We start from the raw sequence: 72,089 nt of genomic DNA, 5'->3' as shown, positions 1-72,089 counted from the left end.
TTTTTGTTCAACTTCAAACAAGGCAAGTCGATAGTGATTGGTCAAGAAATGTTCCCAACTCCCCCTCGAGGATTAAAATCCAGGTTATCAACAGGCCAAGAGAGACTTCCCTGCATGGATAAATGAAAAACTTGGCTAATAAATCACATTTTAATTCCACCTAATTTGCAACATTAATTTAGCCTGGAACTGCTCTACAGTAAAAAGAACCCAATCACCTCAACTAGGAATTGCTGTGTCTACTTCTTTATTGCATAGAGTTACATTGTGTTTACAACACAGAAACATGCCCAACAGGCCTATATACCATTGTTTATGCTCCACACTGGTCTCATCCCACCTTAATTCATCTCAGCCAATCAGCATTTAATTTATTATTTTCTCTCTCATATAATTATAACCTAACCTGCACATCCGTGGACACTAAGGGATCATGGCTAATTCACCTAAACTGCACATCTTTGGACTGTGGGTGGAAACCGGGGCACCCGCAGGAAACCCACTCAGACACGGGGAAGATGTACAAACCTGACACAGACAGTGACCCAAGGCCGGAATTGAACCCGGGTCCCTGGCGCTGTGAGGCATCAATGCTAACCACTGTGCCACCATGCTGCCCCAAGTCAGGATGGCATGTGACTTGCTAGGGAACATGCAGGTGGTTATAAGTTGTGAGCTTGTAAGGTGCCGTTGCGGGAACTTTGACAAGTTGGTAAGAAGGCTTGCACTGCTGCCACTGTGTGCCAGTGATGGAGGGAATGAATGTTTAAGGTGGTGAATGGGGTGTTGATTAAGTGGGCCGTTTTGGCCAGGATGGTGTCGAGCTTCTTGTGTGTTTTTGGAGCTGCTTTCCTCCAGGCAAGTGGTATGTATTCCATCGCACTCCTGACTTGTACCTTGTGGGCAGTCTTTGGGGAGTCAGGAGTGGGTGACCCACCACATAATTTCTAGCCTCTGACCTGGTCCTGTAGCCACTGTATATGGCTGAACCAGGTAAGCTTCTGGTAAATGATAACCCTCAGGATGCCAAGGGCAGGGGATTCAGTGATGGTCAACTAGCGCAAGTGGATAGCACTGTGGCTTCACAGCGCCAGGGTCCCAGGTTCAATTCACTGCTGGGTCACTGTCTGTGCGGAGTCTGCACGTTCTCCCCGTGTGTGCGTGGGTTTCCGCCGGGTGCTCAGGTTTCCTCCCACAGTCCAAAGACGTGCAGGTTAGATGGATTGGCCATGCTAAATTGCCCTTAGTGACCAAAAAAGGTTAGATGGGGTTATTGGGTAATGGGGATAGAGTGGAAGTGAGGGCTTAAGTGGGTCGGTGCATACTCGATGGGCTGAATGGCCTCCTTCTGCACTGTATGATCAATGTTCTATGTTCCATGTTAAATGCTTCAGTTTAGATCATCCTTTAATCTTTCAGTTTTGTGGGATTACAGGCTTAATCTGTACAACCAGTCTTCATTAGTTAACCCTTTCCCGGTGCATCTACTGTGCCCTTCCAAGGTCAATAAATCCGTCCTGGTGCCCAAAGCTGAACGCATTACTTGAGATGGGGTCGGACCAGAAATTTCTCCCTCACCAGACCACGGTGACAGGATGCTGGGAAAAATAAAACTTACCAGAGAGACAGAGGCCAGCAGGCAGTGTTTGCGGATGTGTTTGCCGATTGGACTGGACAGCCCTGCTCTCATGTCTGTAGTGATCTCTGTATATCAATACACATGATCAATGTATGTAAAACTAGTACAGTCAATTCAACACTAGATGTCTCACTATCAGGTGATATAAAAAGAACTTTCCCGCTCTTTCTGAGAGACTGTGCTGCAGGAGAGTGAACAGACAAGACATGAATAGCTAGAGAGAGAGAATTTATAAGTTATTTCATTATTACTGTCATGTGAGAGTACCTTTACGAAATGGGTGTTTATAAATGGGTGTGTATATAAATATCTGTAGTGAGAGTACCTTTAAAAAATGGGTGTTTATTACTGCAGTGATGTCAGAGAGTGGGTGGAGCTGGGCTTCTGTCAGCTTTTTACTTTTGTTTTAGGCTGTTTGCTGCAGGGTGTGTTTTAGTTTCGTTTTCAGTGTTGGAGCTGAAGCCAGACCAAGCAGGTGTACTGTTGATCTCTCTGCCATGAAAAGACTATCACTTGATCATTTGGTGAATTCAGAATGATAAATGTTCTCAGTAGTGACTGTAAACCTAATGTGCTTCTGTTAAAAGATGTTTCTTTTGTCTTCTGGATGTTGTTTGGGAAGTTATTAAGGATTACTTAGTGTTGTATTCTTTGGGGGTTGTATTTGAATTAATGGTTGCTAAGATGTTCACTGTATGTTTTAAAAAGGTTAACTTGAGTTCATAGAATAAACATTGTTTTGCTTTAAAAATTACTTTTCCATTTCTGCTGTACCACACCTGTAGAGTGGGCTGTGTGCTCCCCGCACCACAATCTATTAAAAGTTGTGGGTCAGGTGAACTCCATGATACACTGTGGGGTTCTCTAAACCCTGGCCCATAACAATTACATTGTATAGTTAGTTAGTTATCTTTACTATATTTTACTTCTTTTACCAGTTAAGTATTAAGTAAAAAGGACTCACAAATATTATTTATATTGCTCAATAAATTAGTTGGTTCATTTCATCAACTCGGATGGTTCAAAAGAGTGATATACTACATTACACAAGGTAATGTAACAATGTCCAGACATTTTCCATTGCACGGGCAAGTTAGGCAGGCTAAATAGAAGATAGTCAATTCAATATCTCCCATTATAAGTTAGCACCTGAAATTCAAATGACCCTGGCCTCAAATTTTAATGTGAGAAAGGGCCAGAGAAAAAGCATCACATTTTGGGGAGGGGCTGGTTAGTGGCATTGTCAGTAGGCTGGTGATTTAGAGTCGCTCAGGAGAGGGAGGGGGACAAGATCTGGGGGCCCCAGTGATGACCTTGAAACCGTTGAAATAAAAACCCATCTGGTTCACTAGGGAACGAGCCCATTAGGGAAGGAAATGTGAGTCCAGGTCCAGACCAATGTGGTTGACTCTCAAATACCCTCTGAAATGGAGGGCAGCTGTAGATGGGCAACAAATGCTGGCCCAACCTGTGACGCTCATGTCCTGTAAATTATTTTATTTTAATGTTAATTTATGTTTCGCTCCAAAGTAGAAGCCGCTAAACGGTATCCAGTCGCATCGCTAGAGCCAGATACCGGGTGATGGGCTGCAAATTAAGAAATCCTGGACCCCCCCTGTGACCTGATTTTAACTCACGCAAAACCTTCCGACTTAAAATCGGGCCCGTTAAGTCGGGAAAAGATAAATTCCGGTGGGTTTGGAGTAACATGATGACGCGTGTTGTTTGTAAGTGATTCAGGACAGCACGGTGGCGCAGTGGTTAGCACTGCTGCCTCACGGCATTGCGGACCCAGGTTCGATCCTGTCCCCAGATCTGTGGGAGTTTGCACATTCTCCCCGTGTCTATGTGGGTCTCACCCCACAACAGAAAGATATGGAGGGTAGTTCAATTGGCCACGCTAAATTGCCCCTTAATTGGAAAAAAATATGTATTTTTTTTAGAAGTAAGTGATTCGAAGGCCAGGGCACTAAGGGTTAAAAAGTCTCCGGTCGTCAGATTCTGCCCCCTTCTGCTTTGAGCGCAGACATTCAGATGGAGCACCTCGAGCCTTCGGGGTGAAATCGGGCCCTGGCGTTTGCTGTTTTCTGCGCTGCTTTGTACAGTAATGAATGTGGCACCTGCAGACCTGTTTGTGAATATTATACTTTCAACTCTGGCTGATGCAGGTATTGATGACAGTGAACCAGTATGCTCCTCAGAATCACCCACGTGCTTGTATTGTTTTCTCTTCTGTAGGAGCAAATTTTCTTTTATGCTATTCTGTCAGTGTTCATGATGAATGGCTCACAGGTCCAGGGGCACATTTCCACTTTTAAAGAGTCTGTATCCCTTTTGTCTCTTCAGATTTTCAAAGGTCTCAGACAATCGCTGTTACACATGGTAGCTACTTAAGTATTGCGATCACCAAAGACATTGCTATAAATATAGACCAACAAGACGGGAAGCATTCAGTACTATCGTTACTAGAGTGCCGTAGGGCGCTATTTCCTGGCCCTTCTCACCGGCGGGATCTGACATTCCCGCCGCGTGTGATCCCCTGCATCGGGTTCCCCGGCGGCAGGACGGTTGAGCCGCACGTAACGCTGCAGACATCGGCGATCCGCCACCAGAAAGCACACCGTGGGCAGGCCGTAAAATCCAGGCTGACCCATCGCCCGCTCTATCTCAATAGCTCTGCACGTCTATTTCCTTCAAGTGCCTATCCAATTTCCCTTTGAAATCATTAATTGTCTCCGGTTCCATCGTCCTCATGGTCAATAAGTTCCACCTCATTCCCACTCACTGTGTAAAGACATTCTCCATCAAATGTTCCTTGAATTTCTTACTCCAAACCTGAAATCTGTGTCCCCTGAACTGCTGGAAATAAACAGCTGGAATGTAGGACGATTGACCGCATGCATTGCTAATTAGTAGAATCCTCATGCTCACTGGCCCAGGAATTTCCAATAAGCCTTTGGGCTTTATTCATTCAAGTGAGGTGGGCTTCGCTGGCTAAGCCAGCATTTATTACCCATCCCTAATTGCCCTTGAGAAGGTGGTGGTGAGCTGCCTTGTTGAGCCATTGCAGTTCCAGAGGTGTAGACATACCACAGTGTTGTTGGGGAAGGGGTTCCAGGATTTTGACCCAGCGACAGTGAAGATATATTTCCAAGTCAGGATGGCGAGTGGCTTGGAGAGGAATTTCTAGGTGGTGGCATTCCCAGGTATCTCTTGCCCTTGTCATTTGACATGGTCGAGGTCAAGGGTTTGGGATATGCTGTCAAACAAAACCTGGTGAATTCCTGCAGTCCATCTTGTAAACGGTGCATACTTCCGTCACTGTGCACTCTTGGTGGAGGGAGTGAACATTTGTGTGGTGGATGATGTGCCAATCAAGCCGGCTACTTTGTCCTGGATGCTGTTGAGCTTCCCTAGTGTACTTGGAGCTGCAGTCATCCAGGCAAGTGGAGAATATCCCATCACACTCCTGACTTGCGTCTTGTAAATGGTGAAGAGGTTTTGGGGAGTCAAGTTACTCGATGAAGGATTCCTAGCCTCTGACCTGCTCTTGTAGCCACAGTATTTATATGACTGGTCCAGTTCAGTTTCTGGTCAGCGATAACCTCCAGGATATTGATAATGGGGGATTCAGCGATGGTAATGCCATTGAATGTCAAAGTGCGATGGAGATGGAGATGGTCGTGTTGGAGATGGTCATTGCCCGATAGTTGTGTGGCACAGATGCGTCTGCTGAAGGATTGAGAAATGGGGTGGGGTGATGGCTTACCATGATTCCATCCCCTGCTTTCACTCAGAATGCAAAGTTGCCAACAACCAAGCCACCATTCCCGTACCAGCCTCCCCGAACAGGCGACTAGGCGCTTTTCACAGTAACTTCATTTGAAGCCTACTTGTGACAATAAGCGGTTTTCATTTTTCATTAAGAAGGTGTGCCTGGGGAGTTCTGGGGCTGCCCAGAGCTTATTGTATGTTCGGCCTCAGCCTACCTCAGTGAAATTATTGTCCGCATGAAACCTCAGGGAAGGCCTTGAACTTTAATTACTGGCCTGTTTAGATATGCCTAGCTTGTGACTGACGCTTCCTCATGGTGACATGACAGAAGTAGGAAACTTGCAACACGACAGGTAACTGACCCACATAATTAGGTTAACATTTTGCCTATCTGAATGCATTTATCCAGAAAGATCCTAAAGTCTGTCATTTCAGCATCCAGGGCACGTTCCTGATGGGGGGTTGGGACCCAGATCTCTGGCATCCCCCTTCAGTCTTATTATGGGTTTCCACTACTGCATGTTGATGGGTCAGGGGGATCTGTGGCAGGGGTCAGGGGGAATCTATGGCAGGTGGCATGTGTGGGCAACGTGCCTAGATATTAAGGAGTTGTGCTGGTGGGTGCCAGGGATTTCTACAGCACAAGCTTGAAGGTTCGGATGTTGGGAGAGTGCGAGGTGTCAGCCTGGGATTTTGGGGGGGAGGGGGGGGGAGGTTCTGGTTCCCCGACACTCGGGGGAACAGGGTGCCCCGCCTCTCATCCACGGCATCAAGAAGCCTGGTCAGGTTGGCACCCCCAAAGATGCAGGTCTGTGCGCTGTCGTCCTCGTTGTTAATTGGTAGTGAGTGCTCAGGCGCCATTTAAAAGCAGCGCCCCCTTGTTACCGGCGAGCAGCAGAATCGGGTGAATCAGACAACGAGGGAGCCAAGCATGGCAAGATTCACATGGGGGGCTCATTTACGGGACTAAATGTGGTTGAATACAGGCCGTGATCTCGCCAATGCACCCCCCCAAATCCGTCCAAAAAGACGCTGGCTGGTTGAATCGCATTCTATTTCTGCTTCTGCTTTCACCTGATTGGCAGATTAAAACATAATTTAAGCTGACTGGATGGCAGGAGTCATGCACTTGAGAAAATAGATGGACCCCTGCGATCTCTCAATCGACCTGTAGCTGTTAGAATGGCTTCTTCATGAAGCAACACCTTCTGCCCTCCCAACGCCACACAACATTCAGGTAGCTTTGACCCACCCCACCCACACTGGGAAAGTACATAAACACCATCAGACTTCATTGTTGTGGGATGAGAGCAATTGACTGCTGTCGGTACAACATTCTAGTTATGTGGGTGAGGCTTGTCCCGCTGAAATAAGTGTCAATCTACTTAATTGCTCTTCAAGGGAACAAAGAACAAAGTAAAGTACAGCACAGGAACAGGCCCTTCGGCCCTCCAAGCCCGTGCCGACCATGTTGCCCTACCATACTACAATCTTCTACACTTCCTTGGTCCGTATCCCTCTATTCCCATCCTATTCATGTATTTATCAAGATGCCCCTTAAATGTCACTATCGTCCCAGCTTCCACCACCTCCTCCGGTAGCGAGTTCCAGGCACCCACTACCCTCTGTGTAAAAAACTTGCCTCGTACATCTCCTCTAAACCTTGCCCCTCTCACCTTAAACCTATGCCCCCTAGTAATTGACCCCTCTACCCTGGGGAAAAGCCTCTGACTATCCACTCTGTCTATGTCCCTCATAATTTTGTAGACCTCTATCAGGTCGCCCCTCAACCTCCATCGTTCCAGTGAGAACAAACCGAGTTTATTCAGCCGGTCCTCATAGCTAATGCCCTCCATACCAGGCAACATCCTGATAAATCTCTTCTGCACCCTCTCTAAAGCCTCCACATCCTTCTGGTAGTGTGGCGACCAGAATTGAACACTATACTCCAAGTGTGGCCTAACTAAGGTTCTATACAGCTGCAACATGATTTGCCAATTCATATACTCAATGCCCCGGCCAATGAAGGCAAGCATGCCGTATGCCTTCTTGACTACCTTCTCCACCTGTGTTGCCCCTTTCAGTGACCTGTGGACCTGTACATCTAGATCTCTTTGACTTTCACACTCAAATAAATTGCCACAATCCGAACAGCCATCGAATTTCCTTTGTTTTTAAAGATCAGGATAGACCATTCTGCCCATGAGGTTTACTCTGTCACTTTATTACCCATACCAGTTTCTTTTTAACTCGCTTTGCCTGCCCTTTCTCCCCATCTTTGACTGACTACCTCCCTTTATTCACACTTTATAAATGTTGGAAGCTCAGAGGCCAGTAGCTGAATTTGAAAATGTATTGTCCGGCTTGGTGTAAAGTCAACTGTATGCGTGGTTAACTAAGACTTCTGCATTTATTCATATTAGGGCAAAGCTCATAATGCAACCCATGGGGGCTGAGCTTTGATTATAGAATCATAGAGTGATATAGCACAGAATGATAGGGGGCAAAATTCTCCGTTATCGGCGGAAAGTCCGCCGATCGGCGCAAAAAACGGCGCAAATCCGACTTGCGTCACGTCGGAAAAATGGGTCGATAGTCTCCGGCCCGAAATGGGCTAGCAGCGACGTAACGGGATCCGCGCTTGCGCAATGGTTCACGCCGTGCAGCATCATACGCGCCGCACGGCGTGACGGCTCATAAGGCCGAGCTGCTCCCCCCCACCCGACCGCAACACCCGACCGCAACACCCGACTGGATGGCTAGCCGTCGCTCAGCCCCGAGGTTCGAGTCACGCGATGTGGAGGCGCTCCTGGACGCGGTGGAGCAGAGGAGGGACGCCCTGTATCCCGGGCACGGCCACAGAGTTGCCCCACGCCACAGCCGGCGTCTGTGGAGGGAAGTGGCAGAGGCCGCCACCGCTGTGGCCCTGACACCACGGACAGGCACCCAGTGCCACAAGAAGGTGAACGACCTCGTTAGAGCAGGCAGGGTGAGCCTCCCCATATCCCCCCTCCCCATATCCCCCCTCCCCCATATCTCCCCTCCCCCACATCCCCCCTCCCCCATATCCCCCCTCCCCCATGTCCCCCCTCCCCCATATCCCCCATATCCCCCCTCCCCCATATCCCCCCTCCCCCATATCCCCCCTCCCCCCTATCCCCCATATCCCCCCTCCCCCATATCCCCCCTCCCCATATCCCCCCTCCCCCATATCCCCCCTCCCCATATCCCCCTCCCCATATACCCCCTCCCCCATATCCCCCTCCCCATATCCCCCCTCCCCCATATCCCCCATATCCCCCCACCCCCATATCCCCCCTCTCCCATATCTCCCCTCCCCCATATCCCCCATATCCCCCTCCCTCATATCCCCCATATCCCCCCTCCCCATATCCCCCCTCCTCCATATCCCCCCTCCCCCATATCCCCCCTCCCCATATCCCCCATGTCCCCCCTCCCCCATTTCCCCCATATCCCCCTCCCCCATATCGCCATATCCCCCATATCCCCCCTCCCCCATATCCCCCATATCCCCCCACCCCCATATCCCCCCCTTCCCCATATCCCCCATATCCCCAAGTGAATCCAGCCCTAACCTTAACCTCTGCAATGCACGCGCAACCGATGGCGTGCATTCATATACCTGCCTAACACTGTTGCCTTTTACCCCTGCCGCCCCCCCCCCACAGGAGAAGCGCGCACACAACAATAGGGAGCATGTGAGGACTGGAGGAGGGCCCGCTGATGAGAGGCCACTGACCGTACACGAGGAAAGGGCCCTGGAACTGGCTGGAGAACCTGAGGACCGGGAGGTTGCTGATGCAGAGGTCGGGGGCGTACTAGCGAGTGAGCCACCGACAGCCCGTCCCCATATCCCCCCTCCCCTATATCCCCCTCTCCCGTATCACCTGATCACTGCCTGATGTCTAACCATGCATGCTTCATTGTGTATCGCAGGACCAAACGTCCAGGCACCCATCCCCGCAGATGCAGACCGCCCGCAGGATGCCCCGCGGAGACCACAGGAGACGGAGAGACCTGGACCCTCCAGCACGCGACGCCCGCAGGATGCCCCTCGGAGACCACGGGAGACGGAGACACCCGCACCCTCCAGCATGCGACGCCCGCAGGATGCCCCTCGCACACCACGGGAGACGGAGAGACCCGGACCCTCCAGCATGCGACGCCCGCAGGATGCCCCTCGGAGACCACGGGAGACGGAGAGACCCGGACCCTCCAGCATGCGACGCCCGCAGGATGCCCCTCGCACACCACGGGAGACGGAGAGACCTGGAGCAACAGGGAGACGACAGCCCCGTCACCTGCGGGAGCGACCACCCAGCGACGAGGGGGGCAGCCACAGGCCCCCGTCACATCCGAGCCAGGACACCACTACCCAGGACACCACTACCCAGGACACCACTACCCAGGACACCTCTACCCAGGACACCACTACCCAGGACACCACTACCCAGGACACCCCTACCCGGGACAGCACTACCCAGGAAGACGAAATACCGGACAGTGACTCAGAGTGGATGGGTGGAGACGAACCCCCACCCCAAAGTGCCATGGACTCAGAGTGGGACGAAGAGCACGACACAACGCCACTGCTGTCACCAACACCCTCTACCATCGCAGAAACACTCACCTCGGTTGGGCACTTTAGTGATGAGGCGTCTGGTACACTCACTGGTGCGCACAACACAGCCGTCCCGGTACAGCAGGTGGAGATAGGAGCAGCAGAGGGACCGGGCGGTCAGAGGGCAGCCCAGCCCAAGCGAACATCTGCCGCCCAGATGGATCCCGGGTTCCTGCAGTTACCACACCCACACATAGATCCGATGCAACCACCGACCCGGAGACGAGCGAAGAGGGTGACGGGCGGCTTGCGGCGGCTGCGGTCGCAGGCGGAGGAGTCCACCCGCGTCCAGGAGCTGGGAGTGGTGCCGGTCATGCGTGCCACCCAGGCCGACACCGCACGGGTGGCGTCCGCGGTGGAGGCAATGGGTGCGACGGTGTCAGACATGGGGAACGGTTTGCGAGGCCTGGGGCCTACCGTGCAGGCGGCGTCTGTGGCCCAGGAAATGGCTGCCCTCTCACAGGAGGCCATGAGCCAGTGCCAGCGCCAGATGGCAGAGGCGCTCAACGCCATAGCCCAGTCTCAGCAGGCCATGGCCCAGTCTCTGCAGGCCATGGCCCAGTCTCAGCAGGCCATGGCCCAGTCTCTGCAGGCCATCGCAGAGGGCATCGGCGCCAGTGGCCATGTGCGAGCCGACGTCGCACTGTCACAGACAGGGTTTGCCAACCCCCTGGGCTCCTTGGCTGCAAACCTGCAGACCCCTGTCGATACCAGCACGGGCCTCCAGGACTGGCAGCGCCAGATGTCGGGGGGGCGTCGGATGGCCAGTCCGTTCGCATCCCCCACCCATGTAGAGGCCTGGGGGCCATCGGGCACCCCGAGGGAGGAGGAGGTGGTGTGGTCCGTCCCGGCTCCCTCTGTAGGGGAGGTCCCGGTACACCGCGACACCTCGGACTCCACCCCTTCCGTCCCAGGTGCATCGGGTGGGCAACGGGCAGGACAGGCTGGCAGCTCGCCATCCCAGTCGCCCGGGCCGCAGCCTGGCCCATCTAGGCCAGGACGCCCCAGGAAACGGCCGCCAAAGAGATCCAGTGTCAGAGGGCAGGAATCACAGGAGTCCACCTCCAGTTCTGCTGTACCGTCTGGGGAACCACGTAGACGTAGTCAAAGGGCCCGTAAGGCCAAACAATTAGACACTGAGTAAGTTGGCACGGGTGCAGGGCACAGATGAGTTTTAGAGGCTAGGGCACGTGCATGAACTCCTTTGGTTATTAAAGTCAATGTTACACCTACCGAAGCTGCCTTTGTGCTCTGTCCAAAGTGTGCGGCGGTGTCATGTACGTTAAGCGCAAGTGTGTGTGTGAGGGGTGGTCTTACCTCAGCCCCAGGTGAGTCTGCCCCCTTCCCCCTGGGCCGCCATCAACATCCCCCGGGCAGAGAACGGGACCGTGCGCTGCAGTGTCACAGCCACATGCAGGGATGGTCCGGGTGGATGGTGGTACTGTGGCCATGGGTCAGGCATAGTCCAATGATGTAGAGCCAGGAGCTCATCGCAGGGCGGGTTGTCATCATCCTCCATGGCCTGCGATAGACACGCGTCCACCCGCAACTGTGTGAGCCCGGCCCATTGTGCCGCAGGTGGATCGGCAATGGGGGGGGTGTGGTGTGCATGCGGGTGGGGTGGGTGGGGTTGGGGAGGGGGGTGAGGGTGCTGGGTGGGTGGATGGGTGGGGGGTGTGGGTGGTCGGCTGTTGCCATGGTGTGCGGTCTGTGGCCATACTACCCGATTCCCACGCCCATCTAGTCAGTGAAGCGGGCGTCTATCAGTCTGTCCCGTGCCCGCTGGGCCAGCCGGTAATGGTGGACAGCCACCCGCCTGTGTCTACCCCGTCTGCCCTGACCATTGCCCCCATCCCCCTCATCTGGGGAGGACTGGGCCTCTTCCTGCTGCTCCTCCACTCCGCCCTCCTCTGCCTGCGGCACATCGCCCCTCTGCTGGGCTATGTTGTGCAGGACGCAGCACACCACAATGATGCGGCCGACCCTATCTGACCGATACTGGAGGGCGCCCCCAGAGAGGTCCAGGCACCTGAAGCGCATCTTCAGCAAGCCAAAGCACCTCTCGATCACTCCCCTTGTCGCTACATGGGCATCATTGTAGCGGTTCTCCGCCTCATTGCGTGGCCTCCGTATAGGCGTCATCAGCCACGATCGCAATGGGTAGCCCCTGTCGCCCAGCAACCAGCCCCTCAGACGGGGATGGCGTCCCTTGTACCTGCCGGGGATGGATGACCACGACGACACGAATGAGTCGTGTACACTGCCTGGGTGATGGGCGCAGACGTGCAGGATCATCATGCGGTGGTCGCAGACCACCTGTACGTTCATCGAATAGGTCCCCTTCCTATTAGTGAACACGGCCCTGTTATCTGCAGGTGGCCACACGGCGACGTGCATCCCATCGATTGCGCCCTGGACCATGGGGAACCCGGCCACGGCAGAGAAGCCCACGGCCTGGGCATCTTGGCTGGCCCGGTCCACGGGGAAGCGGATGTAGCGGTGCGCCATGGAATATAGGGCATCTGTCACTGCCCGGATGCACCAGTGCACCGATGTCTGCGATATGCCGGACAGGTCCCCACTCGGTGCTTGGAATGACCCCGTTGCATAAAAGTTCAGGGCCACCGTAACCTTGACGGACACGGGTAGAGGGTGTCCCCCGCCAGTGCCACGCGGTGACAGGTGTGCCAGCAGGTGGCAGATGTGTGCCACGGTTTCCCGGCTCATCCGGAGTCTCCTCCTGCATTCCCGGTCCGTGAGGTCCTGGTATGACTGCCGGGGCCGGTACAAACGTGGCGCCCTCGGGTGCCTCCGTTGCCGTGGGGCCGCGATGTCCTCCTCCCCCTCCTCGTCCTGTCGGTCAGGTGTCCCTCCAGCCTGGACGGCTGCCGCCTGCCCCTCTGGGGCAGCCTGCGTCGCCTCTCTGGCACGCTCCTCCTCCTCCTCCTGCTCCTGCTCATCCAGGGCAACATAGCTGGATGATCTGAAAACATGACGGCCTGGTGGGGGGAGGGGAACGACGACATGTCATCATTGCCCATATCCCCTCCTCCCCCCAGCCAGGTGGCATGGACCGCATGGGTCCAACTGTTGGAGGCTGGCACCTGGCCAGGTGGACCAACTCACTTGCCCTCCCATCCCCCTCCTCGGCACGGACCCCCCCCCCAACCTCCACCCCAGCACGGACCCCCCCCCAGCCTCCACCCCGGCACAGACCACCCCCCCCAACCTCCACCCCATCAGGGACCCCCCCCCAACCTCCACCCCGGCACGGACCCCCCCCCAACCTCCACCCCGGCACGGCACGGACCCCCCCCAACCTCCACCCCGGCACGGCACGGATCCCCCCCAACCTCCACCCCGGCACGGACCCCCCCCCCAACCTCCACCCCAGCACGGACCCCCCCCCAACCTCCACCCCGGCACGGCACGGACCCCCCCCAACCTCCACCCCGGCACGGCACAGATCCCCCCCAACCTCCACCCCGGCACGGACCCCCCCCAACCTCCACCCCAGCACGGACCCCCCCCCAGCCTCCACCCCGGCACGGACCCCCCCCCCAACCTCCACCCCAGCACGGAGCCCCCCCCAACCTCCACCCCGGCACGGACCCCCCCCAACCTCCACCCCGGCACGGCACGGACCCCCCCCAACCTCCACCCCGGCACGGCACGGACCCCCCCCCAACCTCCACCCCGGCACGGACCCCCCCCCAACCTCCACCCCGGCACGGACCCCCCACCAACCTCCACCCCAGCACGGACCCCCCCCCAACCTCCACCCCGGCAAGAACCCCCCCACAACCTCTACCCCGGCACGGACCCCCTCCCGGCACTCCCCCGGAGCCCAGCCTACTCTAACCACCCCCCCCCCCCCCCGCCGCACACACACACACACAACCCGAGACACACCTCTCCTCGTGCATTCAGGCTGCGGCCACGCCATTGCCTGCCCAGAGCCAACCCCCCAGGCCGTCACTCACCTCCACGCTGGTCGGCGTGAGCCTGGAGCACCGGGTCACGCCGATGAAAAGGAGGTTTAATTTACGTCGACGTGAACGGTCATCACGTCGACGGGACTTCGGCCCATCCGGAAGGGAGAATATCGGCAGGCCGAAAATCGGCTGCCTTGCGCAGACCCGTGACATTCTCCGCGGCTGCGGCGACATTAACGCCCCACTGACCTTTCTCCCTTCGGAGACTTCGGCAAACGGCGGGGGCTGGATTCACGGCGGCCAACGGCCATTCACCGACCCTCTGGGGGGTCGGAGAATGACGCCCCAGGATTCAGTCCATACTTTAGTGGGTTTTCCAGTTCGTCCCACTGCTCTCCTCTTTCAGAGCTGTGTATATTGACTTCTTTCAATTATTAATCAAATGTAAGAAAGATATGAAATAGTGTACAGTGCCAGCCGCACCTTTCAAGATGACCCCCGAAGGTTTTCAGGGAAGTACTTACAGTGGTTTCTGGTCAACGTGTGCAGTCTCTCTTGTGCAGGCAAATGCAAATCCAATCGACATGCCGCCAGATGGCCTAATCAGGCTCCTATTGCTTATATTCTTATAACGTCAGTGTTTTCCTGGTTGAGCTGGAATGGAAATGATTCACCAGTTTCGGAACAGAATGCAGAACATGTAAAGGAAATGAAAAATCATGGCAGCACGGTAGCATTGTGGATAGCACAATTGCTTCACAGCTCCAGGGTCCCAGGTTCGATTCCGGCTTGGGTCACTGTCTGTGCGGAGTCTGCACATCCTCCCCGTGTGTGCATGGGTTTCCTGCGGGTGCTCCGGTTTCCTCCCACAGTCCAAAGATGTGCAGGTTAGGTGGATTGGCCATGATAAATTGCCCTCAGTGTCCAAAATTGCCCTTAGTGTTGGGTGGGGTTACTGGGTTATGGGGATAGAGGTGTTGACCTTGGCTAGGGTGCTCTTTCCAAGAGCCGGTGCAGACTCGATGGGCCGAATGGCCTCCTTCTGCACTGTAAATTCTATGATTATGATTTGGCTGTTGGCCTATCTGTTGTAAGGAGGAATCATTCCTATTCTTGATCTGGGTCTTCAGAAGAGATGCCATTGGCGTGCCTGGTCAGTGTGCTGACAGGGAATCTTGGGCCGGATTCGACGGTGCACCAGCCGCCTGTTTCATGGCGGCGCACCGTTCGCTGGCGGCGGAATTCTATCTTCCCGCCGCTTGTCGATGGGATTTCCCATTGTAACCACCCCACGCCACCAGGAACCCCGTGGGTGGGGAAACCCCGGGTAGGGGTGCGCTGCCGGTAGGGAAATTGAATCACTGCGATCGGAGAATTCCGGCCCTTATTTTTAATTCCTCAAGCGGACGGCCATTGCAATTCGTGTTCAGCGCAAGGTGAGGGTTAACAGGTGGAGGTAAGTATGAAGCTGAGCCGGAAGCCTGAACTGGGTCACTTTGCTCAGTTTAGAGTTAACTTTCTCTGTTCGACCTAAAACCTGATCACCTGCTGACAAAAACTGGGAGCTCGTCCAGGCTATCCCATTCACCTGCCGAACTTGACAGAAATTCATTCATTGAACCAGTCCCAGCTATATTTGATTGGCTCGACGCAGTTTGCTAAAGAAAACAAAGTGAGTAACAACCTGGAAACAATAGTGAGAATGATATGGGTGCGGATGACATAAAATTGCGTTATTGTTCACAGTTGGCATACTTTTCCTGTGTTGCACAAGGGCTACATTATACCCGCTTTTACTGCCATGACCTGATGGCATATCAGCAGGTAACGTGGCAAACATCACCATGCCCTTGAAATGCTGACATGCTTGTGAATGGAGCCAAAAAAGGAGCAACAGGTGAGTGCTTTTCTACTGTTACAACTTGTTACTTTCAGAACTGTAGGTAAAAAAGAAGTATTTTAAACAAATTGTGGGCAAGGATTGACAATATTGTCTCATGCGCTTTGCAATGAAATGACCTGGACTGAGAAAGCAACTTTGGTGCGTTTTATCCAAAAATAAGCTTTGCCGGGCCAAGAGACAAAAACAAATGCAAAAACAAAAGAGTTTATAACAGTCCAATAATAATAGTGATCTTTATTATCACGGGCAGCACGGTAGTACAGTGGTTAGCACTATGGCTTCACAGCTCCAGCGTCCCAGGTTTGATTCCTGGCTTGGGTCACTGTCTGTGCGGAGTCTGCACGTTCTCTCCGTGTCTGCGTGGGTTTCCTTTCAGAAGTCCCAAAAGACGTGCTGTTAGGTAATTTGGACATTCTGATTTTCCCCTCTGTGTACCTGAACAGGCGTCGGAATGCAGGGGCTGGTTTAGCACAGTGGGCTAAACAGCTGGCTTGGAATGCAGAACAATGCCAGAAGCGTGGGTTCAATTCCCGTACCGGCCTCCCCGAACTGGCACCAGAATGTGGCAATTAGGGGAATTTCACAGTAACTTCATTGAAGCCTACTTGTGACAGTAAGCGATTGTTATTATTATGTGGAAACCTGTCTCGCGGCGCCGAGGTCCCAGGTTCGATCCCGGCTCTGGGTCACTGTCCGTGTGCAGTTTGCACATTCTCCCCGTGTCTGCGTGGGTTTCGCCCCCACAACCCAAAGATGTGCAGAGTAGGTGGATTGCTACCTTAATTGGAAAAAATTAATTGGGTACTCTAAATTTAAAAAAAAATTATTGTGTGGAACCTAGGGTCTTTTCACAGTTACGTCATTGCAGTGTTAATGTAAGCCTACTTGTGACAATAAAGATGATTCGAAAGATTTTTATTGTAAGTGGACTGACACTAACACTGCAATGAAGTTACTGTGAAAAGCCCCTAGTCGCCACATTCTGGCGCCTGTTCGGGTACACTGAGGGAGAATTCAGAATGTCCAATTCATCGAACAGCACACCTTTCGGGACTTGTGGGAGGAAACCGGAGCACCCGGAGGAAACCCACGCAGACACGGGGAGTACGTGCAGACTCCGCACAGACAGTGACCCAAGCCAGGACTTCCTGGGCAGGTGCAAATCATGGTTTAAACAAAGGCCGCAGGCTATAGTTGGATGTTGTGCTTTTAAAAGGAACTTTATCGGACAAAATGGCTTTTCAACTTTAAAAACTAACCCCATTCTCCGGAAAAAGGTATAAAAGATTGAACAAGGAAGAAGATCCTGCTATTGTCAGAAGGAGATCTCAGAGAGAAAGAGGGAGAGAGAAAGAACTGATCATCGGGAGAAGAATCTACAGGCACAGGAGCCGACCATTTCGATTGTACGACCGCACTTAACAGAATATTTGACCTAGTTATTGGTCAAGGTCTTTACTTGCTGGATGTGAAGTAACATGGATATCAGTGAAGTGGTGACCTGATGGAAGTAAAGGAAATAAAGCAATTATATTTTTTAATGACTATTTTATTTTCTCTTCATTTTCAAACTTGTTAAATCTGTGGTCATTATCTGTAATCATTTTAATTTTCCTGTAGCCATTTGAAATCTGTGTCGATATTAAATCTGTAATCATGGGACAAATAAAATGACCCCACCAAGCATAACAACCTTTTGAATGCGTCACTTTGTTCTCTTGTATTTCACAGGTCAGAAGAATTATAAGTGTAGGGTACTTCACAAAAGGTTTCTGCGACAAAGCACTATAGCTAGCGATGGATTTTATGTTTTGAACAGGGCAAGGGAGATGGAACAGAAAGAGCATCTCCCGCTTGCTCACATCCCAGCCTTCTTAGATCGTCAAATCAAACATTGGTTGACCGACATTTAGGAAACAGAGATCATTGTACCATAAGGTTTAAGATGACAGTGGGAAAGGACAATGGGCAGCCCAGAGTAAGAATAATTAACTGGGGGAGAACTGACTTCGATGCAATGCAAAACCCCTCCCGACAAGTATGGGGGTCATTCTCCCATCCCTACCCCCATGACGGGAAATACTAGGTAAATCCACCCCCCCCCCCCCACAGCACACATGAATGAGGGTGACCGCCCCATGGCATAGAACGCCCCCCCCCCCCCCATAGCAGAGAACCCCCTCTTTAGCAGAGAATGCCCCACAACAGGGAACCCTCCACAGTAAGGAACACCCCCCCCCCCCGTAGCACAAAACACCCATAGCAGAGAAAAACTCCATAGAAGAGTACCCAATAGCGGAAAAACCCCAATAGCAGAAAACCCCCAAAAGCAGAAACCCCCCAAAAGCAGAAAACCCCCAATAGCAGAGAACTCCCATAATAGCTAACGCCCCAGAGCAGGGAACCCCCCCCCCCCATAACAGGGAACCCCTCCCATAACAGGGAACCCCCCCCCCACCATTGTAGAGAATTCCCCCCCCCCCTCATCAGTCACCCCTGCCTGGAAGATAAATAGCAGTCCAGGCAGAAACATTGAAAATAAAATCATTACATTTTCACACACCTGTGACTTACACCTGCAGCCTCAGGCTGATGTCCAGAAAGCAGCAGCTGTAACCTCATAGGTTGTGGAAAACACCTTCCAATGCTTTATACCCTCTCAGATTCTTTGAACTATTCTCTTCAAAGAGGAAAAGCTTTTGGTAGCCTGTAACTGACAGCTTCCAGCCAACCAGATATCAGGATTGTTTATTTATATTTCAATTCACGCTTGAACAGATCACAAATAGCCTGCTGTGAAACTAGCCACCATACGCACCTATGATTGAGAGCTCATGACCACATCAAAAGCAGTTAAGTGCTTTCTGCAGAGAAAAAGAGGAAGTGAAAGCACTTAACTCCTAGATGTTTATAAACATTGCAGTTAATTTCAAGGCAGGCTACTTGCGATTTGATGGGGGCTTCTGACAAGGGTGGGTGGAGGGTCGGCTTTGTGTTGTTGGGGGGGGAGTGGGTCTTATGCTGGACTTAGGAGGCACCTCAGTGACGCACTGACCCAGGGCAGCACGGTGGCATTGTGAATAGCACAATTGCTTTACAGCTCAAGGGTCCCAGGTTCGGTTCCCGGCTTGGGTCACTGTCTGTGCAGAGTCTGCACGTTCTCCTCGTGTGTGCGTGGGTTTCCTCCGGGTGCTCCGGTTTCTTCCCACAGTCCAAAGATGTGCAGGTTAGGTGGATTGGCCATGATAAATTGCCCTTAGTGTCCAAAATTGCCCTTAGTGTTGGGTGGGGTTACTGGGTTATGGGGATAGGGTGGAGGTGTTGAACTTGGGTAGGGTGCACTTTCCAAGACCCGGTGCAGACTCGATGGGCCGAATGGCCTCCTTCTGCACTGTAAATTCTATGATAATCTATGACCCCCTTGACACCCCACGGGGTCCACTGCATCAGGGCCACACTTGGGAAAAATTGCACCAATCCCACCGGCAAGGTTTCCTGCTGTGGGGGGTTGGTGCATTATGGGGGGGGGGGGGGGGGAGAGACTCAGGTTCCAGCCCATCAATCAGATGTAAATGGGTGCAAATCACCACTTCTTGGTGAGGGTTTCATGGGCACCCTACCCCACATCAACCTCCACATCACCCCCCACACCCCCACCTCCCCACCCAGCAGGTGCACAACACCCAGCATCAGCCCATCCTTCACACCCATCAGACAGAGGATAGAAGCATGTCAGTCTGGTGGTGTTTAATGGTGACTATGTACAATAGTGTCCCCTAATCCCCAACAATCACCTATCGACTACACCTGTATCAACTCAAGTGTCATCTATCTTCCTTATCTTACATGGCCAACCGCTCCTTCTAGGTGTGGAGAATGCAGGGAATGCCGCAGACATCGGCAAGACCCGAAGATCCCTCAACCAGCCAATGGCGGGCTGCCTCCACCGTGGAGGTCAGATGGGTGTGTTAAGTGGTTTGACGAAAAACAGAAGGAGGCAGACTTACCCTGACTGCACAAAGAAGGTCATTTATCTTTTTTTCACACTGTAACCCTGCCCTCTTATGGAGCGAGCTGGCTCTCACTATCATGGCCATTGCCTCCCAGGAGCGGCTGGAGGCCTTGCTTGTTGGACTTCTGACCGATCGAGGGTAGGGGATGTCACGTCTGTGCTCAACACCATCCAGGCGTTTGGTGAGGGCTTCCTCTGTGAAACATGGTGCTGTCTCCCGGACAGCGATCCCCTGACTCTACTTGGAAAAAGTGCTGGGGAGGCGTTTAAAAGGAGTGCCCCGCTGTTTATGTTTACCAAGCACGAGCGAATCGCAGGCAACCCACTGTGAGCGCGCCGTGAAACACGAGGAGAAAAAACTGTTAAAGAGGCTGGATATTTAGCGAGATTTTGCGTTGGCGCCAGTGGGATTCTCCCAGGTTGCCTCGTCAAAGAACAAAGAACAAAGAAAAGTACAGCACAGGAACAGGCCCTTATGCCCTCCAAGCCTGTGCCAACCATGCTGCCCGTCTAAACTAAAATCTTCTGCACTTCCGGGGTCCGTGTCCCTCTATTCCCATCCTATTCGTGTATTTGTCTTGATGCCCCTTTAACATCACTATCGCCCCTGCTTCCACCACCTCCTCCGACAGCGAGTTCCAGGCACCCACTACCCTCTCTGTAAAAAACTTGCCTCATACATCTCCTCTAAACCTTGCCCCTCGCACCTAAAACCTATGCCCCCTAGTAATTGACCCCTCTACCCTGGGAAAAATACTCTGACTATCCACTTTGTCTATGCCCCTCATAATTTTGTAGACCTCTATCAGGTCGCCCCTCAACTTCCGTCGTTCCAGTGAGAATAAACTGAGTTTATTCAACCTCTCGAAAGCCTCCACATCCTTCTGGTAGTGTGGTGACCAGAATTGAACACTATACTCCAAGTGTGGCCTAAATAAGGTTCTATACAGCTGCAACATGACTTGCCAATTCTTATACTCAATGCCCCGGCCAATGAAGGCACGCATGCCATATGTCTTCTTGACTACCTTCTCCACCTGTGTTGCCACTTTCAGTGACCTGTGGACCTGTACACCAAGATCTCTCTGTCAATACGCTTGAGGATTCTACCGTTCACTGTATATTCCCTACCTGCATTAGACCTTCCAAAATGCATTACCTCACATTTGTTTAGACCTTCCAAAATGCATTACCTCACATTTGCCAGGACCAGCTGCCTTCATCTCAGAGTCTGTTGTTTTAAGTGGAATCGATTCTATCGCCAAGAAAGACCCCGAAGCTCAATTACCTTCACTTCATTCAGGGTGGCACAGTGGCTAGCACTACTGCCTCACGGCACCAAGGACCTGGGTTCGGTGTAGAGTTTGCACGTTCTCCCCGTGTCTGCATGGGTGTCACCCCCACAACCCAGAATAGGTGGATTGGTCCCACTAAATTGCCCCTTAATTGGAACAATTTTTTAAAAAGCAGAGCTCAACAAGAAGGCAAAGGATGGATGACTTGCATTTTATGTCTCCTTTCACAACCTCCGAACATCTAAAAACTCTTTACAGACAATGAGGTACTTTGTAAGTGCTGTAATGTAGCAAACACTACTTCCCATTTAGCCACAGCAAGATCTCACAGTCACTAGTGTAGTACTGAGGGAGGCAGTAGTGTGGTATTGTTGCTGGACCAGTAATTCTGAGACCCAGGGTAATGTTCTGGGAACCGGGTCTATGCCCGGTCTGGCTTATATGTGACTCTTTATCCATTACAATGTGGTTGACTTTTAAATTCCCCCTGAAATGGCCTTGCAAGCCATTCTACCTGGCCTGCTGAGTGCTTTCTGTTTTTATTGAATGTCCCGATGTTGGTGAAATTCTCTGAATCCTGATTTAATTGATCTGCTTTTCGAGTTCAAGCTGACAATGAATAGTGCAACAAGCAGCTATCAATGTTTGTTGAACCTTGACAATTCAGCATCAGAAAAATATGATCAACTTTGCACTTTTGTTTTGATCTCGATTTTCCTCAATAGCGCTACACAATATCACCGTGATGTTTGACAGCTGGAAAACAGGCCATTCAGTCCACCTCAGCTGTGCTGGCCCTCTGAAAGGCCCATGCCCCAGCGAGAGTCAGCATTTCCAGAAAAGGAAAGAGAAGATTGAGAATAAAGACCTAATGAAGAGAGACTTAGACAGAAGTTATTTTTTTACTGGAGGAAAGAAGATTGGAGAAGGGCGTCTGATCTGGTTCGAGCTAAAATGCATGAAGAAATGTAGATTTAGATTTAATGTAGATTTAATTAACTTAGACACTGATCCGAAAACCAGAGGACACGTACAAAATTAAGAAGCCTTGAGCTAAGTTACAGAGCAGGAGATAAGTGGAATAGGCTGTTAACAGCTGTCAATTAACCCCTTCATTTTGGTTTGGGCCAAGAATGCTGATTTTAGCTAATATCTTCAGATCACACCCCAGAGTTAAGAGTAAGATTTGTCACTATTCTTGTTCCTGATGGTGTTGAATATCCCCACCTGTAAGGACCCACATGTATCAGAGTGCAGGAGTAGACCATTTGGCCCATTGAACCTGCACCGACTCTCCGAAGAGAGCACCCCACCCCAACTACTTCCCCGTAACCCCACCTAACTTTTGGAAACTATGCAGCAGTTTAGCATGGCCAATCCACCTAACCCACACATCTCTGGGCTGTAATATCAGGTGGGGACACAAGTTTACTATGATACCTCACATGGTTGAATAGTGTATTTGGGGAGTCACTGTCCAGGTTTGTCAATGCATAATGGTGAAGCATCTTGACCTATCATCATCCAGGAGTCAGAAAAAGCTAGCATGCAGGTACAGCGAACAGTTAAGAAAGCAAATGGTATGTTGCCGTTCGTCAGAATGGGATTTGAGTCCAGGAGTAAATATGTCTTGCTGCAATTGGATAGAACCTTGGTGAGGGAGCACGGGGAGTATTGTGAAGAGTTTTGGTCACCTTATCTGAGGAGGGATATATTTGCCATGAAGGGAGTGAACAGAGATTCATTCACTGGACTAATCCCTGGGGTGGCAGGAGTGTCTTATGAGGAGAGGTTGAGCTAACTGAACCTGTATTCTCGAGAGATTCGAAGAATCAGAGGTAATCTTACTGAAACTTATAAAATTCTAACATGGTGCAGCAGGGTAGATGTGCAGAGGAGGTTTCCATTGGCGGGTGAGTTGAGAAGCAGGCGGCAACAGACTCAGAATAAGGGATAAGCCATTTAGGACTGAGATAAAGAGGAATCTCTTTACTCATAGGATGGTAAATCGTTGGAATTCTCTACCCCAGAGGCTGAGAATTTCCAGGACAGATTTCTGGATACCAATGACGTCAAGGGATATGGGGATAGCGTAGGAAAGTGACAATGTGATAGATGATCAGCCATTATCCAGTTAAATAGAAGAGCAGGTCTGATGGATCAAATGGTCCACTCCTGCCGCTTTGTTCCGATCGATATTCCTACTTTCCAAACTGACGTCATGCCGTGCCTGCCGCCCAAGATTCTTTCCCATTGAAGGAAAAAGAAATGGGGTCGGTTCCAATTCCCATTCATTGTTGTCTAAGATGAATTAATTTCATCCCCACTGTCTGCACGAGAGGAAGAGGTCAGGGAAGAATTGGAGGTGGGTTGAAGCTTTCTGCTCAGGGACAAGCAAATAAAGCTCACCAGACTAGATTCTTGGATCTGGAGAAAACTGCAGCTCCAATGCTCTTGTGGCCATGTGGTGTGGAATGGGACAAGTCTGGGTTTTACCATGTTTCTGTTGAAATGATAGCCTGGAGTATTGCGACATCACCCGGGGCTGTCAAGGTAAAATTGAACAGAGCCTTACATTCTGACATTTAAGTTGTCATTCGTCAACTCCCTTCGGCAATGAAAAAATGGACTCACTTCTTTCAGGATTAACTGCACCTATGGAAAGGAAGAAATTGGATGGGCAGGTGGTCATTTCCCAATGCACATTTTCCAATCCCGTTTGCATATTAAAGCTGCCCAGGTTAAGTTGTGTGTTAATTTCTATAAACATAGTAGCTAACAGGTATAATGTGTGATTGGATTTCCCCTCCAGGTCACTCACCATCCTGGCTTGAAACTATAGGCGGAATTTAATGGAAAAGTTTCCAAGTTAATTTTTGGCAGCTTTTCCAGGGAGTTTCCCGTCGGCCCTGCCAGCGAGTTCCCCACCGCTATTCAATGACACTTCGTCAATTTCTGGGGCCCTGGGGAGTTTCTCATTGGTTTAGCCCACACTTCGGGCAGGATTTACCGGCTGTTCACGCCTGTGGAAAATTCTGGTCCCAAGCCAGTGCATGGGTTTTCCAGAGATGAAGAGTGCTGTCAATGGGAAATCCCATTGACAACGGCGGGACTGGTCGATCCCGTTGGCAGACCAGCTCCGTCACCGAAAAACACGAGGAAAGATGGTGGGAAAAAAAACCACCCTTCCAACTGTTTTCAGCGATGGGGAGCTGAACTGAGAGATCGGGCCGCCATTTTGAGAGGGTGCCTTGCTCTCTAAGTGAGCTTGTCGGCCACCCACATCCCCCCACCTATGAGCAACGTAACCAACCCCACACACATGGGCATTACCCCACCTCCCCCATGTGAGGACCCCCCGCTATGGAGTACCCCCCTCTTTCAGCCTCCCCATTCCTGGACTCCCACCTGTCACCCCCCCCCCCTTCCACCAACCTCCCAGAGGCCAATACTTACATGCCCTGCACCCCCTACCCTTCCTACCCCTCTCCACCCTACCCGGGCTCTGACCCTTGATTGTGCCACCCTGGAACCCTTGTACTCACACCCTGGCACCCTGGCAGTGCCAGGATGTGAGCTGGGAAGTGCCAAGGTGCCCCCGTTTCAGAGGAAGGGCCAGGGAGCCACCCTGCACGATCCCTGGCCAGCCAGGGGGCCTCCAATGGCCCGGTAAACCCCCCAGGTGCCGTTCCGCCTATCCCACATTTGTGTGGACAGTATTGAACGGCGCCTGGCTGCAGCCTCCCTGGGGAGGCCGGTAGATCACAGGTAAACCTGCCTATGCAGGTTTAAAACCTACAAAGTGACATGCCGTGTGGTCACAACCCTTTTGGACGTGATTCTGATTCCAACGCCTCGCAGGATTTGGTTATATCCCACGAAGCATAATAGCTGCCGGGAAGCCTATGGGAGGCCTCCACCACCATGTTGTGCTCTCACCTGCGCCCAACACGGCCGGTAGATCGCGACCTACATCACTATCGTTAGGTCAAAAGCCTGAACTCCCTCCCTAACAGTACCAAGGGTGTATCTACACCACATGGACTGCAGCGTTTTATACCATCACCATAACAGCAATTAGGAATGGGTGGCTAATGCTGGCCGAGCCAGTGATCCCCACATTGCACAAATAAATAAATAAAGAACAAATTATCACTTATATAGATCATAAACTCAAATGAAGAGGTTTATTTGGTCAAATGCACACAGAATGCAATTCCTACCACTTCCCAGAAAATGAAGCAGTTATTTCCTAAATGAGACCTGATTTCAGACATTTTCTGACAAACCTTTCCAGCTTTAACCTCCCGTCCCTCCATTAGGAGATAAAACAAAATATGCTATTTGCATTCCAATGTGATGAACAGTATTGCATTTGGTTTCTATGGGCAGATTCTGAAATAATACCAACCTGCAAATCAAGTTGGCCTGGATTATCCGGTTGCCGACGGCAAAATCGCGCTCGGCGATCGGCCGGAGAATCCTAATTCCTGACGAAACTTGCTCCGCCCCTCCAAAGCGGCGCACTCGGGCCTTTGCCTGAGGCACGCCCCCGTGTGCTCCGGCCCGATCGGCTGAGTTCCCGATGGCGCGGGACACGTGTGGTCTCATCCGTCGGGAATGCGGCGTGGCGGCAGTGGGTTCAGTCCAGCGTCGCCACAGTTAGGGGAGGGCCAATCCGGGGGCGGGGGGGGGGGGGGGACATATTCGTGGCTGGGGGTACTGTGGTGGGGTGGTCCGGGGTCGCGCGAGCCGTCCGAAGGTGGGGATCTATTTTGCCAGCCTGGTCCGCGGGCTGCGTCCGGCATGAAGCACGGCGTGGCCACTGCAGGCCGCCACCCTGCACATGCGCCGCCACGGACCCGGCAATTCTCCGGGCCGTATCGGCAGCTGGAGCCGGGTGCTCTACGCTGCCTCCTTGCTAGCCCCCAGCAAAACGGGGAATCGCCGCCAGTTTTCCAAACGCCACCGTTCCCACGTGGGGACATAGCCCCAGAATTGAAGAATCCACACCGTTCTCTTAATTAGATCAAAAGACCACATTAGTTCACGGTATTGCAGGTGGGGGTCCTGGAGTGGGGAGGCTGTGAGGGGGCATGGGGGGGGGGGGGGGGGCCTGAAGAGGTGGGGGGAACCCATAGCGGAGTTCACAGTATTACCTCGGAAGATTGTGAATTCAAACGCCAGTCCAGGACTTTAACACGCAATCAGACCCGAACACTCCGGTAAAGAATTGAAGCCGCACTGTAACTGTGCAGGTGGCATCATAACAGGACATTTAGAAAGTCAAAACGCAATCCATCAGAGTCAGCATGGTTTTCTGAAGGGTAAATTTTGTTTGACTAATTTGCTGGATTTCTTCAAAGATGTAACAAGCCAAGTGGATTATGGACATCCTGTGGACGTAGTCTAAGGGTCTTTCCTGTTCCTTCTTCTTTATTTCCTGTCCCTTATTTTCCCCTTTCTTTATTTTTGCCCTTACATTTTTGATCCCTAGATGATTTATGGACACGTGTCTTGAAAGCGGTCTGCCACTTTAATTCAAACAGAAGAAAGCCTGTGCCTTTAATTCAAATGGAAGGATCCAGAAGGCTGTGCTGCTTTAAATTGTGGACCGACACCAATGATAGGGATCGGCTTGGACTTGGTTTGATTGGTTTGCCCAGTGGCCAATGAATTGGCACAGAAAGGCTGTGTTCTGCCTGGTAACAGATGGTGATTGGATATTATCCCTCTTTGATTCTACAGCCGGGTGGAGGAACGTAACTTTCTCCAGAAAAGATCTAACTAAACCCCTGCAGAAGGCCACTGTGAGAGTTAACTCTCTCTCCAATAAGTCTGTGGGTGTTGGATCCCTGTAAACAGAAACTGTAGGCAGGGCACGAATTGGGAGCAAAGTCTGATGAAACAGGGACTCTGTCTCTCTGGGAAAAATGTGTGTCCAGGCTGCAATGCAGGGACTGTGATTTAACAAACTTTCTGCAGAGAAAGCCTAAAAGATCCATCATTTGAAGCATCTCTTTTCTCTTTCATTTACACTTTTCCCCTTTTCTATGCCTGTGTGTTTGTCTGTCTTGTGTGTGTGCAGAGGCTGGGAAGGCTAGGTATAGTAGGAATTGGCATTTATTAATACTTAACCAACTGTATTTGCTGCGTATTTCACCATTAATTTTGTTATAAATAAACAGTAATAGTGTTTCAATTTACAAACCTAGTGTCTTGAATTATTGGACAGCCAAGGGCCAAAGATATCAGGAATTCTTATTGGTTTATTCACTTGTGCTGTGACTCTGCAGCACGTGGGGCTGGAGTTGACCGTGCGCTTGCCCAGGGTAGCGTAACAGTAGTTATCTCGACTTCCAACAGGCATTTGATAAGGTGTCACACAAAAGGTTAATACACAAGTTAAGATCACATGGGATTAGGGGTAATTTATTAACTTGGACAGAAGGCTGGCTAACTGACAGAAGGCAGAGATGACCGCGCAATGTTCGGCACCATTCGTGACTCCTCAGAAAATGAAGCCGTCCATGCCCTAATGCAGCAAATAAGCAGCAAATATCCAGGCTTGGGCTGACAAGTAGTAAGTTACAATTGCACCACACAAGTGCCAGGCAATGACCATCTCCTACAAGAGAGGATTTAACCATCGCCCCTTGACATTCAATGGCATTACCATCGCTGAATCCCCCACAATCAACATCCTGGGGGTTACCATTGATCAGAAACTGAACTTGACTAGCCATATTAATACTGTGGCTACCAGGTCAGGTCAAAGGCTAGGAATCCTACAGTGAGTAACTCACCTCCTGACCCCTCAAAGCCTGTCCAACATCTACAAGGCACAAGTCAGGGGTGTGATGGAATACTCTCCACTTGCTTAGATGATGCAGCTCCAACCACACTCAAGAAGCTCAACACCATCCAGGACAAAGCAGCCCCGCTTGATTGCTCCCCTTTTCACAAACATTCAAACCCTCCACCACCTACGAACAGTGGCAGCCGTGTGTACCATCTACAAGATACACTGCGGGAACTCACCAAGGTTCCTTAGACAGCACCTTCCAAACCCACAACCACTACCATCTAGAAGGACAAGAGCAGCAGATACATGGGAAACCCAGCACCTGGAGGTTCCCCTCCAAGTCACTCACCACCGACTTGGAAACATATCTCCGGTCCTTCACTGTCGCTGGGGCAAAGTCCTGGAACTCCCTCCCTGACAGCATAGTGGGTGTACCTACACCTCAGGGACTGCAGCGGTTCAAGAACGCAACTCACCACTACCTTCTGAAGGCATCTAGGGTTGGGCAATAAATGCTGGCGTAACCAGTGACCCCCACATCCCATAAAATACATATTTTTAAAATGGGTCTTTTTCTGCTTGGCAAAATGTAACAAATGGGGTGCCACAGGGTTCGGTCCTCAGGCCCCAACTATTTACAATATATATTAGTGACTAGAATGCGGGGATAAAAGGTACTGTAGCTAAATTTGCAGGTGACACTAAAATAGGTGGGATGGTAACTTGCATTGAGGAAATAAGAAATTTACAACTGGATGCAGATATGTTTGGTGAGTGGGCCAAAATTTTGTAGATGGAGTTTAACATGAGGAGGTGTGAGGTTATCCACTTTGGTCGGAAAAATTGAAAGGCAACTTATTATCCTAATGGAGAGAAAGCTCAGAGTGCTTCGGTATGGAGGGATTCGAGTGTCCTTGTGCATGAATCATAGTAAATTAGTATGCAGGTACGGCAGGTAATAAGGAAGGCAAACGGAATTTTTGCCTTTTGTAGCTAAAGGGATAGAGTATAGATGTAGGGATGTGTTGCTGCGACTGTACAAGGCATTGGTAAGACCGCACCTGGAGTATTGTGTGCAGTTTTGATCCCCTTATTTGAGGAGGGATGTAGTTCCATGAGAGGCATTTCAGAGGAGGCTCACTCGATTGATTCCAGAGATGAGGGGTTTGTCGTATGAGGAGAGATTGAGCAGTTTAGCCCTATGCTCTCTCGAGTTTAAAAAAAATTGAGGTATATAAGATGATAAAAGGTATGGATCAAGTAGACGTGGAGCGGATGTTTCCTCTTGTGGGGTAATTTAGAACAAGAGGTCACAATTTTAGGGTAAGAGGTAGTAAATTTAAAACAGATTTGAGGAAAGACTACTTCTCCGAAAGGGTTGTGAATCTGTGGAATTTGCTACCCCAGAGTGCATTGGATGCAGGGGCAGTAAATAAATTTAAGGAGGACTTAGACAGATTTTTAATTGGTAATGGGTTGAAGTGTTATGGAGAACGGGCAGGACGGTGGTGTTGAGGCCAAGGATGGGGTCAGCCATGATCACATTGAGGGTGTTAGGCTCGGGAGACTAAATTGCCGACTCCCACTCCTAGGACATGTGTTCTAGGGAGGTGCTGCTCTGGCTTATTTCGTAATCCAGCTCTTGGCCTATAACATTGTAGGTGAGGAACATACCAGGCATGATAAAATGGCGGAGCAGACTCGATGGGCCGAATAGCCTAATTCTGCTCTTATATCTTATGAATTTACGGACTTATGGTGGATAAACGTATTTTGCAGTAGCAATAATAAATAATTAATTAGTTAGTGTTAATAGTTGGTCATTTTCTTTTTCCAGTTATCTTTACCACGCAGTTCATAGAATATACAGTGCAGAAGGAGGCCATTCGGCCCATCAGGTCTGCACCGGCTCTTGGAAAGAGCACCCTACCCAACCGCACACCTCCCTAACCCAGTAACCCCACCCAACACTAAGGGCAATTTTGAACACTAAGGGCAATTTAGCATGGCCAATCCACCTAACCTGCACATCTTTGGACTGTGGGAGGAAACCGGAGCACCCGGAGGAAACCCACGCACACACGGGGAGACGTGTAGACTCCGCACAGACAGTGACCCGAGCCGGAATCGAACTTGGGACCCTGGAGCTGTGAAGCAATTGTGCTAATCACTATGCTACCGTGCTGCCCACAGTTGTTTCATAATAAACTCGTCAAGAACGGGATGTTCTGTAGTGCATCATTCATCTCGGGCAGTCTACAGAACATGACAGTATTAATCAGCTGGACTTAATAATCTGTTTCTGTCCTGTAAATTCTCTTTAATCTGATGTAACCGGTGCAAGTTTTGGGCAAAAATCTTCGTTTGTGGGTCAGATCCACAATTTTATCACTTTGATTGGAAAGTTAGTAGTTGTGTCAAGCACCATCTTCCTGCGCAAAGAGTGTAAAACTACCCCTTAACAATAAAAGGCAATTTGTATTTACATAGTACCCCTCGTGTAGAAGGGCTACAGACCGCTGTATAAGAAAAAGAAGTACCTAAAAGGGAGCATACAGGAAACGTTAAGGGAACTGAACATTGAAAAATTCATTAGCTGAAAAGATCTTGGCTCCTGCTTAGGCCACATGGAGCCTTACTAGTGCAGAATGATAATGGCACGGGTCTGTTAGGATGCTCTCCATTGCTGAATAGCCTGATAACAATCACATGCGAAGAAAGCCCAGTTAGATGAAGCATCAAAAGGCTGTCAATGCTCAATGGACTACACCTCAGCAAGAATCCGCAGCCTCAAGAAGAAACGGAGAAATGAATGGCGATTAAAGGATTATTAGCGTGCTGCCTTTACACAACATTCAGTTTGCATATTAATCGCATTACAAAATTGTCCAACCAAATGGCCCTTAGTAAATACACCAAATTCCTTTGAACGAGGTTGAATTCTTCCAAAAAATGCTGCCAGTGTGAAATGGCTAGTTCTTTGTGTCCTTTGATCTCTCTCCATTTCTCTGTCAGTTTATTACTCGAGTAGCCTGGGGTCTTGATGTTTCATCTTAATGAAAAAATATTAAATCATTAACTTGATGACTCTCTGCCTATCGTGATTGGGCGGCTTTTCATATCATTAATAGTATAAGTCCGTTTAACTGTTTGAAAACATGATTAATAATTTACCCTTACAGTGGTGGGTTTTTCTTTCGGTACATTTACAAGTCCAGCGATAACGTTCCTGGCTCATGTTTGTTGAAATAAAGAATTTTGCGAGACAGGTTCTCATACCAATATATTCTTGCTCATTGGAGTATGATGCTACAAGCACGGTAGCACAGTGGTTAGCACTGTTGCTTCACAGCGCCAGGGTCCCAGGTTCGATTCCCGGCTTGGGTCACTGTCTGTGTGGAGTCTGCACTTTCTCCCGGTGTCTGCGTGGGTTTCCTCCGGGTGCTCCGGTTTCCTCCCACAAGTCCCGAAAGACTCTGCTGTTAGGTGAATTGGACATTATGAATTCTCCCTCCGTGTATCCGAACAGGTGCCGGTATGTGGCGACTAGGGACTTTTCACAGTAACTTCATTGCAGTGTTAATGTAAGCCTACTTATGGCACTAATAAAGATTATTATTAAAAGAGCAGGCATTTGAAAAAGACCCCTGAATTTAAGGTTATGATTCTTGAAAAGAAGCAATTACACTGAAAGTGGTCTTGGCCCTGGAGTTTAGTCGAAGCTGGAGGTATATTGAACATTCTAGATTCATTTTTAAGGAATAAGGAAAACCTGAAGACAGGTGTTTGTCAATCTTACTGAAAACCACTCTATTATTCCGTTCAAAAATGAATTAATTTTCTTTATATTTTAATACATTTTTCTCCCACTAGTAGCAGATAAAGTTTTTCTGGGAGAAAAAAAAGTTTTAATTAATTTTTCTTGAAAAATAATAATTGCCTGACAGCGAATGAATGATGCAAAGTTTGTCCTTTTTGATCAGTGAAATATTCAAGTCACGACTGCACATACGTTTGGAATGGCAAACGCGCCTTGAAAAAAATTGCTATCTCTCCCACAATGTTTTACATTTTTACAGTTATAAACGATGCATTTTGGTCAATTTTAAACACTTTCTGCTTCATAGTGGGTAGATCTTTCAAGAAAACAAATGGATACGGTGGAGACAAGTGGGCTTTCTACAGGCCAACCAAATTTCATAAAAGCCACCTCGGCAGTTCTCTGCCCTTTTCAGAGATCCTCTCCTGCCGCATCTCTCTGAAAGATTAAAGATGTTCTGCTCCTTCTATGATGTGGAGATGCCGGCGTTGGACTGGGGTGAGCACAGTACGAAGTCTTACAACACCAGGTTAAAGTCCAACAGGTTTGTTTCGATGTCACTAGCTTTCGGAGCACTGCTCCTTCCTCAGGTGAATGAAGAGGTATGTTCCAGAAACACATATATAGACAAATTCAAAGATGCCAAACAATGCTTGGAATGCAGCCATTAGCAGGTGATTAAATCTTTACAGATCCAGAGATGGGGTAACCCCAGGTTAAAGAGGTGTGAATTACATCAAGCCAGGACAGTTGCTCCTTCTAATCACTCCTAATTTAAAGAAGCACTTCCGACTCCTCACCTGGTTCTCAGACCTTGTTCTCTCGCTTCACCCCTCCTACCTTGGTTAGGCCGCTGCTCGAGTGTTGTGGGCAGTTCTGGAATTATAGGAGGGGTGTGATAGCACTGGAAAGGGTGCAGTGGAGATTTACCAGGATGTTGCCTGGACTGGAGGGATTTAGTTATGAAGAGAGATTGGATAGACTTGGGTTGTCTTCCTTGGAGCAGAGGAGACTGCAGGGTACGTGATTGCAATGTATGAGGGGCAAAGATAGAGTCGACAGGAAGAAACACTTCCCCTTGGTGGAGGCATCAATGACCAGGGTGCATAGATTTAAGGTGAGGGGCAGGAGGTTTAGAGGGGATGTGAGGAATAACTTTTTTACCCAGAGGGTGGTGGGAGTTTGCAACTCGCTGGCTGAAAGGGTGGTGGAGGCAGAGACCATCGTAATATTTGAGAAGTATTTAGATGTGCACTTGCGATCCTAGGGCAGATAAGGCTATGTAAGGGCCAAGCGCTGGAAAATGGGATTAGAACAGTTAGGTGGTTGTTTTTGACCAGCACACGCACCATGGGCTGAAGGGCCTTTTCTATGCTGTCGGACTCTATGATCCCACAGTTCACAGGCACTTTATTCTTCCAATCTTTCACGGTTCACACTGTCACTCGCCTCCCTCAATTTAACCTGCGTTGTTCATTCCCTCCCTCCCATTTGAAACTGGCAGCCATATTCACAACAAGGCATTGACCGCGAGTACTGACAGGATTGCCAGTGCTGGTGAACTTCGCCAGCCAGGTTGAGCCACAATGGAACGGTCAGTGTTTCATGCGCCGGTCCGAGCTGACTGTACCCTTATCGTAGTCCATCACAGCGCTACTCCGGTGACTTGCAGGCCAGGACTGCACATTTAACTATGCACACTTCTTGCGCTCAGCAATAAGATGAATAACTGGTGTCTTTAATTTATTGAGGATTAGTCTGAGGACTTCTGTTGAATCATCCAGACTTGTTCTTCACATTCAGTGCAGGCACTGGTTCAGTGAGTGGTGCCCTGCAATGACAAGGTTATCCACTCCCTTTTCTGCAACAGTTGGGTTACTCCTTCTTCTTCTCGAGTATGGAGATCAACCCTGCGCTTAAGTGGCTGCACTTAACTGTCTTCACACATGTGTTGGCCGGGATACCGAATGCAAGAGGAGACAAAGCCAGTGACCCTGCAGCTGATCGGGACACGAGAGTACTTCAAAACATGTGGCAAAAAAAAGCTCCAAAATCTTCCTGACTCTGCATGAGCTTTTAACATTTTAAACCAATTCTGGTTTCATCATGCAGAGGTAGTTTTCCCCAAACCATTCTTTTGGTTTGTGTCAGCGTTCCTAACATAATCTTGAAAAATATTTATCGACTAGCCATATCTGTAATAAAGATTTGCGAGGACAGACCCAGCTTTATGTGGCATGTCGTAGTGGCACACCAGAATAATAATGGCAGGGGGGTATAGAATTGGTTGGGTGACAGGAAACAGAGAGAGCAGTGGTGAATGGTCCCTTTTCGAACTGGAGGAAGTTATAAAGTGGGGATCCCAGGGGTCAGTACTAGGATGTCTGCTTTTTCCTGATGTAATAATAATAATCTTTATTAGTGTCACAGTAGGCTTACATTAACACTGCAATGACATTACTGTGAAAAGCCCCTAGTCGCCACACTCCGTCGCCTGTTCGGGTACACTGAGCGAGAATTCAGAATGTCCAAATTACCTATCAGCGCGTCTTTCGGGACTGTGGGAGGAAACCGGAGCACCCGGAGGAAACCCACGTAGTCACGGGGAGAACGTGCAGACTCCGCACAGACAGTGACCCAAGCCGGGAATCTAACCTGGGACCCTGGCGTTGTGAAGCAGCAGTACTAGCCACTGTGCTGCCGTGCTGCCCTCTGATGTGTATAAATGACCTAGACTTGGGTATGCAAGGCACAGTTTCAAAATTTGTTCATGACACAAAAGATGGATGGTATTGTGAACTGTGAGGAGAATAATGAAAGACATCAAGATGCCATAGACGGAGGTGAAATAGATGGACACGTGGACACGTGGCAGATGAAATTGAATGTGGAGAAGTGTGAAGAGATACATTCTGGTAGAAAGTAAGAGGTGAGGCTATATCATCGAAATGATGCAATTGTTAAAGGGGAGGCAGACTGAGGGATATATGTGCACAGATCGTTGAGGTTGGCAGAGCTGGTTGAGAAAGTGATTTAAAAGGAATCTGGGTTACTGGGTTTTATAAGTCGAGGCATTGGGCCCGATTTTTGTCTCCCTTTGGAGGTGGGAGTGCGACCGAGTAAGTAAAATATTTTGGGTTTTGGCTGAGAACTCCAAATTGCCACGCCTTCCCGACTCCGCACTATTCTTGTGTGGCCTACTTGTGGGTCAGGGAGGCATTGAGTGTGAAGCCTGCACACACTTCCTGAGAGGTCAGTGTTGCTATTGTGAGGATCAGGAAATTTCCTTTCCTGCTATTTTCTTGTGCTGGGATGACGGTATTTTTCCAGGTGCTCCGGTTTCCCCCCACAAGTCCCAAACAGAAGGAACACGCCGCAGAGACCCCCTAAATAGACAGATCCCGACAGAGACCCCCTAAATAAAGAGGCTCCCCTGAATCCCCAAACTGAAGGAACCCCCCCACAGAGACCCCATAATTAGAGAGACCCCCACAGAAACCACCTAACTAAAGGAACCCCTCACAGGGATCTCCTGACTAAAGGGACCCCCACACACCCCTCACACCCACCCCAGAAAAGAGACCTCTTTCTGGAAGATAGAGAGTAGTCTAGACAGGGGCAGTGAAAAAAACTACAGCTCAAACACTTACCTGGAAGCTCTGTTCTTGGAGGGAGAACAGTTTTGACCTGTGTTTGACCCCCTCAGATCCATTATCTGCAAGCCATTCATTCATTTCTGGTAGTAGGCTGTGATTGAACATCAACCACATCAAAGAGCAGTATGTGAATTGTAGTCACATGCTTGGAGGTCACCCTGGGGGGGGGTCTCCCTATTAAGGGGGCTCTGGGGGGGATGGGGTGGTCATGTCACCCCTATACTTGGGGGTGGGGGGTCACATGGGCAATCCTGGGGTGGGGTGGGGTGGGGTGGGGGGGGGGAGTGGCTGCGGGATTCTCTATTGGGCCGCCTGCACACAATGGTGACCCAATAGCGGGAATCCCTCGGAAATCCCTCGTGTTCCTTGTCATGCATAAATTTGGTTGGCGAGGGATGCGGAATTGCTGCCCGATTTGCGCTCGCAGGGGGAACGTAGAATCTAGCCCACTATATAAATGCAATTTATCTCTTTAAACATGAATTATCTCTCAAAACAACACCACACTTAAAGGATGATTGAATACTCAGCGTCGTCCGTAGCTAGCCCTTCTCACTAATAAATGAAACACTTTGAAAATCAATCTACGAAGGAATACAAAAATTCAAAAGTCCTACAAACAATATCACAAAGACAAAGTCAAGGAGGAAACCATGCTCAGAACCACACCAAGGTAATGATCATCCTTTCCAATGATTACGTTCGCACAATCCTGCATTGCAACAATTTCTGCTGTTGAGGCATTGAAGCAACACAAGATTGGTTCATACCGGATTGGTATCACACACACAGACAAAGCAACTTTATTTGTTTTATCTTTAGGTTCATTGCTCGACCTATTTAGGTCAGGTGCAGCTGTCAACACCAAGGTTCACAATGAAAGATTAGAGGCTGTGATGTAATTAGTTGGCAAAATGTCCAGAAATATTTTTGCGTCTCTTACCAAGATGTGCGCCCACCCGGAATATTGTAAATATTCATTGACTATACAAGTGAGGCTTAATGGAAACGTCGGATAAAAACACAATATCCCAACCCTGTCAGTGTTCCAGGTTTGCTGGCTTTGCATGTTGCCCTGTCAGAATGAAGAAATGGACACAGTTTATATCAAACAAGGACTGGAGCAGAGCTTCACTACTTTCCAAATTACTTTTTCATGACAATTGCTGCACCTTTCCCCATGACCATCACACACGGTTCTGTAAACACTCACCAATCTGCACAGGAATTGCTCAGTCATCTGTTCTGGAAATGCTCACCAGTATGCTCTGGAAACTAGCACCAAGCCGGACCGGAAACACTCACCAATCTACTCTGCAAATACTCCCCAATCTACTCGGGAAAAACTCACCAATCTACTCTACAAACACTCCCCAATCTACTCCGAAAACACTCCCCAATCTACACTGCAAACACTCCCCAATCTACTCCGGAAACACTCCCCAATTTACTCCAGAAACACTCACCAATCTACTCCGGAAACACTCCCTAATCTACTCCAGAAACACTCACTAATCTACTCAGCAAACACTCCCCAGTCTACTCCGGAAACACTCACTAATCTATTCTGCAAGCATTCCCCAATCTACTCTGGAAACACTCACCAATCTACTCCGGAAACACTCACCAATCTACTCCGGAAACACTCATCAATCTACTCTGGAAACACTCACCAATCTACTCCGGAAACACTCACCAATCTACTCCGGAAACACTCACCAATCTACTCCAGAAACACTCACCAATCTACTCCGGAAACACTCCCCAATCTACTCCGGAAACACTCACCAATCTACTTTGCAACCACTCCCCAATCTACTCCGGAAACACTCCCCAATCTACTCTGCAAACACTCCCCAATCTACTCCGGAAACACTCCCCAATCTACTCCAGAAACACTCACCAATCTACTCAGGAAACACTCCCCAATCTACTCCGGAAACAGTCACAATCTACTCTGGAAACACTCACCAATCTACTCCGGAAACACTCACCAATCTACTCCGGAAACACTCACCAATCTACTCCGGAAACACTCACCAATCTACTCCGGAAACACTCCCCAATCTACTCCGGAAACACTCCCCAATCGACACCAGCAACACTTACTAATCTACTCTGCAAACACTCACGAATCTAATCCGGAAACACTCACCAATCTACTCCGCAAATACTCACCATTCTACTCCGGAAACACTCGCCAATCGACTCTGGAAACACTCCCCAAACTACTCCGGAAACACTCCCCAATCTACTCCGGAAACACTCCCCAATCTACTCCGGAAACACTCACTAATCTACTCTGCAACACTCTCCAATCAACTCTGGAAACACTCCCCAATCTACTCCGGAAACACTCACTAATCTACTCTGCAACACTCCCCAATCTACTCCGGAAACACTCCCCAATCTACTCCGGAAACACTCACCAATCTACTCCAGAAACACTCACCAATCTACTCCGGAAACACTCCCCAATCTACTCCGGAAACACTCACCAATCTACTCTGCAAACACTCCCCAATCTACTCTGGAAACACTCCCCAATCTACTCTGCAAACACTCCCCAATCTCCTCCGGAAACACTCCCCAATCGACTCCAGAAACACTCACCAATCTACTCAGGAAACACTCCCCAATCTACTCCGGAAACATTCACAAACTACTCTGGAAACACTCACCAATCTACTCCGGAAACACTCACCAATCTACTCCGGAAACACTCACCAATCTACTCTGGAAACACTCACCAATCTACTCCGGAAACACCCACCAATCTACTCCGGAAACACTCACCAATCTACTCCGGAAACACTCCCCAATCGACTCCAGCAACACTCACTAATCTACTCTGCAAACACTCACGAATCTAATCCGGAAACACTCACCAATCTACTCCGCAAATACTCACCATTCTACTCCGGAAACACTCGGCAATCGACTGCGGAAACACTCCCCAAACTACTCCGGAAACACTCCCCAATCTACTCCGGAAACACTCCCCAATCTACTCCGGAAAGACTCACCAATCTACACCGGACACACTCACCAATCTACTCCAGAAACACTCCCCAATCTACTCCGGAAACACTCACTAATCTACTCTGCAACACTCCCCAATCTACTCCGGAAACACTCCCCAATCAACTCCGGAAACACCCCCCAATCGACTCCAGCAACACTCACTAATCCATTCTGCAAACACTCCCCAATCTACTCCGGAAACACTCCCCAATCTACACCGGAAACACTCCCCAATCTACTCCGGAAACACTCACCAATCTACTCGGGAAACACTCACCAATCTTCTCCAGAAACACTCACCAATCTACTCCGGGAACACTCCCCAATCTACTCCGGAAACACTCCCCAATCTACTCCGGAAACACTCCCCAATCTACTCCGGAAACACTCCCCAATCTACTCCGCAAACACTCCCCAGTCTACTCCGGAAACACTCACTAATCTATTCTGCAAACACTCACCAATCCCAACCGGAAACACTCACCAATCTACTCCGGAAACACTCACCGATCTACTTTGGAAACACTCACCAATCAACTCTGGAAACACTCAGTAATCTATTCTGCAAACACTCCCCAATCTACTCCGGAAACACTCCCCAATCTACTCCAGAAACACTCACTAATCTTCTCAGGAAACACTCCCCAATCTACTCCGGAAACATTCACAATCTACTCTGGAAACACTCACCAATCATCTCCGGAAACACTCACCAATCTACTCCGGAAACACTCCCCAATCTACTCCGGAAAAAATCCCCAATCGACTCCAGCAACACTCACGAAGCTACTCTGCAAACACTCACGAATCTAATCCGGAAACACTCACCATTCTACTCCGGAAACACTCCCCAATCTACTCCGGAAACACTCCCCAAACTACTCCGGAAACACTTCCCAATCTATCCCGGAAACACTCCCCAATCTATTCCGGAAAGACTCACCCATCTACTCCGGACACACTCACCAATCTACTCCGGAAACACTCCCAAATCTACTCCGGAAACACTCACTAATCTACTCTGCAAATACTCCCCAATCTACTCCGGAAACACTCCCCAATCTACTCCGGAATCATTCCCTAATCTACTCCAGAAACACTCACTAATCTACTCTGCAAACACTCCCCAGTCTACTCCGGAAACACTCACTAATCTGTTCTGCAAGCATTCCCCAATCTACTCTGGAAACACTCACCTATGTACTCCGGAAACACTCACCAATCTACTCCGGAAACACTCACCAATCTACTCCAGAAACACTCACCAATCTACTCCGGAAACACTCCCCAATCTAGTCCGGAAACACTCACCAATCTACTCTGCAAACACTCACCAATCTACTCCGGAAACACTTCCCAATCTACTCTGCAAACACTCCCCAATCTACTCCGGAAACACTCCCTAATCTACTCCAGAAACACTCACCAATCTACTCAGGAATCACTCCCCAATCTACTCCGGAAACATTCACAATCTACTCTGGAAACACTCACCAATCTACTCCGGAAACACTCACCAATCTACTCCGGAAACACTCACCAATCTACTCTGGAAACACTCACCAATCTACTCCGGAAACACTCACCAATCTACTCCGGAAACACTCACCAATCTACTCTGGAAACACTCACCAATCTACTCCGGAAACACTCACGAATCTAATCCGGAAACACTCACCAATCTACTCCGCAAATACTCACCATTCTACTCCGGAAACACTCGGCAATCGACTCCGGAAACACTCCCCAAACTACTCCGGAAACACTCCCCAATCTACTCCGGAAACACTCCCCAATCTACTCCGGAAAGACTCACCAATCTACACCGGACACACTCACCAATCTACTCCAGAAACACTCCCCAATCTACTCCGGAAACACTCACTAATCTACTCTGCAACACTCCCCAATCTACTCCGGAAACACTCCCCAATCAACTCCGGAAACATTCCCCAATCGACTCCAGCAACACTCACTAATCCATTCTGCAAACACTCCCCAATCTACTCCGGAAACACTCCCCAATCTACACCGGAAACACTCCCCAATCTACTCCGGAAACACTCACCAATCTGCTCGGGAAACACTCACCAATCTACTCCAGAAACACTCACCAATCTGCTCCGGAAACACTCCCCAATCTACTCCGGGAACACTCCCCAATCTACTCCGGAAACACTCCCCAATCTACTCCGGAAACACTCCCCAATCTACTCCGGAAACACTCCCCAATCTACTCCGCAAACACTCCCCAGTCTACTCCGGAAACACTCACTAATCTATTCTGCAAACACTCACCAATCCCAACCGGAAACACTCACCAATCTACTCCGGAAACACTCACCGATCTACTTTGGAAACACTCACCAATCAACTCTGGAAACACTCAGTAATCTATTCTGCAAACACTCCCCAATCTACTCCGGAAACACTCCCCAATCTACTCCAGAAACAATCACTAATCTACTCAGGAAACACTCCCCAATCTACTCCGGAAACATTCACAATCTACTCTGGAAACAATCACCAATCATCTCCGGAAACACTCACCAATCTACTCCGGAAACACTCCCCAATCTACTCCGGAAACACTCCCCAATCGACTCCAGCAACACTCACTAAGCTACTCTGCAAACACTCACGAATCTAATCCGGAAACACTCACCAATCTAATCCGGAAACACTCACCATTCTACTCCGGAAACACTCACTAATCTGTTCTGCAAGCATTCCCCAATCTACTCTGGAAACACTCACCTATGTACTCCGGAAACACTCACCAATCTACTCCGGAAACACTCACCAATCTACTCCAGAAACACTCACCAATCTACTCCGGAAACACTCCCCAATCTACTCCGGAAACACTCACCAATCTACTCTGCAAACACTCACCAATCTACTCCGGAAACACTTCCCAATCTACTCTGCAAACACTCCCCAATCTACTCCGGAAACACTCCCTAATCTACTCCAGAAACACTCACCAATCTACTCAGGAATCACTCCCCAATCTACTCCGGAAACATTCACAATCTACTCTGGAAACACTCACCAATCTACTCCGGAAACACTCACCAATCTACTCCGGAAACACTCACCAATCTACTCTGGAAACACTCACCAATCTACTCCGGAAACACTCACCAATCTACTCCGGAAACACTCACCAATCTACTCTGGAAACACTCACCAATCTACTCCGGAAACACTCACGAATCTAATCCGGAAACACTCACCAATCTACTCCGCAAATACTCACCATTCTACTCCGGAAACACTCGGCAATCGACTCCGGAAACACTCCCCAAACTACTCCGGAAACACTCCCCAATCTACTCCGGAAACACTCCCCAATCTACTCCGGAAAGACTCACCAATCTACACCGGACACACTCACCAATCTACTCCAGAAACACTCCCCAATCTACTCCGGAAACACTCACTAATCTACTCTGCAACACTCCCCAATCTACTCCGGAAACACTCCCCAATCAACTCCGGAAACATTCCCCAATCGACTCCAGCAACACTCACTAATCCATTCTGCAAACACTCCCCAATCTACTCCGGAAACACTCCCCAATCTACACCGGAAACACTCCCCAATCTACTCCGGAAACACTCACCAATCTGCTCGGGAAACACTCACCAATCTACTCCAGAAACACTCACCAATCTGCTCCGGAAACACTCCCCAATCTACTCCGGGAACACTCCCCAATCTACTCCGGAAACACTCCCCAATCTACTCCGGAAACACTCCCCAATCTACTCCGGAAACACTCCCCAATCTACTCCGCAAACACTCCCCAGTCTACTCCGGAAACACTCACTAATCTATTCTGCAAACACTCACCAATCCCAACCGGAAACACTCACCAATCTACTCCGGAAACACTCACCAATCTACTTTGGAAACACTCACCAATCAACTCTGGAAACACTCAGTAATCTATTCTGCAAACACTCCCCAATCTACTCCGGAAACACTCCCCAATCTACTCCAGAAACAATCACTAATCTACTCAGGAAACACTCCCCAATCTACTCCGGAAACATTCACAATCTACTCTGGAAACACTCACCAATCATCTCCGGAAACACTCACCAATCTACTCCGGAAACACTCCCCAATCTACTCCGGAAACACTCCCCAATCGACTCCAGCAACACTCACTAGGCTACTCTGCAAACACTCACGAATCTAATCCGGAAACACTCACCAATCTAATCCGGAAACACTCACCATTCTACTCCGGAAACACTCCCCAATCTACTCCGGAAACACTCCCCAAACTACTCCGGAAACACTTCCCAATCTATCCCGGAAACACTCCCCAATCTACTCCGGAAAGACTCACCCATCTACTCCGGACACACTCACCAATCTACTCCGGAAACACTCCCAAATCTACTCCGGAAACACTCACTAAACTACTCTGCAAACACTCCCCAATCTACTCCGGAAACACTCCCCAATCTACTCCGGAATCATTCCCTAATCTACTCCAGAAACACTCACTAATCTACTCTGCAAACACTCCCCAGTCTACTCCGGAAACACTCACTAATCTGTTCTGCAAGCATTCCCCAATCTACTCTGGAAACACTCACCTATGTACTCCGGAAACACTCACCAATCTACTCCGGAAACACTCACCAATCTACTCCAGAAACACTCACCAATCTACTCCGGAAACACTCCCCAATCTACTCCGCAAACACTCCCCAATCTACTCCGGAAACACTCACTAATCTACTCTGCAAACACTCCCCAGTCTACTCCGGAAACACTCACTAATCCATTCGCAAACACTCACCAATCTACTCCGGAAACACTGCCCAATCTACTCCGGAAACACTCCCCAATCTACTCCGGGAACACTCCCCAATCTACTCCGGACTCACCAATCTACTCCGGACACACTCACCAATCTACTCCGGAAACACTCCCCAATCTACTCTGGAAACACTCACTAATGTACTCTGCAAACACTCCCCAATCTACTCCGGAAACACTCACCAATCTACTCCGGAATCACTCCCCAATCGACTCCAGCAATACTCACTAATCCATTCTGCAAACACTCCCCAATCTACTCCGGAAACACTCCCCAATATACTCCGGAAACACTCCCCAATCTACTCCGGAAACACTCCCCAATCTACTCCTGAAACACTCCCCAATCTACTCCGGAAACACTCCCCAATCTACTCCGGAAACACTCCCCAATCTACTCCGGAAACACTCCTCAATCTACTCCGGAAACACTCACTAATCTACTCTGCAAACACTTCCCAGTCTACTCCGGAAACACTCACTAATCCATTCGCAAACACTCCCCAATGTACTCTGGAAACAATCACCAATCTACTCCGGAAACACTCCCCAATCTACTCCGGAAACACTCCCCAATCTACTCCGGAAACGCTCCCCAATCTACTCCAGAAGCACTCCCCAATCTACTCCGGAAACACTCACTAATCTACTCTGCAAACACTCGCCAATCTACTCCGGAAACACTCACCAATCTACTCCGGAAACACTCCCCAATCGACTCCAGCAACACTCACTAATCCATTCCGCAAACACTCCCCAATCTACTCCGGAAACACTCACCAATCTACTCCGGAAACACTCACAAATCTATTCTGTAAACACTCACCAATCTACTCCGGAAACACTAACCAATCTACTCTGGAAACACTCCCCAATTTACTCCAGAAACACTCACTAATCTACTCCAAAAATACTCACCAATCTACTCCGGAAACACTCACCAATCTACTCCAGAAACACTCACTAATCTACTATGCAACCACTCGCCAATCTACTCTGGAAACACTCACCAAACTACTCCGGAAACACTCCCCAAACTACTCCGGAAACACTCCCCAATCTACTCCGGAAACACTCCCCAATCTACTCCGGAAAGACTCACCAATCTACACCGGACACACTCACCAATCTACTCCAGAAACACTCCCCAATCTACTCCGGAAACACTCACTAATCTACTCTGCAACACTCCCCAATCTACTCCGGAAACACTCCCCAATCAACTCCGGAAACACTCCCCAATCGACTCCAGCAACACTCACTAATCCATTCTGCAAACACTCCCCAATCTACTCCGGAAACACTCCCCAATCTACACCGGAAACACTCCCCAATCTACTCCAGAAACACTCACCAATCTACTCGGGAAACACTCACCAATCTACTCCAGAAACACTCACCAATCTGCTCCGGAAACACTCCCCAATCTACTCCGGGAACACTCCCCAATCTACTCCGGAAACACTCCCCAATCTACTCCGGAAACACTCCCCAATCTACTCCGGAAACACTCCCCAATCTACTCCGCAAACACTCCCCAGTCTACTCCGGAAACACTCACTAACCTATTCTGCAAACACTCACCAATCCCAACCGGAAACACTCACCAATCTACTCCGGAAACACTCACCGATCTACTTTGGAAACACTCACCAATCAACTCTGGAAACACTCAGTAATCTATTCTGCAAACACTCCCCAATCTACTCCGGAAACACTCCCCAATCTACTCCAGAAACACTCACTAATCTACTCAGGAAACACTCCCCAATCTACTCCGGAAACATTCACAATCTACTCTGGAAACACTCACCAATCATCTCCGGAAACACTCACCAATCTACTCCGGAAACACTCCCCAATCTACTCCGGAAACACTCCCCAATCGACTCCAGCAACACTCACGAAGCTACTCTGCAAACACTCACGAATCTAATCCGGAAACACTCACCATTCTACTCCGGAAACACTCCCCAATCTACTCCGGAAACACTCCCCAAACTACTCCGGAAACACTTCCCAATCTATCCCGGAAACACTCCCCAATCTATTCCGGAAAGACTCACCCATCTACTCCGGACACACTCACCAATCTACTCCGGAAACACTCCCAAATCTACTCCGGAAACACTCACTAATCTACTCTGCAAATACTCCCCAATCTACTCCGGAAACACTCACTAATCTACTATGCAACCACTCCCCAATCTACTCTGGAAACACTCACCAAACTACTCCGGAAACACTCCCCAAACTACTCCGGAAACACTCCCCAATCTACTCCGGAAACACTCCCCAATCTACTCCGGAAAGACTCACCAATCTACACCGGACACACTCACCAATCTACTCCAGAAACACTCCCCAATCTACTCCGGAAACACTCACTAATCTACTCTGCAACACTCCCCAATCTACTCCGGAAACACTCCCCAATCAACTCCGGAAACACTCCCCAATCGACTCCAGCAACACTCACTAATCCATTCTGCAAACACTCCCCAATCTACTCCGGAAACACTCCCCAATCTACACCGGAAACACTCCCCAATCTACTCCAGAAACACTCACCAATCTACTCGGGAAACACTCACCAATCTACTCCAGAAACACTCACCAATCTGCTCCGGAAACACTCCCCAATCTACTCCGGGAACACTCCCCAATCTACTCCGGAAACACTCCCCAATCTACTCCGGAAACACTCCCCAATCTACTCCGGAAACACTCCCCAATCTACTCCGCAAACACTCCCCAGTCTACTCCGGAAACACTCACTAACCTATTCTGCAAACACTCACCAATCCCAACCGGAAACACTCACCAATCTACTCCGGAAACACTCACCGATCTACTTTGGAAACACTCACCAATCAACTCTGGAAACACTCAGTAATCTATTCTGCAAACACTCCCCAATCTACTCCGGAAACACTCCCCAATCTACTCCAGAAACACTCACTAATCTACTCAGGAAACACTCCCCAATCTACTCCGGAAACATTCACAATCTACTCTGGAAACACTCACCAATCATCTCCGGAAACACTCACCAATCTACTCCGGAAACACTCCCCAATCTACTCCGGAAACACTCCCCAATCGACTCCAGCAACACTCACGAAGCTACTCTGCAAACACTCACGAATCTAATCCGGAAACACTCACCATTCTACTCCGGAAACACTCCCCAATCTACTCCGGAAACACTCCCCAAACTACTCCGGAAACACTTCCCAATCTATCCCGGAAACACTCCCCAATCTATTCCGGAAAGACTCACCCATCTACTCCGGACACACTCACCAATCTACTCCGGAAACACTCCCAAATCTACTCCGGAAACACTCACTAATCTACTCTGCAAATACTCCCCAATCTACTCCGGAAACACTCCCCAATCTACTCCGGAATCACTCCCTAATCTACTCCAGAAACACTCACTAATCTACTCTGCAAACACTCCCCAGTCTACTCCGGAAACACTCACTAATCTGTTCTGCAAGCATTCCCCAATCTACTCTGGAAACACTCACCTATGTACTCCGGAAACACTCACCAATCTACTCCGGAAACACTCACCAATCTACTCCAGAAACACTCACCAATCTACTCCGGAAACACTCCCCAATCTACTCCGGAAACACTCACCAATCTACTCTGCAAACACTCACCAATCTACTCCGGAAACACTTCCCAATCTACTCTGCAAACACTCCCCACTCTACTCCGGAAACACTCCCCAATCTACTCCAGAAACACTCACCAATCTACTCAGGAATCACTCCCCAATCTACTCCGGAAACATTCACAATCTACTCTGGAAACACTCACCAATCTACTCCGGAAACACTCACCAATCTACTCCGGAAACACTCACCAATCTACTCTGCAAACACTCACCAATCTACTCCGGAAACACTCACCAATCTACTCCGGAAACACTCCCCAATCTACTCCGGAAACACTCCCAATATACTCCGGAAACACTCCCCAATCTACTCCGGGAACACTCCCCAATCTACTCCGGACTCACCAATCTACTCCGGACACACTCACCAATCTACTCCGGAAACACTCCCCAATCTACTCTGGAAACACTCACTAATCTACTCTGCAAACACTCCCCAATCTACTCCGGAAACACTCACCAATCTACTCCGGAATCACTCCCCAATCGACTCCAGCAATACTCACTAATCCATTCTGCAAACACTCCCCAATCTACTCCGGAAACACTCCCCAATATACTCCGGAAACACTCCCCAATCTACTCCGGAAACACTCCCCAATCTACTCCTGAAACACTCCCCAATCTACTCCGGAAACACTCCCCAATCTACTCCGGAAACACTCCCCAATCTACTCCGGAAACACTCCCCAATCTACTCCGGAAACACTCACTAATCTACTCTGCAAACACTCCCCAGTCTACTCCGGAAACACTCACTAATCCATTCGCAAACACTCCCCAATCTACTCTGGAAACAATCACCAATCTACTCCGGAAACACTCCCCAATCTACTCCGGAAACACTCCCCAATCTACTCCGGAAACGCTCCCCAATCTACTCCAGAAGCACTCCCCAATCTACTCCGGAAACACTCACTAATCTACTCTGCAAACACTCGCCAATCTACTCCGGAAACACTCACCAATCTACTCTGGAAACACTCCCCAATCGACTCCAGCAACACTCACTAATCCATTCTGCAAACACTCCCCAATCTACTCCGGAAACACTCACCAATCTACTCCGGAAACACTCACAAATCTATTCTGTAAACACTCACCAATCTACTCCGGAAACACTAACCAATCTACTCTGGAAACACTCCCCAATTTACTCCAGAAACACTCACTAATCTACTCCAAAAATACTCACCAATCTACTCCGGAAACACTCACCAATCTACTCCAGAAACACTCACTAATCTACTATGCAACCACTCCCCAATCTACTCTGGAAACACTCACCAAACTACTCCGGAAACACTCCCCAATCTACTCCGGAAACACTCACCAATCTACTCTGGAAACACTCACCAATCTACTCCGCAAACACTCACCAATCTACTCCGGAAACACTCACCAATCTACTCTGGAAACACTCACCAATCTACTCCGGAAACACTCACCGATCTACTCCGGAAACACTCCCCAATCTACCCCGGAAACACTCCCCTATCGACTTATATAAGGCGGGAACCGGAAGTTCGACCTCTGGCAAGTCCCCCCCCCCCCCCCCCCCCCCAACCAATAAATTCTGGTGGAGAGGAAACCCGAGACACTACACGTGTAGTGTCTCCCACCCGCCCCCCTCCTCTAACCTAATAATAAGACCCATTGGTGTAAGGTAAGTGCCATATTATATTATTATATTATTAGCATTGTGCAGGTCAAGGATCGGAGGTGGAGGAGCAGTCTCTGTCAGCGAGAGAATCTGAGAACATCTCAGACACTCAGAAGGTAAGTAAGTGATTTTTACTTTTATACCTTTTTTCAAATTGTGTGTGTCGGGGGGAAACTGAAGTGACATCACAGAAAAGCTGTGACCTGAGTGGCTGGTTGGGGTTCTAACCTAAATTTAAAAAAAAATAAAAAAATTTGAGTATTTGGGAACTAATTAAACATAATAACTTAATTATAATTTAGAGGATATCTAAGCCAGAGATCGGAGAATATTATAGTTAGCTATCGCATTTCTATTAGAAATCTAGTGCTAGGAAACAGATAGTTGACAGTAACTTTGCAATTTAAAAAAAAAAGTATTAAAAAAAAAAGACAAATTTTAATTTTAATTAATTGATGCAATGTCAGTTAGAGGGGTGCTGTGCTCTGACTGTGAGATGTGGCAGGTTCGGGAGGCTTCCAGCGTCCCGGATGGCTTCATCTGCAGAAAGTGCACCCAACTGCAGCTCCTCACAGACCGCATGGTTCGGTTGGAGCAGCAATTGGATGCACTTAGGAGCATGCAGGTGGCGGAAAGCGTCATAGATCGCAGTTATGTAAATGTGGTCACACCCAAGGTGCAGGCAGAGAAATGGGTGACCACCAGAAAGGGCAGGCAGTCAGTGCAGGAATACCCTGTGGTTGTCCCCCTCTCGAACAGATATACCCCTTTGGATACTGTCGGGGGGGATAGCCTATCAGGGGAAAACAGCAGCAGCCAGAGCAGTGGCACCACGGCTGGCTCTGATGTTCAGAAGGGAGGGTCAAAGCGCAGAAGAGTAATAGTAATAGGGGACTCTATAGTCAGGGGCACAGATAGGCGCTTCTGTGGACGTGAAAGAGACTCCAGGATGGTATGTTGCCTCCCTGGTGCCAGGGTCCAGGATGTCTCCGAACGGGTAGAGGGAATCCTGAAGGGGGAGGGCAAACAGGCAGAGGTCGTTGTACATATTGGTGCTAACGACATAGGCAGGAAGGGGCATGAGGTCCTGCAGCAGGAGTTCAGGGAGCTAGGCAGAAAGTTAAAAGACAGGACCTCGAGGGTTGTAATCTCGGGATTACTCCCTGTGCCACGTGCCAGTGAGGCTAGAAATAGGAAGATAGAGCAGACAAACACGTGGCTAAACAGCTGGTGTAGGAGGGAGGGTTTCCGTTATCTGGACCACTGGGAGCTCTTCCGGGGCAGGTGTGACCTGTATAAAATGGACGGGTTGCATCTAAACCGGAGAGGCATAAATATCCTGGCCGCGAGGTTTGCTAGTGTCACACGGGAGGGTTTAAACTAGTATGGCAGGGGATGGGCACGGGAGCAATAGGTCAGAAGGTGAGAGCATTGAGGGAGAACTAGGGAATAGGGACAGTGTGGCTCTGAGGCAGAGCAGACGGGGAGAAGTTGCTGAACACAGCGGGTCTGGTGGCCTGAAGTGCATATGTTTTAATGCAAGGAGCATTACGGGTAAGGCAGATGAACTTAGAGCTTGGATTACTACTTGGAACTATGATGTTGTTGCCATTACAGAGACCTGGTTGAGGGAAGGGCAGGATTGGCAGCTAAACGTTCCAGGATTTAGATGTTTCAGGCGGGATAGAGGGGGATGTAAAAGGGGAGGCGGAGTTGCGCTACTTGTTCGGGAGAATATCACAGCTATACTGCGAGAGGACACCTCCGAGGGCAGTGAGGCTATATGGGTAGAAATCAGGAATAAGAAGGGTGCAGTCACAATGTTGGGGGTATACTACAGGCCTCCCAACAGCCAGCGGGAGATGGAGGAGCAGATAGGTAGACAGATTTTGGAAAAGAGTAAAAACAACAGGGTTGTGGTGATGGGAGACTTCAACTTCCCCAATATTGACTGGGACTCACTTAGTGCCAGGGGCTTAGACGGGGCGGAGTTTGTAAGGGCATCCAGGAGGGCTTCTTAAAACAATATGTAAACAGTCCAACTAGGGAAGGGGCGGTACTGGGCCTGGTATTGGGGAATGAGCCCGGCCAGGTGGTAGATGTTTCAGTAGGGGAGCATTTCGGTAACAGTGACCACAATTCAGTAAGTTTTAAAGTACTGGTGGACAAGGATAAGAGTGGTCCGAGGATGAATGTGCTAAATTGGGGGAAGGCTAATTATAACAATATTAGGCGGGAACTGAAGAACATAGATTGGGGGCGGATGTTTGAGGGCAAATCAACATCTGACATGTGGGAGGCTTTCAAGTGTCAGTTGAAAGGAATACAGGACAGGCATGTTCCTGTGAGGAAGAAAGATAAATACGGCAATTTTCGGGAACCTTGGATGACGAGTGATATTGTAGGCCTCGTCAAAAAGAAAAAGGAGGCATTTGTCAGGGCTAAAAGGCTGGGAACAGACGAAGCCTGTGTGGCATATAAGGAAAGTAGGAAGGAACTTAAGCAAGGAGTCAGGAGGGCTAGAAGGGGTCATGAAAAGTCATTGGCAAATAGGGTTAAGGAAAATCCCAAGGCTTTTTACACGTACATAAAAAGCAAGAGGGTAGCCAGGGAAAGGGTTGGCCCACTGAAGGATAGGCAAGGGAATCTATGTGTGGAGCCAGAGGAAATGGGCGAGGTACTAAATGAATACTTTGCATCAGTATTCACCAAAGAGAAGGAATTGGTAGATGTTGAGTCTGGAGAAGGGGGTGTAGATAGCCTGGGTCACATTGTGATCCAAAAAGACGAGGTGTTGGGTGTCTTAAAAAATATTAAGGTAGATAAGTCCCCAGGGCCGGATGGGATCTACCCCAGAATACTGAAGGAGGCTGGAGAGGAAATTGCTGAGGCCTTGACAGAAATCTTTGGATCCTCGCTGTCTTCAGGGGATGTCCCGGAGGACTGGAGAATAGCCAATGTTGTTCCTCTGTTTAAGAAGGGTAGCAAGGATAATCCCGGGAACTACAGGCCGGTGAGCCTTACTTCAGTGGTAGGGAAATTACTGGAGAGAATTCTTCGAGACAGGATCTACTCCCATTTGGAAGCAAATGGACGTATTAGTGAGAGGCAGCACGGTTTTGTGAAGGGAAGGTCGTGTCTCACTAACTTGATAGAGTTTTTCGAGGAGGTCACTAAGATGATTGATGCAGGTAGGGCAGTAGATGTTGTCTATATGGACTTCAGTAAGGCCTTTGACAAGGTCCCTCATGGTAGACTAGTACAAAAGGTGAAGTCACACGGGATCAGGGGTGAACTGGCAAGGTGGATACAGAACTGGCTAGGCCATAGAAGGCAGAGGGTAGCAATGGAGGGATGCTTTTCTCATTGGAGGGCTGTGACCAGTGGTGTTCCACAGGGATCAGTGCTGGGACCTTTGCTCTTTGTAGTATATATAAATGATTTGGAGGAAAATGTAACTGGTCTGATTAGTAAGTTTGCAGACGACACAAAGGTTGGTGGAATTGCGGATAGCGATGAGGACTGTCTGAGGATACAGCAGGATTTAGATTGTCTGGAGACTTGGGCGGAGAGATGGCAGATGGAGTTTAATCCGGACAAATGTGAGGTAATGTATTTTGGAAGGGCTAATGCAGGTAGGGAATATACAGTGAATGGTAGAACCCTCAAGAGTATTGAAAGTCAAAGAGATCTAGGAGTACAGGTCCACAGGTCATTGAAAGGGGCAACACAGGTGGAGAAGGTAGTCAAGAAGGCATACGGCATGCTTGCCTTCATTGGCCGGGGCATTGAGTATAAGAATTGGCAAGTCATGTTGCAGCTGTATAGAACCTTAGTTAGGCCACACTTGGAGTATAGTGTTCAATTCTGGTCGCCACACTACCAGAAGGATGTGGAGGCTTTAGAGAGGGTGCAGAAGAGATTTACCAGAATGTTGCCTGGTATGGAGGGCATAAGCTATGAGGAGCGATTGAATAAACTCGGTTTGTTCTCACTGGAACGAAGGAGGTTGAGGGGCGACCTGATAGAGGTATACAAAATTATGAGGGGCATAGACAGAGTGGATAGTCAGAGGCTTTTCCCCAGGGTAGAGGGGTCAATTACTAGGGGGCATAGGTTTAAGGTGAGAGGGGCAAAGTTTAGAGTAGATGTACGAGGCAAGTTTTTTACGCAGAGGGTAGTGGGTGCCTGGAACTCACTACCGGAGGAGGTAGTGGAAGCAGGGACGATAGGGACATTTAAGGGGCATCTTGACAAATATATGAATAGGATGGGAATAGAAGGATACGGACCCAGGAAGTGTAGAAGATTGTAGTTTAGTCGGGCAGTATGGTCGGCACGGGCTTGGAGGGCCGAAGGGCCTGTTCCTGTGCTGTACATTTCTTTGTTCTTTGTTCTTTGTTCCAGCAACACTGACTAATCTACTCTGCAAACACTCACCAATCTACTCCGGAAACACTCACCATTCTTCTCCCGAACACTCCCCAATCTACTCTGGAAACACTCCCCAATCGACTAAGGAAACACACCCCAATCTACTCCGGAAACACTCACCAATCTACTCCGGACACTCTCACCAAGCTACTCCGGAAACACTCCCCAATCAACTCCAGCAACACTCACTAATCCATTCTGCAAACACTCCCCAATCTACTCCGGAAACACTCATCAATCTTCTCCGGAAACACTCACCAATCTATTCCATAAAAACTCACCAATCTACTCCGGAAACACTAACCAATCTACTCCGGAAACACTCCCCAATTTACTCCAGAAACACTCACTAATCTACTCCAAAAACACTCACCAATCTATATCGGAAACACTCACCATTCTTCTCCGGAACACTCCCCAATCTACTCTGGAAACACTCCCCAATCTACTCCAGAAACACTCCCCAATCGACTAAGGAAACACACCCCAATCTACTCCGGAAACACTCACCAATCTACTCCGGAAACACACACCAATCTACTCCGGACACTCTCACCAAGCTACTCCGGAAACACTCCCCAATCAACTCCAGCAACACTCACTAATCCATTCTGCAAACACTCCCCAATCTACTCCGGAAACACTCATCAATCTACTCCGGAAACACTCACCAATCTATTCCATAAAAACTCACCAATCTACTCCGGAAACACTAACCAATCTACTCCAAAAACACTCACCAATCTACTCCGGAAACACTCAGCAATCAACTCCGGAAAGACTCTGCAATCGACTCCGGAAACACTCACCAATCTACTCTGCAAACACTCCCCAATCTACTCTGGAAACACTCACCAATCTACTCCCGAAACACTTCCCAATCGACTCCGGAAACACTCCCCAATCGACTCCGGAAACACTCACCAATCTACTCTGGAAACACTCACCAATCTACTCCGGAAACACTCACCAATCTACTCTGGAAACACTCACCAATCGACTCTGGAAACACTCCCCAATCTACTCTGGAAACACTAACCAATCTACTCTGGAAACACTCACCAATCTACTCTGGAAACACTCACCAATCGACTCTGGAAACACTCCCCAATCTACTCTGGAAACACTAACCAATCTACTCCGGAAACACTCACCAATTTACTCCGGAAACACTCACCAATCTACTCCGGAAACACTCACCAATCTACACCGGAAACACTCACTAATCTACTCCGGAAACACTCCCCAATTTACTCCAGAAACACTCACTAATCTACTCCAGAAACACACAACAATCTACTCCGGAAACACTCACCAATCTACTCCAGAAACACTCACTAATCTACTCTGCAACCACACCCCAATCTACTCTGGAAACACTCACCAATCTACTCTGGAAACACTCACCAATCTACTCCGGAAACACTCAGCAATCAACTCCGGAAAGACTCCCCAATCGACTCCGGAAACACTCACCAATCTACTCTGGAAACACTCACCAATCTACTGCGGAAACACTCACCAATCTACTCCGGAAACACTCATCAATCTACTCCGGAAACACTCACCAATCTACTCCGGAAGCACTCACCAATCTACTCTGGAAACACTCACCAATCTACTGAGGAAACACTCACCAATCTACTCCGGAAACATTCACCAATCTACTCTGCAAAGACTCCCCTATCTACTCTGGAAACACTCACCAATCTACTCTGGAAACACTCACCAAACTACTCCGGAAACATTCACCAATCGACTCCGGAAACACTCACCAGTCTACTCTGGAAACGCTCCCCAATCGACTCCAGAAACACTCACTAATCTACTCTGCAACCACTCCCCAATCTACTCTGGAAACACTCACCAATCTACTCCGGAAACACTCAGAAATCAACTCCGGAAAGACTCCCCAATCGACTCCGGAAACACTCATCAATCTACTCCGGAAACACTCACCAATCTACTCCGGAAGCACGCACCAATCTAGTCCGGAAACACTCACCAATCTACTCCGGAAACATTCACCAATCAGCTCCGGAAACACGCACCAATCTACTCTGCAAACACTCCCCAATCTACTCTGCAAACACTCACCAATCTACTCTGGAAACACTCACCAATCTACTCCGGAAACACTCACCAATCTACTCTGAAACATTCCCCAATCTACTCTGGAAACACTAACCAATCTACTCCGGAAACACTCACCAATCCACTCCGGAAACAATCACCAATCTACTCCAGAAACACTCACCAATCCACTCCGGAAACACTCACCAATCCACTCCGGAAACACTCACCAATCTACTCTGAGAACACTCCCCAAACTACTCCAGAAACACTCACTAATCTACTCTGCAAACACTCCCCACTCTACTCTGGAAACACTCACCAATGTACTCCGGAAACACTCACCAATCTACTCCGGAAACACTCACCAATCTACTCCGGAAACATTCACCAATCTACTCCGGAAACACTCCTCAATCGACTCTGAAAACACTCACCAATCTACTCTGCAAACACTCCCCAATCTACTCCGGAAACACTCACCAATCTACTCCGGAAGCACGCACCAATCTACTCCGGAAACACTCACCAATCACCTCCGGAAACACTCACCAATCTACTCCGGAAACACTCACCAATCTACTCCGGAAACACTCACCAATCTACTCTGGAAACACTCACCAATCTACTCTGGAAACACTAACCAATCTACTCCGGAAACACTCACTAATCTACTCTGGAAACACTCACCAATCTACTCCGGAAACACTCACCAATCAACTCTGGAAACACTCCCCAATCTACTCCAGAAACACTCACCAATCTGCTCTGCAAACACTCCCCAATCTACTCCGGAAACACTCACTAATCTACTCTGCAAACACTCCCCAATCTACTCTGGAAACACTCACCAATCTACTTTGGAAACGCGTACCAATCTACTCCGGAAACACTCACCAATCTACTCTGGAAACATTCACCAATGTACTCTGGAAACACTCACCAATCTACTCTGAAAACCTGCCCCAATCTACTCCGGAAACACTCACCAATCGAGTCTGGAAACACTCACCAATCTACTCCGGAAACACTCACCAATCTACTCCGGAAACACTCACCAATCTACTCTGGAAACACTACCCAATCTACTCTGAAAACACGAACCAATCTACTCCGGAAACACTCACCAATCTACTGCAGAAACACTCACCAATCTACTCCGGATACACTCACCAATCTACTCTGGAAACACTTACCAAACTACTCCAGAAACACTCACCAATCTACTCCGGAAACACTCACCAATCTACTCTGGAAACACTCACCAATCTACTTTGGAAACGCGTACCAATCTACTCCGGAAACACTCACCAATCTACTCTGGAAACATTCACCAATGTACTCTGGAAACACTCACCAATCTACTCTGAAAACCTGCCCCAATCTACTCCGGAAACACTCACCAATCGAGTCTGGAAACACTCACCAATCTACTCCGGAAACACTCACCAATCTACTCCGGAAACACTCACCAATCTACTCTGGAAACACTACCCAATCTACTCTGAAAACACGAACCAATCTACTCCGGAAACACTCACCAATCTACTGCAGAAACACTCACCAATCTACTCCGGATACACTCACCAATCTACTCTGGAAACACTTACCAAACTACTCCAGAAACACTCACCAATCTACTCCGGAAACACTCACCAATCTACTCTGGAAACACTCACCAATCCACCCTGGAAACACTCACCAATGTGCTCTGCAAACACTCACCAATCTACTCCGGAAACACTCATGAATCTACTCTGGAAACACTCACCAATCCACCCTGGATATACTCACCGCTCACCAATCTATACTGAAAACACTCACCAATTTACTCCGGAAACACTCACCAATTTACTCCGGAAACACTCACCAATTTACTCTGGAAACACTCACCAATTTACTCCGCAAATACTAACCAATTTACTCGAGAAATACTAACCAATCTACGCTGGAAACACTCACCAATCTACTCTGGAAACACTCACCAATCTACTCTGGAAACACTCACCAATCTACTCTGGAAACAGTCACCAATCTACTCTGAAAACCTGCCCCAATCTACTCCGGAAACACTCACCAATCGAGTCAGGAAACACTCACCAATCTACTCCGGAAAAACTCACCAATCTACTCTGAAAACACTAACCAATCTACTCCGGAAACACTCACCAATCTACTGCAGAAACACTCACCAATCTACTCCGGATACACTCACCAATCTACTCTGGAAACACTTACCAAACTACTCCAAAAACACTCACCAATCTACTCCGGAAACACTCACCAATCTACTCTGGAAACACTCACCAATCTACTGCGGAAACACTCACCAATCTACTGCGGAAACACTCACCAATCTACTCCGGAAACACTCACCAATCTACTCCGGAAGCACTCACCAATCTACTCTGGAAACACTCACCAATCTACTGAGGAAACACTCACCAATCTACTCCGGAAACATTCACCAATCTACTCTGCAAAGACTCCCCTATCTACTCTGGAAACACTCACCAATCTACTCTGGAAACACTCACCAAACTACTCCGGAAACATTCACCAATCGACTCCGGAAACACTCACCAGTCTACTCTGGAAACGCTCCCCAATCGACTCCAGAAACACTCACTAATCTACTCTGCAACCACTCCCCAATCTACTCTGGAAACACTCACCAATCTACTCTGGAAACACTCACCAATCTACTCCGGAAACACTCACCAATCTACTCCGGAAACACTCACCAATCTACTCCGGAAGCACGCACCAATCTAGTCCGGAAACACTCACCAATCAACTCCGGAAACATTCACCAATCAGCTCCGGAAACACGCACCAATCTACTCTGCAAACACTCCCCAATCTACTCTGCAAACACTCACCAATCTACTCTGGAAACACTCACCAATCTACTCCGGAAACACTCACCAATCTACTCTGAAACATTCCCCAATCTACTCTGGAAACACTAACCAATCTACTCCGGAAACACTCACCAATCCACTCCGGAAACACTCACCAATCTACTCCAGAAACACTCACCAATCCACTCCGGAAACACTCACCAATCCACTCCGGAAACACTCACCAATCTACTCTGAGAACACTCCCCAATCTACTCCAGAAACACTCACTAATCTACTCTGCAAACACTCCCCACTCTACTCTGGAAACACTCACCAATGTACTCCGGAAACACTCACCAATCTACTCCGGAAACACTCACCAATCTACTCCGGAAACATTCACCAATCTACTCCGGAAACACTCCTCAATCGACTCTGAAAACACTCACCAATCTACTCTGCAAACACTCCCCAATCTACTCCGGAAACACTCACCAATCTACTCCGGAAGCACGCACCAATCTACTCCGGAAACACTCACCAATCACCTCCGGAAACACTCACCAATCTACTCCGGAAACACTCACCAATCTACTCCGGAAACACTCACCAATCTACTCTGGAAACACTCACCAATCTACTCTGGAAACACTAACCAATCTACTCCGGAAACACTCACTAATCTACTCTGGAAACACTCACCAATCTACTCCGGAAACACTCACCAATCAACTCTGGAAACACTCCCCAATCTACTCCAGAAACACTCACCAATCTGCTCTGCAAACACTCCCCAATCTACTCCGGAAACACTCACTAATCTACTCTGCAAACACTCCCCAATCTACTCTGGAAACACTCACCAATCTACGTTGGAAACGCGTACCAATCTACTCCGGAAACACTCACCAATCTACTCTGGAAACATTCACCAATGTACTCTGGAAACACTCACCAATCTACTCTGAAAACCTGCCCCAATCTACTCCGGAAACACTCACCAATCGAGTCTGGAAACACTCACCAATCTACTCCGGAAACACTCACCAATCTACTCCGGAAACACTCACCAATCTACTCTGGAAACACTACCCAATCTACTCTGAAAACACGAACCAATCTACTCCGGAAACACTCACCAATCTACTGCAGAAACACTCACCAATCTACTCCGGATACACTCACCAATCTACTCTGGAAACACTTACCAAACTACTCCAGAAACACTCACCAATCTACTCCGGAAACACTCACCAATCTACTCTGGAAACACTCACCAATCTACTTTGGAAACGCGTACCAATCTACTCCGGAAACACTCACCAATCTACTCTGGAAACATTCACCAATGTACTCTGGAAACACTCACCAATCTACTCTGAAAACCTGCCCCAATCTACTCCGGAAACACTCACCAATCGAGTCTGGAAACACTCACCAATCTACTCCGGAAACACTCACCAATCTACTCCGGAAACACTCACCAATCTACTCTGGAAACACTACCCAATCTACTCTGAAAACACGAGCCAATCTACTCCGGAAACACTCACCAATCTACTGCAGAAACACTCACCAATCTACTCCGGATACACTCACCAATCTACTCTGGAAACACTTACCAAACTACTCCAGAAACACTCACCAATCTACTCCGGAAACACTCACCAATCTACTCTGGAAACACTCACCAATCCACCCTGGAAACACTCACCAATGTGCTCTGCAAACACTCACCAATCTACTCCGGAAACACTCATGAATCTACTCTGGAAACACTCACCAATCCACCCTGGAAATACTCACCGCTCACCAATCTATACTGAAAACACTCACCAATTTACTCCGGAAACACTCACCAATTTACTCCGGAAACACTCACCAATTTACTCTGGAAACACTCACCAATTTACTCCGCAAATAGTAACCAATTTACTCGAGAAATACTAACCAATCTACGCTGGAAACACTCACCAATCTACTCTGGAAACACTCACCAATCTACTCTGGAAACACTCACCAATCTACTCTGGAAACAGTCACCAATCTACTCTGAAAACCTGCCCCAATCTACTCCGGAAACACTCACCAATCGAGTCTGGAAACACTCACCAATCTACTCCGGAAAAACTCACCAATCTACTCTGGAAACACTGCCCAATCTACTCTGAAAACACTAACCAATCTACTCCGGAAACACTCACCAATCTACTGCAGAAACACTCACCAATCTACTCCGGATACACTCACCAATCTACTCTGGAAACACTTACCAAACTACTCCAAAAACACTCACCAATCTACTCCGGAAACACTCACCAATCTACTCTGGAAACACTCACCAATCCACCCTGGAAACACTCACCAATGTGCTCTGCAAACACTCACCAATCTACTCCGGAAACACTCATGAATCTACTCTGGAAACACTCACCAATCCACCCTGGAAATACTCACCGCTCACCAATCTATGCTGAAAACACTCACCAATCTACTCTGGAAACACTCACCAATCTACTCTGGAAACACTCACCAATCTACTCCGGAAACATTCACCAATCTACTCTGCAAACACTCCCCAATCTACTCTGGAAACACTCAACCATCTACCCCGGAAACACGCACCAATCTACTCTGGAAACACTCACCAATCTACTCTGGAAACACTCACCAATCTACTCCGGAAATATTCACCAATCTACTCTGCAAACACTCCCCAATCGACTCCGGAATCATTCACCAATCTACTCTGCAAACACTCCCCAATCTACTCTAGAAACACTCAACCATCTCCTCCGGAAACACTCACCAATCTACTGCGGAAACACTCACCAATCTACTGCGGAAACACTCACCAATCTACTCCGGAAACACTCACCAATCTACTCCGGAAGCACTCACCAATCTACTCTGGAAACACTCACCAATCTACTGAGGAAACACTCACCAATCTACTCCGGAAACATTCACCAATCTACTCTGCAAAGACTCCCCTATCTACTCTGGAAACACTCACCAATCTACTCTGGAAACACTCACCAAACTACTCCGGAAACATTCACCAATCGACTCCGGAAACACTCACCAGTCTACTCTGGAAACGCTCCCCAATCGACTCCAGAAACACTCACTAATCTACTCTGCAACCACTCCCCAATCTACTCTGGAAACACTCACCAATCTACTCTGGAAACACTCACCAATCTACTCCGGAAACACTCAGCAATCAACTCCGGAAAGACTCCCCAATCGACTCTGGAAACACTCACCAATCTACTCCGGAAACACTCACCAATCTACTCCGGAAGCACGCACCAATCTAGTCCGGAAACACTCACCAATCAACTCCGGAAACATTCACCAATCAGCTCCGGAAACACGCACCAATCTACTCTGCAAACACTCCCCAATCTACTCTGCAAACACTCACCAATCTACTCTGGAAACACTCACCAATCTACTCCGGAAACACTCACCAATCTACTCTGAAACATTCCCCAATCTACTCTGGAAACACTAACCAATCTACTCCGGAAACACTCACCAATCCACTCCGGAAACACTCACCAATCTACTCCAGAAACACTCACCAATCCACTCCGGAAACACTCACCAATCCACTCCGGAAACACTCACCAATCTACTCTGAGAACACTCCCCAATCTACTCCAGAAACACTCACTAATCTACTCTGCAAACACTCCCCACTCTACTCTGGAAACACTCACCAATGTACTCCGGAAACACTCACCAATCTACTCCGGAAACACTCACCAATCTACTCCGGAAACATTCACCAATCTACTCCGGAAACACTCCTCAATCGACTCTGAAAACACTCACCAATCTACTCTGCAAACACTCCCCAATCTACTCCGGAAACACTCACCAATCTACTCCGGAAGCACGCACCAATCTACTCCGGAAACACTCACCAATCACCTCCGGAAACACTCACCAATCTACTCCGGAAACACTCACCAATCTACTCCGGAAACACTCACCAATCTACTCCGGAAACACTCACCAATTTACTCCGGAAACACTCACCAATTTACTCCGGAAACACTCACCAATTTACTCTGGAAACACTCACCAATTTACTCCGCAAATAGTAACCAATTTACTCGAGAAATACTAACCAATCTACGCTGGAAACACTCACCAATCTACTCTGGAAACACTCACCAATCTACTCTGGAAACACTCACCAATCTACTCTGGAAACAGTCACCAATCTACTCTGAAAACCTGCCCCAATCTACTCCGGAAACACTCACCAATCGAGTCTGGAAACACTCACCAATCTACTCCGGAAAAACTCACCAATCTACTCTGGAAACACTGCCCAATCTACTCTGAAAACACTAACCAATCTACTCCGGAAACACTCACCAATCTACTGCAGAAACACTCACCAATCTACTCCGGATACACTCACCAATCTACTCTGGAAACACTTACCAAACTACTCCAAAAACACTCACCAATCTACTCCGGAAACACTCACCAATCTACTCTGGAAACACTCACCAATCCACCCTGGAAACACTCACCAATGTGCTCTGCAAACACTCACCAATCTACTCCGGAAACACTCATGAATCTACTCTGGAAACACTCACCAATCCACCCTGGAAATACTCACCGCTCACCAATCTATGCTGAAAACACTCACCAATCTACTCTGGAAACACTCACCAATCTACTCTGGAAACACTCACCAATCTACTCCGGAAACATTCACCAATCTACTCTGCAAACACTCCCCAATCTACTCTGGAAACACTCAACCATCTACCCCGGAAACACGCACCAATCTACTCTGGAAACACTCACCAATCTACTCTGGAAACACTCACCAATCTACTCCGGAAATATTCACCAATCTACTCTGCAAACACTCCCCAATCGACTCCGGAATCATTCACCAATCTACTCTGCAAACACTCCCCAATCTACTCTAGAAACACTCAACCATCTCCTCCGGAAACACTCACCAATCTACTGCGGAAACACTCACCAATCTACTGCGGAAACACTCACCAATCTACTCCGGAAACACTCACCAATCTACTCCGGAAGCACTCACCAATCTACTCTGGAAACACTCACCAATCTACTGAGGAAACACTCACCAATCTACTCCGGAAACATTCACCAATCTACTCTGCAAAGACTCCCCTATCTACTCTGGAAACACTCACCAATCTACTCTGGAAACACTCACCAAACTACTCCGGAAACATTCACCAATCGACTCCGGAAACACTCACCAGTCTACTCTGGAAACGCTCCCCAATCGACTCCAGAAACACTCACTAATCTACTCTGCAACCACTCCCCAATCTACTCTGGAAACACTCACCAATCTACTCTGGAAACACTCACCAATCTACTCCGGAAACACTCAGCAATCAACTCCGGAAAGACTCCCCAATCGACTCTGGAAACACTCACCAATCTACTCCGGAAACACTCACCAATCTACTCCGGAAGCACGCACCAATCTAGTCCGGAAACACTCACCAATCAACTCCGGAAACATTCACCAATCAGCTCCGGAAACACGCACCAATCTACTCTGCAAACACTCCCCAATCTACTCTGCAAACACTCACCAATCTACTCTGGAAACACTCACCAATCTACTCCGGAAACACTCACCAATCTACTCTGAAACATTCCCCAATCTACTCTGGAAACACTAACCAATCTACTCCGGAAACACTCACCAATCCACTCCGGAAACACTCACCAATCTACTCCAGAAACACTCACCAATCCACTCCGGAAACACTCACCAATCCACTCCGGAAACACTCACCAATCTACTCTGAGAACACTCCCCAATCTACTCCAGAAACACTCACTAATCTACTCTGCAAACACTCCCCACTCTACTCTGGAAACACTCACCAATGTACTCCGGAAACACTCACCAATCTACTCCGGAAACACTCACCAATCTACTCCGGAAACATTCACCAATCTACTCCGGAAACACTCCTCAATCGACTCTGAAAACACTCACCAATCTACTCTGCAAACACTCCCCAATCTACTCCGGAAACACTCACCAATCTACTCCGGAAGCACGCACCAATCTACTCCGGAAACACTCACCAATCACCTCCGGAAACACTCACCAATCTACTCCGGAAACACTCACCAATCTACTCCGGAAACACTCACCAATCTACTCTGGAAACACTAACCAATCTACTCCGGAAACACTCACTAATCTACTCTGGAAACACTCACCAATCTACTCCGGAAACACTCACCAATCAACTCTGGAAACACTCCCCAATCTACTCCAGAAACACTCACCAATCTGCTCTGCAAACACTCCCCAATCTACTCCGGAAACACTCACTAATCTACTCTGCAAACACTCCCCAATCTACTCTGGAAACACTCACCAATCTACATTGGAAACGCGTACCAATCTACTCCGGAAACACTCACCAATCTACTCTGGAAACATTCACCAATGTACTCTGGAAACACTCACCAATCTACTCTGAAAACCTGCCCCAATCTACTCCGGAAACACTCACCAATCGAGTCTGGAAACACTCACCAATCTACTCCGGAAACACTCACCAATCTACTCCGGAAACACTCACCAATCTACTCTGAAAACACGAACCAATCTACTCCGGAAACACTCACCAATCTACTGCAGAAACACTCACCAATCTACTCCGGATACACTCACCAATCTACTCTGGAAACACTTACCAAACTACTCCAGAAACACTCACCAATCTACTCCGGAAACACTCACCAATCTACTCTGGAAACACTCACCAATCTACTTTGGAAACGCGTACCAATCTACTCCGGAAACACTCACCAATCTACTCTGGAAACATTCACCAATGTACTCTGGAAACACTCACCAATCTACTCTGAAAACCTGCCCCAATCTACTCCGGAAACACTCACCAATCGAGTCTGGAAACACTCACCAATCTACTCCGGAAACACTCACCAATCTACTCCGGAAACACTCACCAATCTACTCTGGAAACACTACCCAATCTACTCTGAAAACACGAGCCAATCTACTCCGGAAACACTCACCAATCTACTGCAGAAACACTCACCAATCTACTCCGGATACACTCACCAATCTACTCTGGAAACACTTACCAAACTACTCCAGAAACACTCACCAATCTACTCCGGAAACACTCACCAATCTACTCTGGAAACACTCACCAATCCACCCTGGAAACACTCACCAATGTGCTCTGCAAACACTCACCAATCTACTCCGGAAACACTCATGAATCTACTCTGGAAACACTCACCAATCCACCCTGGAAATACTCACCGCTCACCAATCTATACTGAAAACACTCACCAATTTACTCCGGAAACACTCACCAATTTACTCCGGAAACACTCACCAATTTACTCTGGAAACACTCACCAATTTACTCCGCAAATAGTAACCAATTTACTCGAGAAATACTAACCAATCTACGCTGGAAACACTCACCAATCTACTCTGGAAACACTCACCAATCTACTCTGGAAACACTCACCAATCTACTCTGGAAACAGTCACCAATCTACTCTGAAAACCTGCCCCAATCTACTCCGGAAACACTCACCAATCGAGTCTGGAAACACTCACCAATCTACTCCGGAAAAACTCACCAATCTACTCTGGAAACACTGCCCAATCTACTCTGAAAACACTAACCAATCTACTCCGGAAACACTCACCAATCTACTGCAGAAACACTCACCAATCTACTCCGGATACACTCACCAATCTACTCTGGAAACACTTACCAAACTACTCCAAAAACACTCACCAATCTACTCCGGAAACACTCACCAATCTACTCTGGAAACACTCACCAATCCACCCTGGAAACACTCACCAATGTGCTCTGCAAACACTCACCAATCTACTCCGGAAACACTCATGAATCTACTCTGGAAACACTCACCAATCCACCCTGGAAATACTCACCGCTCACCAATCTATGCTGAAAACACTCACCAATCTACTCTGGAAACACTCACCAATCTACTCTGGAAACACTCACCAATCTACTCCGGAAACATTCACCAATCTACTCTGCAAACACTCCCCAATCTACTCTGGAAACACTCAACCATCTACCCCGGAAACACGCACCAATCTACTCTGGAAACACTCACCAATCTACTCTGGAAACACTCACCAATCTACTCCGGAAATATTCACCAATCTACTCTGCAAACACTCCCCAATCGACTCCGGAATCATTCACCAATCTACTCTGCAAACACTCCCCAATCTACTCTAGAAACACTCAACCATCTCCTCCGGAAACACTCACCAATCTACTCCGGAAACACTCACCAATCTACCCCGGAAACACTCACCAATCTACTCTGGAAACACTCACCATTCTACTCTGGAAACACTCACCAATCTACTCCGGAAATATTCACCAATCTACTCTGCAAACACTCCCCAATCGACTCCGGAAACATTCACCAATCTACTCTGCAAACACTCCCCAATCTACTCTGGAAACACTCAACCATCTCCTCCGGAAACACTCACCAATCTACTCCGGAAACACTCACCAATCTACCCCGGAAACACTCACCAATCTACTCTGGAAACACTCACCATTCTACTCTGGAAACACTGCCCAATCTACTCCGGAAACACTCACCAATCTACTCCGGAAACACTCACTGATCTCATCCAGAATCACTCACCAATCTACTGCGGAAACACTCCCCAATCTACTCCGGAAACACTCACCGATCTATTCCGGAAACACTCCCCAATCTACTGCAGAAACACTCACCAATCTACTCCGGAAACTCTCACCAATCTACTCTGGAAACACTCACCAATCTACTCCGGAAACACTCATGAATCTACTCTGGAAACACTCACCAATCCACCCTGGAAATACTCACCACTCACCAATCTACACCGAAAACACTCACCAATTTACTCCGGAAACACTCACCAATTTACTCCGGAAACATTCACCAATTTACTCTGGAAACACTCACCAATTTACTCTGGAAACACTCACCAATCTACTCCGCAAATACTAACCAATCTACTCCAGAAATACTAACCAATCTACTCTGGAAACACTAACCAATCTACTCTGGAAACACTCACCAATCTACTCTTGAAACACTCACCAATCTCCTCTGGAAACACTCAACCATCTACTCTGGAAACACTCATCAATCTACTGCGGAAACACTCACCAATCTACTCCAGAAACACTTCCCAATCTACTCTGGAAACACTCCCCAATCTACTCTGGAAACACTCACCAATCTACTCCGGAAACACTCAACAATCTACTCTGAAAACACTCACCAATCTACTCCGGAAACACTCACCAATCTACTCCGGAAACACTCACCAATCTACTCCGGAAACACTCACCAATCTACTCTGGAAACACTCACCATTCTACTCTGGAAACACTCACCAATCTACCCAGGAAACACTCACCACGATTACCGTAAAAAACAGCAACAACTAATCAATTTACACATTTAGCAAACTCCTTTAGGATTTTCCCCTGTGCATCCACCTGGAGAATGAAAAGGAAGACTATTGTCAAAAGACAGAAGCAGGAAGTGTTTGTAGTGCTCCAGTGACAGAAATGAGAACAATGTTAAACAAATCCTTTAGCTATTGGATTATTGGAAACATCAGCAAGTAATCCTGAAGAATTAATCATCTTATGGTTCTTGCAAAATTGCCGTTGCCATTTCTGTTTCAACGTATCAATGCATACATTAAAATCGGTACAAGCAGGGATGGCATGGTGGCGCGATGGTTAGCACTGCCACCTAACGCTGCCGAGGTTCGATACCGGTCCCGGGTAACTGTCCCTGTCGTGTTTGCACATTCTCTCCATGTCTGCATGGGTCTCACCCCCACAACCCAAGGATGTGCGGGGTAGGTGGATTGGCCACACTAAATTGTCCCTTAATTGGAAAATCTGAAATAAAAAATTGCTGCATGCATTTAATAGTGGCAGGAATAATGAACAGGTTTTTGGAGATGGTTCAATTCCACAGTGCAAGGCACCACTGCCCAGATCCATGTGGCCATTCAGGCCTGACCTATGAGAATCATCACAGAAAAGTTTCCCGTTCAATAGGCACAGAACCCATTCCAAGGAATTCTATTATCAATACAGGGGTAGCCCACGATAGCCAACTCTTCAGAGAATTACGAGCTCTTCACCTTTTCCAGAGCAAATGCAAGCTGGAGATGTGAATTTCTCAGGAAATCACAGAATGGTTACAGAGTAGAAAGAGTCCATTCAGCCCATCCAGAAATTCTCTGGCTCGCTGCAAATGCAATTTTGAATCAGTCAGAGTATCAAAGGTTATGGGGGAAAAGGCGGGAAAGTGGGGTTGAGGATCATAACAGATCAGTCATGATCTCATTGAATGGAGGAGCAGGTGCGATTAGCCGAATGGTCTACTTCTGCTCCTGAACCTTATGGCCTAATTCATCTAGTCCCACACTGCCATTTTTCCATAACTTTGCACATTATTTATCTCCAGGTGCTTACCCAATCCCCTTTTGAAAGCCATAATGGAATCGGCCTCTCATGTCCTCTCATGCAGTGCATTCCCGATCCTAGCCACTCATTTTGTGATTCCTTTTTTGTCGCACGACACCTTTGGTTGTTTGTCAATCACCTCAAATCAGTGTCCCCCGATTCTCAACCCCTCCACCCAAGAGAAGAGTTTCTCTCTGTATTCTCTGTCTAGACACTAGAGTGGCAAGGCAGTGGAAACCTGAGCCATGGGGCCCCAAGAGAGGGAAATTAATATAGAAATGACAGACTGTTAAGTCGAAAGCTGAGGAAACACAACTTACAGCACAATGACCTATTCATAAAAATGTTAAAAGGACAGGACTAATGGAACTGTATGCATGTATGAATGTACGGAGCATTCGCAGTAAGGTAGGCAAATCAACAGCGCAAAAGGGTACACAGGAGTATGATAGGATTGTGTTCACAGAGACATGGCTGGAGAGTTGATCAAGGCTGAGGAATTAATGGGCAGCACGGTGGCCTAGTGGTTAGCACAGCTGCCTCACGCCGCTGAGGTCCCGGGTTCGATCCCGGCTCTGGGTCATTGTCCGTGTGGAGTTTTCACATTCTCCCCGTGTCTGCGTGGGTTTCGCCCCCACAACCCAAAAATGTGCAGAGTAGGTGGATTGGCCACGCTAAATTGCCCCTTAATTGGAAAAAATAATTGGGTAATCTAAGCTTATTTTTTTTAAAAGGCTGAGGACTGAATATCTGAGAGTAGTCGGTGTTTAGGAAGGACAGGAAAAATGGAAAAGGTATTGTGGTGGCATTGTTAGTCAAGGGTAAAATCAGTGAAAGAGGATATTGGCTCAGACAATCTCGATCGAGAATCAGTCTGTGTAGAGCTAAGAAGCAACAAGGGGTGGAAAACATTCATGGGAATTGTCTAGACCACAAAACAGTAGTGGTAAGGTAGTCTGGCATCAAACAGGAAATTAGAGGTGCATATAACAAGGGTGCAATAGTAATCATAAAGTTGTTGTGGAATCCCCAACCTCTGACCTGCTCTTGTAGCCAGAGTGTTGGTAAGGTATGGTTGGTTACGGTCAGCTTCTGGTCAATGTGGCCCCTCAATGGGGGATTCAGCGATGATCATGTTGTTGAGCATCAAGGTGAGATGGTTAGATCCTCTTTGGTTGGAGACGGTGATTGTCTGGCAATTGCTGCCACTTGTCAACACAAACTTGAATACTCTGTTGGTCTTCCCGCACGTAGGAAAAGAATGTTTCTGTATCTGAGAAGCTGAAAATGTTAACTGGTCACTGTGCTGGTGATTTCCCCCACTTCTGATCTTATGATGAAATGAAGGTCGTTGATGAAGCAAATGAAATTGGACACAACCCTTGATGCCTGCAGTTACATTAAAAAAACAAATTCTGAATATCTGAACTTCTTATTCATACTGGTCTCCTGAAAAATAGTAATTTTGAAAGCAGATAGTGATCGCTATGTTAAACACGATGTCTTGTTACTCTACTGAAAATATGGTGGAGTACAGTGTGTCTTTAATGGCAAGTGTCAATGTGATTTTGCCTTGTGTGCCGTGAACCTCAATCATCGAAGCCATTTTAGTATTATAGGCGAACATAATGTGTACAAAACTGCTCTGTTGTTTGTGGCTGTGTCTTCAGCAGCCGAGGCTCTACAGTGGAATTCCCTGACCAAGTTTCTCCATCTCTATCCCTTCCTTTAAGACTCTCCTAAAACCCACCTCTGATCAAACATTGGTCTCTTGTCCTAATGTTTTCCATGTACCTCCATGTCAAATTTTGTTTGCTAACACACCTGTGGAGTATCTTGGGATATTTTATCATGTTAAAGGCTCTACATAAATGTAAGTTGTTGTTGCTTCACCCTCCCCATTTAGTGGGTTGTCCCTTGGAAAGACCTTTCTTCACTGTGTGAGCTGTAAATTTTCATCAGTCATTTTGGGGGTGCGTCTTCCGCATTCTCCCTGTGCCTTACCTGAAAGTGTGCAGTAAGAACGCCACAATGCGGTGGCACGATGGCGCAGCGGTTAGCACTGCTGCCTCACAGCACCGAGGACCCGGGTTCGAACCTGGCCCCGGGTCACTGTGCGTGTGGAGTTTGCACATTCTCCCCGTGTCTGCGTGGGTTTCACCCCCACAACCCAAAGATGTGCAGGGTAGGTGGATCGGACATGCGAAATTGCCCCTTAATTGGAAAAACAAGAATTGGGTACCATTGCTCTCTTTATTTGGCTCTGAATATGGCGGTCAATATGGTCGCCTTCCTTAATCCTAATTATGTTTGCTCTAGAGTCGCCAGGTATCTTTCGATACCGCCACAAGGTTCAAACCCGAATACTAATCAAAGAGTCGGTACACCAGTTAGATAGTTCAAAGTCAATACTATTTATTTACACACACAGCAATATCTACTCATGCACAAAATACTACAGACTAAACTATCACTACTGCTAAAGCCTATACTTAGCTTCAGGTGCCCACTCAGTCAGAGGAACAATGGCCGTTGTTCGGATCTGAGGCTGTTGGGGTCAAAGTGGTGAAGGGGAACAGCTAAGGTCATCCGTCTGGCAGCGAGCGTTGACCTTGGACTTACTTGCTTCTGGTGCAGCTGGTGGATGGGTCTCTCCGCTGTGAGAGCCGAGTCCAAGAGAGCCATTCTTCTTACACCCAAAGGGGCTTCACGCGCCTTTGTGCGGGCCTTGAACTTGGCCCCAATTAATTGGACCGTATCTTGGTCACTCATATTGATCTTGACCAATAAAGGGGTGGGTGCCCTGATGGCTGGGCGTGTCCTAGGTGGCCGTTGGCCTGCTTTGTTTTCTGCTTTCAGTTTGGGGAACTGGCGCCGTGAGGTCTGGGGCCAGATTGGTTACTTCCTTTGTTCCCAGAGATGGGCCATCCATATGCTAATGTGCCTACAGTTTCAGTCTCGTCTGGGAGCTGCGGCTCCAATATGCAGACAAGCTCTGTGCCTGCCTGCTTTCTTAACATTGTCCATTTTTCCTTGCAATTTTTGCAAATGTCCATTTTGTATTCTGGAAGTGGCCATCCCAGATGGCTACACTCCCTCCTTGTGATTCTCAACGTGAAGCGTGAAGGATGAAATAACTGCGTTGTCTTCGTTCTCCTCCCAAGTTGGGCACCCGTAAGCACTTCATAGGCTCTACACTGCTCTGTCCTACGAATTGCAACTTTTACCTAATTTATTTATGTGCATCGATCATTATAAAATTCTACGGGGTGCTATGTCATTCTGGCATGCATTACAAAATAAAAAAACTGGAACCTCTAACTGTCCTTAACTAAACTAACCTCACTCAAACAATCAAAAGAATTTACAACATTTTGAACTGTACAATAGCAGCAACACAGGTCTCTCTGGCTTGGCAGTCAAGCACAGAGTTTTTCATTTCTTTTTATTGGAACAAACA

This window comes from Scyliorhinus torazame, chromosome 13, assembly GCF_047496885.1.
Source record: "Scyliorhinus torazame isolate Kashiwa2021f chromosome 13, sScyTor2.1, whole genome shotgun sequence".
In the NCBI taxonomy this organism is placed as follows: domain Eukaryota; kingdom Metazoa; phylum Chordata; class Chondrichthyes; order Carcharhiniformes; family Scyliorhinidae; genus Scyliorhinus; species Scyliorhinus torazame.
The sequence above is the reverse complement of the archived record's forward strand: the minus strand, read 5'-3'. Positions refer to the sequence as shown.